A 59,571-nucleotide genomic window follows, 5' to 3' on the forward strand; every position below is an offset into this window, starting at 1 on the left:
GCCAGATCACTAGCTGTTGTGTTACGTTCTGAATTCTGCGTCTGAAGAAATTCCGCGTCTGCATCTGAAGAACTTCTGCGTCTGCGTCTGAAGAATTTCTGCGTCTGATTAATTTCTTCGTCTGCATCTGCAGCTGAATAACTTCTGCTTCTGCATTTGCATCTGAATAACTTCTGCGTCTGAATCTCAGAACCTAGATTATGTGGGTCTTCAAAAACATACTTGACAGTTTGTAAAGTCTGAATAACTTTCTTCTGAGCTTCCAGAATATACAGACCTGGAATAAATTTGTTCAGAATAAGTATCAGATTTACAATAACATAGAAGGTTTTGTCAACTTTAAAATCAATAGGAGTTTTCCTCAACAACTAAAACCTCTACATATGCAAGGTTCAGTAGCTTTGAAACTCATACATTTTAATCAAGTCTCAAAAGGAAGGGTTTCAAAACTTCCCCTTCAAGAAAATGTGGGGATTAATAGCAAGTGTAATCGGGTTGATTTTGCATAATAACCTGGACAAATATGTTGTGAAGAAAATCGAGGAGCAACAGAACAAACAAGCTCCGAAGAATGACGATAAAAGAGACTCTCCAGCTGGGAATGGGTGAGGACATGCTGGAGCAGCTTGCCTTGGGGGCAATGAGTTCGATACATCTATGTGCATATTGGAATAAGATCGTGCATCAAACGCCTATGGTCCAAATTATAAGGGGATATTTGTCGTGTAAGCTCATTTTCTATTGTAATATACTCTCATGCTCCCATTAATAAATGTTCTCAAACCGGGTTAATTTGAGTTCTGCTCATTAATTGTGATACTTCATCATAAACCCATTGCCCCGTACAAATTATTAGAGATGTGGCCGATGACGAATAAGGTAAAACGACCAAATATAGCTGAAGAAGGTATCACAGAATAGTAGAACATCAAATAATTCAATCATTTTTTAAGGTATATTATAATAATTCAATGCAGAATAATATAGTTTTATTTTATTTTTTTATTTTTGCCATAAGCTTAGCTCCGTAAAAATATTTGGCCCAATTGGTGAACTCAAATATAAGCAAAGCCATAGTAAAAATTCTCAGATGATGTTAGTTTGTTCACAAGTAATGCGCATTAGTCCCGGGTGTACATGACAAACCCAATAGTTTCAAGCTTATTGAGAAGGAGATTGTAGTCTTCTCACCCTTTACCAACATAATTATCTCGAGAGTCTACTAAATTGCCTTTTTTTCAATAATGAAAGTATTCTCTATTATTTCGACATGAGAAAGGATTACTTATCGTAATCCAAATCTAGCTGCTCCCCCTTTTGACCAAGTAAAGTCAACGAAAGATGAAGCCACAATGGCAATTATGGGCTTCCACGTCGAGTTCATTTATTAGAATTGGCGACAATGGCACAAGATTTCTACAAGTTTAAAAGTCTGGATTGTAAAACAAATTACAAATTTGAAGATCGCCGCTAAATGTTAGTCATTGACTAGGATCACTTAAAATATTATCTCTCTCTATATATATACACCCTCAATTACAGAGATAGTGCTTAGAAAATTACACAATATAATAAGTCCATGCAGAGTAACCCAATGGCTTGTGAAAAGCAAACAATATTATTATTATGGAGAGATAACGCCATAATATAGACATTATAAATAGCGCTTGCCAGTTTCAACTTTCGCAATGTCCCTTCCAATTTCCTGAAATCCGTTTGCCATCTCACCTATAAGCTCCAACTACCGGCAAAACTTTAGACATAATTCCGGCAAAGTGTTTGTCACATGACTAATTTGCTCCTTATTTGAAGGGCAGATCTATCTAAATATTGAACGAAAAATATATTAGTTACATAATCAAAGAGATTGTTTTAGAAAAACAGAAAACTTGTATCAATGTTAGAGAGAGAGAGAGAGAGAGAGAGAGAGAGAGAGAGAGAGAGAGAGAGAGAGAGAAGGGCAAAGAGGGAATTGGATGTCGAGTAAAGGCAATTGTGCACTTCAGTCATAGATATCTTAGAGGACTGCAATCATTGTCCGGCCACGATAAAATGCCCGTTTTGATCATGATGACTTTAGAAGAGAAGCAAATGCATTATTACTGACATTAAGTTTTTCGCCAGATTTCCCATTGATACCGCGTTTGCAACATTTGTGTCCGAAAATGAGAGTTTTGAACCCAACCAAACATGCCTAGAACCAATTCAAGACTGAAAACTGCAAAGTGCAAACTTCAAGGCTTCCGTGGATGTAAGAAACGATTAGATTAGACATTTGACGAAACAAGATATGGGTGGTCAAAGTGGCGGAAAGTCGGCCCAAGGCAATAAACTTTGACCCGCTCATTTGCTCTCAATGAAGTACATTTAGAAGCAAGGGTAGGACATAGCTGGATGTATTTCGCAAAGAGCTTTCCACCGATATTAATTTTGCCTCTATCATATTTTCAGATATCTCAATTCTTCTTCGGAGTGCTCTCGAAGACTTGTTGTGGGATCACAAGTAGCCCCATTACAGAAGCTAATCTAATCTTGAAGGTACCCATAAAAAGTTTTCCGTCAAAATCCCCTCTATTCATTGCTCTTTTGAGGAAAAGTTTCAAGAAAGACCAGAAGAGAGAATTTAGGAGGAAATCATTTTTCAATGTGAATATTCAATCATGTAACGAAATTAAATAGGAAAAACTATAAAGCTAGCATTTATGGCGCCATCGACAACTACATCATCATCCTAGAAGATACTAGTTCCTGAATAAAATCAGAAATTACAAAATTCACGCCCTACAATCATCCCTTCTTTTTCTTTTTTAATGAAAACCATTGAACTCTAGCTAGTGAATCACTAGCTAGAGTTCAACCTCGCGCCCCACACCCCCCCCCCACCCAAAAAAAAAGGCATCTTGAATTATTGATGAAAACGCGCATGGCGTACGATGCTTAGGGTTATGCTAATTAAGCAACTTTAATGACCTTAATGTTCAATCAAGTTAGGAACATTCTTACACGGATTAGATGAGATTCGATTCCTATTTGAGGTTCGATGCCGAGTTGGTTCCCATAAGAAGCTGCATCAATTGGAAATACCAGATAAAAGATAAAAGATGTTCACACCATGAGTCATAAGGAAGATGCCTGTGGAGAACCCACTAATTATTATCTCTATATATACACCTTAAAAATGAAAATTTCTTCAAGTTACATAAAAAGCTCCTAATGGACGACTAATGAATTAAAACATTTCTTTCGTCAATTGACTAAGATCACTTCATTATCTCTATATATACACCCTCAATGACGGCAAAAGTGCTTAGTGAACTCACAAAATTTCACAGCATTCTACGTCCAATCATAGTATTCCAGTGGCTTGTGAAAGCGAACAATACTATTCTTATGAAGAAAATAGCGCCGTTAAATTAAGCACCTAGCTAAATTAGTCCTGCTGCCAACATTACAAACAAACAGATTGTAGAAGAAAAGTGTGTGAAGTAATTAAATCACTTTCAATATGAGGAAGACCATGTGGTAGTACGCATTCTCTTCATTTCCGAACACGCCTAGGCTATAGTCTTGTGAGGCCGAGAAGGCCAATCTAAAGAATAGAAGATAGATCGGTGATTTGCCTCGCCTTCGCACTACTTCATTTAGGCTATATACTAAAAGTGCTCTAAAAACCACTCATTAACATGAACTATTACATAACCACCGGGGGTTGCCCCAGTAGCCATCTTTCTACTTGGGATGGGAGAGGTAGGGAGTTCGATTCCCTACCTTCTCGAGAGGCCTGGAGTGGGGACGCATGAGTGAGGGAGCAGGGTTTCGCAACTTGTGTACAGTACATAGCACACACAATGACTTTTAACATAGTTATAGGATAGGATAGGATCAAACAAAAAAAAAAAACGTGAACCATGACATGGGAGAAATTGATCGTGTTCACACGTCAAACTTCTTGCCTTAAGTTGAGCCTTTGGCTAGTAGATTCTACCTTCAATATTTTAACAATATCAATTAGTTTTTTGTTTATTAAATGTGATTTGGTTGAAAAAATTGATGAGTGTGTTACTTGTTTTAAATTGAATCTGTTTATCAAATATAATGAGACTCATGTGTGCCCCATATGAGACCCACCAACTATCTAAATTCAATTTAGTATGTATACTACGCTCACTGAATACCTACTGGACTGGCTTCTTAGCCTTCATCACCAAATAAGGCAATATTTAGCTAAACATCCTAATTCTTCTTACATTGAATATGTTCCTTCTAGTACAAAAAGAGAACCTGATTACCACGCGAATGCGAATCAAATTAAAGATTGAATTGGCCTCCATACAACATGTTAGTGTAATTAAAACCTATATATATATTTATAAATAAATATATGTATGTATGCAAGGTTCCGTAGCTTTGAAACTCGTACGTTTTAATCAAGTCTCAAAAGGAAGGGTTTCACAACTTCTCCTTAAAATATCATCTCTCTATATATACACTCTCAATTACGGAGATAGTGCTTACAAAATTACACAATATAATATGTCCATTCAGAGTAACTCAATGGCTTGTAAAAAGCAAAGGGATAATGACACAAACGATTCCTGAACTTTGACTCAATGTGCAATTTAGTCCATAAACTTTTAATTTGTTAAATGTAGTCTTGAACATTAGGCTAATGTTTAATGTGGACCTTGAATTTTTATTTTGTTCAATGTCATCCATGAATTTTTGGTACATATTCAATTTAGTCTCTAAAATATATGAAAATCTTCAATGTAGTCCCTGAACTTGAATTAATAGAAAGGACTGCATTGAACATTTTCATATAGTTCAGGAACTAAATTGAACATGTACCAAAGGTGAAAGGATGATATTGAACAAATGAAAAGTTTAAGGACCACATTGCATATTGGGTTAAAGTTCGTGGATCAAATTGTACATTGGGCCAAAGTTCAGTGACTGTTTGTGTCATTTTGCCAAAAGCAAACAATATTATGCTTATGGAGTGAATAGCAACATTAGACAGACATTATAAACAGCGCTTGCTAGTTTCAACTTTCGCAATGTCCCTTCCAATTTCTTGAAATACGTTCGCCATCTCACCTGTAGCACCAACAACCGGCAAAAATTTAGCCATAATTCCGACCAAGTGTTTGTCACATGGCTAATTTGCTCCTTATTTGAAGGGCAAATCTGTCTAATGGTTAAATGAAAAATATATTAGTTACATAATCAAAGAGATTATTTTAGAAAAACGAAAAATTTGAATCAATGTTAGAGAGAGAGAGAGAGAGAGAGAGAGAGAGAGAGAGAGAGAGAGAGAGAGAGAGAGAGGCCGGGGAAGAGGGAATTGGATGTCGAGTAAAGGCAATAGTACATTTCAGTCTTAGATATCCCTTAGATGACTGCAATCATTGTCCTGCCACGATAAAATGCTCGTTTTGATCAAAGATAATTCTTGAAGAAAAGAAAATGCATTATTAATGACATTAAGTTTTTCGCCGTATTTCCCATTGATACCACGTTTGCAACATTTGTGTCCGAAAATGAGAATTTTGAACCCAACCAAACATGCCTAGAACCAATTCAAGACTGAAAACTGCAAAGTGCAAACTTCAAGGCTTTATTGATAAGGCATTTGAAGTATGTATATCTAAGCAAACTATACAGATTGGATTCTACGTACTATTAAGTTCAAAATTTCCTTTCCTTTGTCATGTTAAATAGTCATTAAACGGAGTACAATTAATTGAGTTATGCCACAAATGTCTTTATGGGACTAACTAAATTAATGAAAAGTAAAAATTACACTTTTTGAATATATTGGAGTACACATGATAAGAAAGTCAATAAATTGCCTTTGGAACATCCTTAAGAATTTGTTTTAATTATATGAAGATTTATTAATGACTGAACCATGGACACTTGTTAAATAACTAAAAGAAGGTATATTTTCCATGTATTGGCTATTCTCATGTTATGTGTAATTAATTCTTTGAAAATTGATCAACTCGATTTTTACTGTTAGGGTCTTGTAAGTATTTAAAATATTAAGACACCGATTACACACGATACGAGATAAGTTGTGCATTGAAAATCGTAGATTTTATATATTTAGTTGCTTAACAAAAGCCTAGGCGATGCTTTTTTAATAAAAATCCTTTTTTTTTATACTACAAGTGCTTTAAAACCCACTCGTCAACGCGAACCGCTGCATGGAAGAAATTTGTCGTGTTCACACGCCGTACTTCTTGCCTTAAGTTGAGCCTTTTGGGCAGTAGATTCTACCCTCATTCTTTTGACAATATCAATTAGTTTTTTGTTCATCCAACGTGATTTGGTGGAAAAAAAATCGATGAGTGTTATATGTATTAAATTGAATCAAGTCATCAAATATAATGAGACTCGCGTGGGCTCCACATGAGACCCACCAACTATCTAAATTCAATTTAGTATGTACACCACACTCGAATAGTTACTGGACTGGCTTCTTAGACTTCATCACTAAATAAGGTAATATTTAGCTAAACATCCTAATTCTATGGTATGAACATGGAAAAGGTACTTACTCTTTTCCATGGTGAAAGAGAAGATGAAGGAATTTGCATTGATGTTATTGATAAGGCATTTGAATATGTTCCTTCCAGTACAAAAAGAGAACCTCGTTATCACACGAATGTGAATCAAATCAAAGATTGAACTGGCCTCCATATAACATGTTAGTGTAATATATATATACGCGCAAGGTTCTCATACAATTTAATCAAGTCTCAAAAGGAAGGGTTTCACAACTTCTCCTTCAAGAAAAATGTGGCAGCGAATTATATTATTTGTAGTCGGTCAGGTTGTGCAAGCAATCGTGCGCGGTCTTATTGAAAAGAAAAGGCAAAAACAAGGTGAAGATAAACCAGATTCGCAACCTGGGAATGGGTGAGGACATGCTGGAGCAGCTTGCCATGGGGGCCATGAGTTCGATACATCTTTATGCATGATGGAATAAGATCTTGCATCAAAAGCCTCATCAAGTCCGATGGTCCAAATTATAAGGGCATATTATGCTCAGTTTCTATTGTAATATACTCTCATGCTCCCATTAAATAAATGTTCTCAAATCGGGTTAATTTGAGTTATACTCGATGATGGTGATACTTCATGGCCCATGACTTCATCAAAAACTCATTACCTTGTACAAATGATGAGAGGTGTGGCCCTTGACAGATAAGGTAAAACGACCAAATATAACTGAAGAGTAGGGGTGAGCAAGACAGACCAACGGAACCGGAAATCACCTGGACTGAACCAAACCGGCCTGTTCTGGGCGGTTCCCGAGGACGCCGGTCAGGTTTCTGGTTTCATAAAATTGGAACCGGTGATTTTCGGTCCGGTTTCCGATTCTGGGGGAACGGGACCGCCCAGACCAGAAAGGACAGAGAGAGGGTCTTCTTCCTCGTGTTCCAGATCCAACAACCAGGCTCTCTTGCCATCGTTGCCTGCTCGGCGTGATCCTTGCTCCCGTAGTTCCGCCAGTCAAGCTCTCCCAGCTGAGTCTCCTCGCTGGTCACTCTGCTGAGGCGTGCTGGTCACTCCGCTGGGATTGCTCAAATTGCTGCTATGATGAAAGGCAGCAGCAAAGGTGAGTCACGGCCATCGATGGTAGCTCGGAAGCAGGAGGTTCCGGCCCGGGGCGTTGCTGATGCGGGCGTTGCTGATGCAGGCGGAGCATCGAAGCGAGAAGGAGTGCGTGTAGTGTCTAGATGAATCGAGGAAGAAGACGAAGGGGAGACTCACAACTTTTCCTCTTTTTATGATTTCTTTCTCTCAGCCTTTCATTTTGTATTTTGGCTGTGTCCTCTCTCTGCTTTACTCTATTTTGTGGTGAAAAGCCTGTAATCTCTTGTGAAGGCACTGGTGATTTTAGTCAAAGGTTTCAGCCCTATTTCTTTTGAGATCATTCTTACCATGTCTCATGGTAAAGCATTTGTAAAGGGATCATATGGATTCTTGCTTGATCTCACGTAAATAATTGATATGGTATAATCTTAAATCAATTGTCTTACGTACTCATATATTAGGCTGATATGTATAGTCTTACCATTATAAGTGCTACAATAAGCTTGTGCCAAAGTAGCCTACCTATCACAATAGATAGAAATAGGAGACACGAGACTAGGCCATAATTTAATGTCCAACATCAAATTTTTAATCCACTTAGCCTCTTTCCCAATTGCAGCTGAATCAATAAATTCATATTCCATCGTTGAGTGTGATGTAATGCATGTTTCTTGCTCGCCCAAGATATAGCACATCCACCTAATGTGAAAATCCATCTAGAAGTGGAATGTTTATCACTCACAGTTGTTATTCAACTAGCATCGGTGTATCCTTCTAATACGGCCAGATAATTATTATAGAACAATCTCAAATTTTTTTTTTTTGATAACCCAGGGAACCCCCGCACGGTCGATAGCCGGGGAGTAAACCCTGGGGGCGACACGTGCTAGCCACCACACACGTGCCACCGGTTAAGTCACCCTGCGGGGCCCGGGATTTGAACACTCAACTTTTTGCGAGAGGAAGAGTGCGCGCTCCAGCAGCGCCACCCAGGCGGGTGGTACAATCTCAAATTTTTAGTTCTCTTAAGATAACCAAAAATTTTGGTAATAGCTTTCAAATGTTCTATACTTGGTTTAGTGGTATATTTACTCAACTTACACACGAAAAAGGCAATATCAGGTCTAGTACAATGCATTGCATACATTAAAGACCCTATAACATTTGCATATTCAAGTTGTGCTACTGCTCTACTAGTATTATAATTTAATTTAATACTAATGGAGTACTCATATCTTTAAAACCAAAATGTTTAAATTTATTCAACATTTTTTTCAATGTAATCAATTTGGCTCAAAGAATAACCCCCACTATGTTTTTTAACTTTAATACCCAAGATAGTCTCCACTTCACCTAAATCTTTCATTTTAAAAATGGAAGTTCGATACTTCTTAGTCTCAATGACTCCAATCATATTGGTTCCAAAAATAAGCATATCATCAACATATAAGCATAGTAAAATACCATGAAAAGAAGAAAAGCAACTTGCACATCCATTCCTGCTGTTCCAAGGCCTTAGTGTCCTTGAATCAATTGTGCAAAAAAGACATTTTGAAAATGGTTAACATAATAGAATCAGATGTCCTATTGATGAAAGTCAGGCATACATGTCTTGGAAGCTCAGCACAGCTATAGTTTGCTGCACCAGGAGACATCCAGATATAGTAAGCCACCATAAGTACCTGCAATCATCGTCATCATCTTCCACTCTGCTCATCCCAAGTAATTGTTCGAATTTCTCATTCAAAACTTCCCAGTTTAAATCATAAAACACAACCTATCTATTACAGAATGAAGAGTCTCATATGAGTAAGGCTAACATCAAATATAGCCATATGACCACCTGCTGCATAAGCTGGGCAGTCTTAGGCACAAGATCAGCCAGACATCATCACCATGGCCCTCCATATGACCAAACGGCTGATATGAATAAATAAGCCAAATGGATTTTCTATCTAATCATGAATAATAGTGAAACGAATTTGTGGCTCACCTCATTTCCTCGTGATATTAAATTTCTGAAAGCTCTCATATCATCCTTCTCAGGACCCCACTGTCTGTACCATTTGTTACACATGCAACAGGAACAACTGAGTTGAGCACCTTTAAGTGGCTACCTTTGGCTGACACCCCTGGGATTGACTGATAACCAGAACACCTCATGATTAATATTTTGCAATTTGCTGAATGTAAAACCAGCATGTGGCATGAAAAAACTGCCACTTGTACTATAGCTCTCAAGTGCAGTCAGGAGTGCACCATCCCTCAACAGCATTTTCATTGACATAATTTCCATCACATTGAATTAGCAAATGCACCTCTCAAGTGCAATCATCTGCATAACATTACAAAGTATTTCTCAAAGAGAACTGAGGATCAACAGATTAATAGTGATCACCATGCCACTTGGAAGCAACTGCTTCCAGGCTGCCTACGAGGATTAACTTCTTTCAGTCGTCCCCTAAATTCTGCAACATCCTCCCACGGTGTGATGCATAGATGTTAGACTGTTGGGAAAAATGTGTTTGTAGGAAAATGGAATCGGAATGTAGTCGGACTTTGAGGAATGTAATTACTCTCTTTTAGGATCAATTTGCCACACGAAGTTGCTATAGGTTACTAGCAAATGCCCTTCAGGATACAACAAAGTCACGATGAGAATACTGGATAACAATTCCAATAAATCTCCTAAAAATCTCTGTGAAACAATTGAAAAAATGGCCGTCTCGTTTTTCTCAAGGCAGACGAAAATGAAGGGAGTTCTATTCTTCTATCAATTGAACAGAATTGTCCAATATATATAAGCAAATAGAACACATCTCTTAGTGTCTAACTGTCAATACGGACACACCCATTCATGTCCAAAAAGTTGCAACTCGGACATAACCCTCCGTGTCTGAAAACCGCCATTCGAATACAACCGTTCATGTCCGAAAAGTTGCAATCGGACACAACTATTCGAGCATAAAAACTATCAATTTTGGAACATACCTTTTCGTGTCCTAACATAGACAGTTTTGTCTTAACAGTCATTAGAAAAGAAAATAAATAAATAAAATAAAAATGTATTGCTGATTAAGGCTTATTTTGGTTCGCGGTGCGCGTTAAAATTGCGCACTTGCACGCGAGTATTGTGAGATCTAGCACATTCACCCATTTTTTTCCATTTACAATAAAGGATAATACATTTACTTATAAATAAACCAAAACTTTCCTTTCTTTCCTATGTGGGACACGGAAATAGACTTTTTTGTTTGTTTTACAGACAAACACCAACATAGACAACGGGAAATAGTTTAAAGGTTTGTTAGGCTCTAACTTGCTTAGCCTCAGGGCAATTTTATTTGCTGTTTCAACATTCCCATGTTTACTGCAGGTGTTCAAATGTCTTCCACAGAAGAGATCTCAAATTTGATGGAACTTCATTTATGAGATTCTCTACCTCATCCGAAAGTTCAGATCGACCCAGGAGATCAATCATGCAGGCATAGTGACTTACTGTTTTCTCTTAATTATATTCATTTCTGAGAGACTAAAAACAAGCCAACCTTCTTTCACAATCCAAGCATGACTACATGCATTCAAGACTCCAACAAAGGTGATCACATCTGGTTGCAACCCTGCTTCCTTCATCTTATTAAATAGCACAAAGGCCTCTCTTCCCTGGCCATGTCACGCATAGCCAGACACCATAGAGAGAGTAAAACCTTATCATATTGTTATGTACGAACACTTCCCGATCCAACCCAGCTTTTATGATGACTGAGTGAAGTGACCTGCCGTGGTTCAACGCTCTGATGTCGCCAAGATGTTGCAAGAGGGAGACACATAAATGAACGTTGAGCTTCACACTTTCTTTTACTTTTTCGCTTAGTACTATGAAATAATCTAAAGAAAGTCTCAATATTTGCTACTGAAGCAACTTGGAAATGGAGAGATGAATCCATCACTTTGAAACTGTTCTCAGTGATGATCACATTGAACAAACCATCCATGATGGGAGTGAAGACAATCCTACAGTTGCTGGGATCAACCCCAAAGTCCGAAACTATCAAGACGTAGGAACAATTACTTGTCTTGCCATTCACGGTGAGACTGGGCCTGAAACCGCTTGCTTCAAGAGTGGTGGTGTTGTCTCTGTTCGCAACGTTGTCCATAACTTCAATGTTGATGATCGCTACATCACCGGCTCGGAACGTGTTGTTGTCGCTCAACCAACTAAATGCAAAAGCAGGCAGTCCTCTTTTCTGGGGTTGACACAAGAGGGATCATCTTGTCTTGATTCATGACTTTGTTTGACTCTGACTTCACTGTTGCGCACATAATTCCTTAAAATTGTTGGGAAAAATCAAGCAATCAGGAGTAACAATGAAGTCAGACTTTAAGGCGTGATAACAATCTCCCTAAGAAATTATTTGCCCCACAATGTTGCTAATGTTTGCCGGCAAAATTCTCCATGGGTACAACAAAGTCTTGAATGAGAATACCAGATAGCAATTCCGGTATTTCTCTAGGATCTCTCAAAGGAAACAATTGGAAACTATGGCAGTATATCTTTAGAAAGAAAATGAAATTGGAAGGAGAAGATTATTATTGACTAGACAAGTTCAGTGAACAATAGTTAAAAACAAAAAATTATATTCGAACAGACATAACCTTTCAAATATTAAAAAATTATGTTTGAACAAATACGAACACTGAGATAACTGCTAGCCGAAGTAATAAAATTCGGAATTAAAAAATTAAAAAACTACTGTTGCTCCTTTGTGAACAGTTGCACTGTTTCAATAGGACACTATAGTTAATTTTTCATAATTATAAATCTGAATTTTAGTAAATAAAAAATAATGATTGTTGGTTAGTGCCAAATCTTGTCCACGTGCGCACTCACATCACAAGGCAGCTCTTAGTTTGTTTTTTACAAACGAACTAACCAACATGTTGTGGATCCCAAGTAGCCTCATTACAGAAGCTAATCTAATCTTGAAGGTATCCATAAAAAGGTTCCCGTCAAAACCCCGTCCTCTATTCATTTCTCTTTTGAGGAAAAGTTTGAAGAAAGATTGGAAGAGATAATTTAGGAGGAAATAATTTTCAATGTGAATATTCAATCATGCAACGAAATTAAATAGGAAAAGATATAAAGCCAGCATTTTATGGCATTACCCACAACTACATCATAATCCTAGCAAAATTCTCGCCCTATGGTCATCACTTTTTTTTCTTTTATAATGGCAACCATCGAACTCTAGCTAGTGAACCGCCCCCAAAAAAAAGAAGCAAAAACAGCATCTTGAATTATTGATGAAAACGCGCATGGGGTAAGATGCTTCCTAAGGTTATGCTAATTAAGCAACTTTAATGACCTTAATGTTCGATCAAGTTAGAAACTTTCTTACACGGATTAGATGAGAATCGATTCCTATTTGTGGTTCAATTTGCCAAGTTGGTTCCCATAAAGAAGCTGCATCAATTGGAAATGCCGGATAAAGATGAAAGATCTTCACACCATGGTCATAAGGAAGATCCGCGCGGATAACCCACTAATTAGTGTGTTGTATCTATTAAATTGAATCTAGTTATCAATATAATGAGACGCACATAGGCTCCACATGAGACCCACCAACTATCTTCAATTTAGTATGTACCCTCCACTCACTGAATACTTACTGGACTAGCTTCTTTGCCTTCATCACAAAATAAGGCAATATTTAGCTAAACATCCTAAGTCTTCTTGGTATGAATCTAGAATAAATACCAACTCTTTTTGTCACACCCCCAACTCTAAAGTATAGGGGCAATAACACAGCCGTCCTTCTTCCAAAGGATGCAGCCTCAAACATGATTATAACTCGACATGTTATCAAAATATATACATCTATGAATATTTGATAAAAGAGTCATCCGGTTACAATATCAAAGTTTCTATATTCCATAAATAAATAAATAAAAATCATCTTCAACTAACCACCAAACTCATAAGTTTATTTCAGCCATAAATAACTCATACCCAAAAATCCCACTATCCAAAATGTCCTCCTAATAACAATAACACTCTCATCTCACTTGCAGCTTGTTGTAGAACTTGAAAAGCAAGTAAGATGAATGGAAAAAGCAACCACGGCCTAGTGAGCAATATATCTCTTCTAAAAAGGTCGAACATTCACTATGTATCTTCATAAACCGATATCATAACTCACTAATTCCAAATCCAGCATATAATATACGTAAAATATCATAAGCAAATTATATCTTTCCAACAAAATCTTTTATGTATAAGATCAATCAATAATATCAACCAACCATGGTTTATTCTATTGATTACTCTCAATCAAATCAACATAAATGGTCCATTTCATTGACTGATCTATTACTCAATATCTAACTATGGTCACGCTTAACGCCCGAGACAGAGGCGACCAAGTTTTTCCCCCTGGCTAAGTCTCCACTTATATCAGCCGGTGGTTTAGGCCAGAAGAACGTTTGATAAGAGTATGCATACTTACCCACTCAATAGGTTCTAATCATAGCAACATGAGCATAATCCACCGATATCATTCTCCAATAATCCACAAAACAAATCCATAATTCACCTTATAAATTGATTTCACTAGTCGAATCATATAACCTTTCACAATTTCATTTATCAAATAGAATGTGTTTCATAAAACATTTCACAAATCAATACATATAGCTTTTGACAATTCCCTTCCCAAAGCATTTAATCAAAACATTCACAAATGAACATTTCAAACCATTTTGAATAAGGCTTTCCAATGCCTTTTCAACCAACTAAAAAGGTTGTAAAAGTTCGATCCGATTTATGCAAGAAATATGCTATTTTCATAACTCGTTCTATATTAAATCTCTAAAACTTTCAAGATATGAGTTTTTAAATTCATAAAAGAGATGATTACTCAAGCCGACGCACTCGTATTCCTATCAATTAAACAAAAAACTATTTCAAAAATCGAGTAATACACTACTCTAATGAATGACTCGACTAAACTATGTACGCTTAATCGTCGATAATACGACTTGTATACGCTAACGAAGAAACTCGTTTATAGTGCTAATGAAGAAACTCATTTATTGTAAATATTCATCTATGTCCGTTACACATTATCCGTTACGCGTAACTCGTATGTGAAACTTTAGAAATTCATTCCGATCAAACTGTACTTCAGAATCGATTTTCGTCAAACCCTACACTCAATAACTCCTTAATCGTACCTCGTAGTTCAAAATTGACATAACTTTGGATTATGACCTAACTTCAAAAATTACTCCGATAAGACGAAAAATAGGCTTGAATACTTACCAGGCATTGCAATTCAAAGTTAATTCGGCTTGTCGGGTTGTCTGAATCATGTACGCGCGAAAATTTTCTCTCTTTACCCTTTTCCTCTTTTCTCTTCGTCATGGACGAGCTCCCTTCCTTGTTCCTTGTTTTGTCCGCCTCTGGTCTTGCTTCTTCGACGCTTGCGTGGAAGCTGTTGAAGGAAACTGGCGCGTGTATTAATGGGCTGAGGCCAATTTGCTGGGCTTGAGCTTTTTATTACACTTTTCCTTGCTGAAAGAGAAAATGAAGGAATTTCCATAGTTCACGTTCAGGCACTTGAATATGTTCCTCTTAGTACAAAAAGAGAACCTCGTTATCACGCGAATGTGAATCAAATTACAGATTGAACTGACCTCCATAAATATGTTGGTGTAATTAAAACCTGTATATATGCAAGGTTCGGTAGCTTTTAAACTCATTCATTTTAATCAATTCTCAAGAAGGAAGGGTTTCACAACTTCTCCTTCAAGAAAAATGTGGCAAATTGTAGTAGCAGTAATTTTTGGAGAAGTCTTGCGCATAATTAGAAAAAAGGAAGAGGAAGAAGAACAGCTCCGAAGATAAAGGGAAAACCAGCTTCGCCAGCTGGGAATAGGTGAGGACATGCCGGAGCAGCTTGCCATGGGGGCCATGAGTTCGATACATCTAGAGACAATGCGTAATGGAATCAGATCTTGCATCAAACGCCCGAGCAAGTCCGATGGTCCATATTATAAAGGCGTATTTGTCACGTATGCTCATTTTCTATTGTAATATACTCTCCTGCCCTTAAATAAAGGTTCTTAAACTGGGCTAATTTGAGTTCTGCTCATTGATTGTGATACTTCATCACAAACTCATTACCTCGTACAAATGATAGAGAGACGTGGTCCTTGATGAATAAGGTAGAACGACCAAATATAGCTGAAGAGCGTATCACAAAATAATAGAACATCAAATAATTTAATCATTTTTTAAGCTATATTATAATAATTTTAATGCAGAATAATATAGTTTTTTTTTTCCATAATCTTAGCTCCATCAAAATATTTGGCACAATCGGTGAACTAAAATATAGAGAAAATTCTCGGATAATGTTAGTTTGTTCACAAATAATGCGCATTGGTCTTTGGTGTACATGACGAACCCAATAGTTTCAAGCTTATTGAGAATGAAATTGCAGTTTTCCCACCCTTTACCAACATAATTATCTCGACAGTCTACTGAAGTACCTTTTACTTATCTTAATCCAAGTCTAGTAGCTTCCCAGTTTGACTAAGTAAAGTCGGGCTTCCACGTTGAGTTCATTTGATAAGATCGGCGGCAATGGCACCCGATTTCTACAACTTTAAAAGTTGGGATTGTACAAATTACAAATTTGAAGATCCCCATTAAAAAGTTATGAGCTCAAAACTATTAGAATCTGTCTAATCGTGTTTTTTCTTTTGTATTAAAAAGTAAGTCTAAGTACATATCAATGTCGAATATCTATTATCCCTATTTTGTCACCTAATATAACATGAAACAACTGTCGAGGAGGCTATAGATAAAACTGAATATCCAATTGCTTAATAATTCCATGATTAGTGGGGCGATCAGCAAGATGATTTCCATCCCAAAAGTTATATTGCGGTTTAAACTCAAAGTGAGAACTCAACGGTCTTTTGATACCTTTGAGTGATGCAAGGCCAGCAGAATCCAGCAAAAGCTCATGACTAATGAGTTCGGTGATGGCTTTAGCGTCCATTTCAATAATCTTTGCGGTAACCAAGTTGTTTTGCATAATGGAGTCTTAACCCACAGTCTTAACCCAAGATCCAGATCCCCTCCAACTTTCATTTTCCCCTACAGTCGCTTTCGCTCTGCGAGCCAAGGTCTCGACTTTCGTCCAAAAGATCTCGCTTTTTCTCTTCAATTTTCTTTGGGATTTTCTCATTTTTGCTTTTTGGATGAAATAATGGGTTCGCCTATAGCCGGATTCTCCATATTCACCATCATTCAATGTTCTCTCTCTCTGTCTCTCTCTCTGTCTCTCTCTCTGAACACAATTAGAAGGCCCAAGATCCAGATCGCCTTCCGCCTTCGCGTCCCCTCTGCTACTGCTGTCGCTTTCGCTCTGCGAGAGCCAAAGGTCGCGACTTTCGTCCGAAAGATCTCGCCTTTCCTCTTCATTTTCTTGTGGGTTCTTTTCTTTTTCGGCTTTGGATGAAACGATGGGTGCCCCTGTAGCTGGATTCTCCATCATCCCCATCATCAGAGTGATCGGAGTCACCGTCACGGCTCTGGTGCTCATCTGGGCGGTGCGCTACCGGGGTGGCCTGGCGCTCGTCTCCGACAGGAAGGATCTTATCTTCAATGTAATTTCTCCCTCTCTCTCTCTCTGGTCGTGTGATGATTGTTTGAGGCATTTCGTTGGTTTAGCGAATGTGGGTTGCGTTGGTTGTTTTGTTTCGAGTGAGAATGGATTTTTGTCTGAAGCAGTGGTGGCTTTTGTTGGGGGTGGTACATTCCGTGTCGTGATTTGACTCGGCTTCGAGGGTCGTGTGGTTAATCTGATCAATATCTCGTGACTTGCCCTGAAAAGGAACAGAATTGTTAATGTTTAGTGTGGCTTCACATTTATTCTCTTTTAGATTCTTAGTATTGGTGATAATGCGCCTCATGCAGCTTTGGTGTTTGTTGTTTTGCGCCTTCTGATTCGTGCTGCTGCTTTTACATAGGTCCACCCTGTTCTAATGGTGTTCGGACTCATACTTCTCAATGGTGAAGGTGGGTGCACTTCCTTTCTCTGTGAACTAGCATTACACGTAGGTTTAGTTGTGGCAATTTTCTGGCATCATGACAAAAATTTCCATTTTCTCCAAGTTATTTGATAATATAAGCGTCATATTCGCGGGTTTTTTAATTTTATCACCGTTTGTTTTTTACTCCATTGGGGGAAAATGATCTTTTTGGATGAATAATCTCTCCGAAGATATCTGATCAATTGATCATTAGAAGTAATCTCTCCGGCTCTGTTATAGGAGCTTGTCCTTGGTGGTTCATGGATTTATCTTATTCGAAGAAAGTTCACTCGTAGTTGCTTCAACATACCGCGATAAATTTTAATTGAGTATTTAAATAAACTAGACTGATGCAATAGGATTAATTTTGTCTAGGCGTACCGGTTGTCTTTCACTGCATTACTTGGTAAATAATTTTAAGTGTAGTTGTTTTCTATCATTGATTGGGCAAGTGAAGATTTTCTTTGATGGGGGAAAAGAAGACTATCGACCGATCTTGATGCCGGTATAATTCATATCATCTCGTCAATTCGGGTGGGCTCTCGTGTCAAACGGTGCAAGCAGCTTGCAATGACTTTGGACTTTGGAGTCCATTGATTTTGCTTTTGTAGTTGATGAAAATGACGACGCTGATGGACCGGAGTCAATTTGCTTTGAGCTCCAATAAACCCTTTTGCCAGGGAAAGCTAATATAAATTTACTGGCGCCTGAAAGATTATCGTCTCGCCTTAGGCTCTGTTAAAGTGGACAGAATTAACGAAGTAAACCTCCCACAGCATGAGGAAGGTTTTGCGTTTCCTTGTGGCGTGCGCTCTCTTCATTTACGTCGCTCCTCTCTTTGCACCTTCCATCGCAGCTCAACTAGCAGCTCAACCAAAGGTTCAAAAAGGTGAATTCAGTCTACTTTTCCGCGGCGTCTTCCTTCTCTTATTTAGTCACTCGTAATGACCAGCACATTGGGCTTTTTCTATGTCCCTTCGCGGCACGCACCATTTTGTGTATCAATTCCGAACACAGCATTAAGAAAGATGAATCAACAGGTGTTGTAGGATGCTGCTCATTGCCACTAGTCACCCACGTAACACTGGGGTGTCCCGAGGACCTGAAAGCGAGCTGTAGCGACAGGGTCTGCATAATACCCACGCGTCAGTGCGACCGTGCATGGCCATGAGATTGAGAAGGCGATTTAGATAAAAGATGTACTCGGTGATATCTTACATGCATTTATCGAGACAATCCGATCTATATATGCACGTGCTATAAGCCTTGATCAATTTGATATATTTGGTGTATGGTTACCAGTTAGATCACAACATGATATGTGTTCACCACATGTTTCTTATTTGTATTTATAAATGAAAATTGACGATCTAGCACGACAGCATATATTCAATCTCTTCAAAGTGCTGGCAAGAGGATATTTAGACCTCTGCTCATATATATATGGATTGTGGCCACTGGCCAAGTATATATGTTATGATATGGTAAATGAGAACAACATATAAGACGACATATTATTAAGCAAGAAAAGTTTCTTTCCTTTGTTGCATTAGTTACATTGACGTAGTATAATTAATCGAGTCTCGCTAACAAGTGTCTCCAAGGGACTAACTAAATGAATTTAAACCGAAAATAACACTTTTCTTAAGATGTTGAAATTTGAAGTGCACACCATAAGAAAGTCACTAAAACTAAGTGAAAAAGTTTTACATTTTCAAAGAAAATTTAGTAATACTTAATAAGTGTCTTTGGAGCACTCTTAAAAATGCTTTCAATTGCGTTTAGATCCTATTAACGACTTGACCACGGCCACCTGTTAACTACCAATATAAAAGAAGCTCTACATTTTTCAGTGCATTGGCTACTTGTCCTATTTATAATCGATATTTTGAAAAATTAATCAATTCTATTTTTTAGTATGATCTCATATGTATTCCGACTTTCAAAACACCGATTCGCACAGAATACAAGAAAAGGCATTGCATTGAAAATCGTAAATTGTACTTATTTAGTTGCTTAACAGAAAACTGGAGGCACTTTTTAATAAAAATCCTTTTTGTAATATACTACAAGTGCTCTAAATCCACTTGTTAACGGGAAGCATTATACAAAAGAAATTTATAGGGTTCACCAATACTTCACGCCAGACTTTCTTGCCTTAAGTCGACCCTCTTGAGTAGAAAAATCCTACCTTCATTCTTTCAACAATATCAATTAGAATTTTGTTCATTGAATGAGATTTTGTAGAAAATTATTTGATGTGTGTAATATGTACTGGACTGAATCTAGATCATCACATCTAACGAGACTCACGTTGGTCGCACATGAGACCCATCGACGATCTAAATTTAAATTAGTACGTATACTACGCTCATTGATGTATTACTTCTTGGCCTTTCATCACTATATCAGGCAATATGTAACTAAACATCCTAATTCTTCTTGGTATGAACATGAAGTGGGTACTACTTCTTTTCCTTGGTGAAAGAGAACGTTAGGGAATTTCCGTTGATGCTATTGGACCGGCATTTGAATATGTCCTCTAGTACAAAAACTCATTACACGCCCTCATAGTTATCGATTGGGAATACTCCGTCCATAAACTCGTTACCTCGCACAAATGATGAGAGACACGGCCCGTGGCGAATAAAGTTAAAGGACCAAATATAGTTGAATCGGGGTGTCACCAAATAATTCAATCGCTCTTTCAACATGGACGATAACTCAATGCAGAATTATCATGAATTTCTTACCATAAACTTATCTCCGTCGAAACATCCGGCACCATCAATGGCCTCTAATGTAAGCAAAACCGGGAGGAAATTCTTGGATCGCCGTCGGTTTTGTTCACGAGCAATTTGCGTTGATCAATGTAATCATCTCAAGAGCCTACTTGACTTGCCAACCTAGAAAGTTCCCTCGAAGTGGCTTCACGGCATGCCGCGGTTAATTTCAATCGAGTGTTCAGATAAACTAAACGGATGCAATAGGATTAATTTTGTCTAAGCATGTTCCGGTTGTCTTTCACTAAATTACTTGGTAAATAATTTTTAAGTACGGTTGTGTTGTATCATTGATTGGGCGAGTGAAGATTTTCTTTCATGGGGGGGGAAAAAGAAGACTATCGACCGATCTTCATGCCGGTCTTATTCATATCATCTCGTGTCAATTCCGGTGGACTCTCGTGTCAAACGGTGCAAGCGGCTTGCCATGACTTTGGACTTTGGAGTCAATTGATTTTGCTGTAATAGTTGATGATGATGATGATGATGGTGATGATGATGGACTAGAGTCAATTTGCTTTGAGCTCCGATAAACCCTTTGCCATGGAAAGCTAATATAAATTATATCGTTTCGCTCTAGGCTATGTTAAAGTGGTCAGAATTAATGAAGTAAACCTTCCACAACATGAGGAACGATTTGCGTTTCCTCGTGGCGTGCGCTCTCTTCCTTTCCGTCGCTCCTCTCTTTTCACCGTCCACCGAGGCTCGACGAGCGGCTCAACCAACGGTTCAAAAAGGTGAATTCACTCTATTTTTCTGGCGTCTTTGCTTCTCTTCTTTCGTCGCTCGTAATGGCGCGCACATTGGGCTTTTTCTATGCCCCTTCGAGGCACGCACCACTTACTTTGTGTATCAATTCCGAACACAACATTAAGAAAGGCGAATCAACAGGTAACGTGAAATGCTGTTCGATGCCACCGGTGCAGCCATTCCTCTTTATTGCATCATTGGGGTGTCCCGAGAACCTGAAACCGAGCTGTAGCGGAGGAGTTTGCATTGAAACTACGCCTAAGTGTGACCATGTAGGGCCATGAGATTAACAAGGCCATTTAAATAAAAGATGTACTCGGTGACATCTTACATGCATTTATCTATACACTCCGATCTATATAAGACGTGCTATGGGCCTTGATCAATTTGATATATTTGGTGTATGGTTATCAATTAGATCACACAACATGATATGTGTATGCCACATGTTTCTTATTTGTACCTATGTATGAAAATTGACAATCATCCTGATAAGTGTTATTGAACCGGGTTAATTTGAGTTTGGCTTATCGATTGGGAACACTTGGTCCATAAACTCATTACCTCGTACAAATGATGACAGACATGGCCCATGGCAAATAAGGTAAAACGACTGAATATAATTGAACCGAGACATCACCAAATAAAAGAGCACCAAATAATTCGATCACTCTTTCAACATGGACGATAACTCAATGCAGAATAATCATGAATTTCTTGCCATAAACTTAGCTCCGTCGTGGCGTGATCAATGGACTTTAATGTGAGCAAAACCGGCAGGAAATTCTTGGACCGCCGTCGGTTTTGTTCACGAGCAATTTGCGTTGATCAAATGTAATTATCTCGAGAGTCTACTTGACTTGCCAACCTAAAGATGGATTTGACTTTTTCTATTGGCCTAGAAGATGGTTTGACTAATTACTCCACAAAAACAAAAAAAGGAAAAAAAAATTCATCCACTTCTCATCTGAAGTGAAAGGAAGCCCAAAGATCCAGATCGCCTTCCGCCTTCGCTTCCCCTCTGCCACTGCCGTCGCTTTCGCTCGGCGAGAGCCGAAGGTCGCGACTTTCGTCCGAAAGATCTCGCCTTTCCTCTTCATTTTCTTGTGGGTTCTTTTCTTTTTCGGCTTTGGATGAAACGATGGGTGCCCCTGTAGCTGGATTCTCCATCATCCCCATCATCAGAGTGATCGGAGTCACCGTCACGGCTCTGGTGCTCATCTGGGCGGTGCGCTACCGGGGTGGCCTGGCGCTCGTCTCCGACAGGAAGGATCTTATCTTCAATGTAATTTCTCCCTCTCTCTCTCTGGTCGTGTGATGATTGTTTGAGGCATTTCGTTGGTTTAGCGAATGTGGGTTGCGTTGGTAGTTTTGTTTCGAGTGAGAATGGATTTTTGTCTGAAGCAGTGGTGGCTTTTGTTGGGGGTGGTACATTCCGTGTCGTGATTTGACTCGGCTTCGAGGGTCGTGTGGTTAATCTGATCAATATCTCGTGACTTGCCCTGAAAAGGAAGAGACTTGTTAATGTTTAGTGTGGCTTCACATTTATTCTCTTTTAGATTCTTAGTATTGGTGATAATGCGCCTCATGCAGCTTTGGTGTTTGTTGTTTTGCGCCTTCTGATTCGTGCTGCTGCTTTTACATAGGTCCACCCTGTTCTAATGGTGTTCGGACTCATACTTCTCAATGGTGAAGGTGGGTGCACTTCCTTTCTCTGTGAACTAGCATTACACGTAGGTTTAGTTGTGGCAATTTTCTGGCATCATGACAAAAATTTCCATTTTCTCCAAGTTATTTGATAATATAAGCATCATATTCGCGGGCTTTTTAATTTTATCACCGTTTGTTTTTTACTCCATTGGGGGAAAATGATCTTTTTGGATGAATAATGGCTAGTGCATTGGATGTTTCTTCCTGCAGCCATCCTAGCATACAAGACATTTCCAGGGACGAAGAGCTTCAGAAAACTAGTTCATCTTACTCTCCAATTTTTGGCCTTGTGTCTAAGCATTGTCGGACTCTGGGCTGCGTGGAAATTCCATATCGACAAGGGTGTTGACAATTTCTACAGCCTGCATTCTTGGTTGGGTCTGGCTTGCCTTTTCCTCTTTAGCATTCAGGTCCTCCGCTTACCTCCGTTTTCTCTTTTGTTGCTTTAAACCCACAATTTAGAGCTTAGCTTATTTGCTAATGAACCTTTTGACGTTTTACTTACTTTGTTTAGTGGGCTACCGGTTTTGCGACCTTCTGGAACCCAGGAGGCTCAAGGAATAGCAGAACTACGTTACTTCCATGGCACCTCTTCTTCGGGCTTTATATTTATGCCCTCGCTGTTGCTACTTGTGCCACCGGTTTTCTGGAGAAAGCCACATTCCTCCAAACGAATCACATCATATCACGTTATTCATCGGAGGCCTTGCTAGTTAACTCATTGGGCATATTGGTGGTTGTATTGGGTGGTTTAGTGATCCTCGCTGTCGTTACCCCCACCAATTCCAAGGGTGATTCTGCCGAGGTTCAGTTGAGTATGCACAATCTTTAGAAGTTCTGTTTTGCCGTCGTCTATTAATCTTAGGCTGTACCGTTGAATCTACACAGGATATTGGTGAAATATTACAGCATCCAAGAAATTTTTCTCAACATTTTGTTTTATTATGCAGATCTAACATTGTGATAGCACTGAATGGTTGAGTTACTTGTATCACTTAAATTGTCGACAAGTTTATGTTGCCGATGCTCTAGTCCATGGATAACAACCTGGATGTTCATTCCAAGCACTGCATGATATTAGTAATGGTGAGAGTGGCAATTACAATGGAGTTGATGCCGTCTGTAATTTAGTTCTATGGTGTCGGTGTCGATGAAACCTTACTGTTTACACCCTTCTCTGACAAGACATCCATAGCTAGCATCTCCAAGCTAAAGTTTTGTGCATGCCCATGCTGTGTTTAGGCAGTTTCACAGCTTACCTACAGTGCATAACATGCTTCAGAATGCTTTGGAAATATTATCATCCCTTCGATGATTGGGTAATCCAAGAATTCCACCTCATCAGCATATTTGCTCCATCCGGTCGAATCATCACGTGGAAACTGGATGTGGGACTTATCTTTGGGAAGAGAATGAGTATGTTGAAACCGTCGTCGCGGGATGAGTGGACCTGGTGGACCACGAGGACGAGGATGGGCAAACTCTTGAGCCCTTAATTGATGTCTTTCTCTGTGGCAAAGAGCCACGGCATCTTGTTTAGGACAGCTTAACTCTCTGCTCTGCTCTCAACTGACAGCTGAACTTACCTTGGCTTTTGGAATACCTACTCTTTCACTGATCATATGTATCTTGACGAGAGAGGTGAGTATAAAGACCGTTGGACCACCGAACCAGCGGTCTGTTTTTCATTTTCATTTGGGAGGGAGGAGTGGTACTTTTGTTCTTGTCTTGAAGAGAATGAATTTGACTGGGTCTTATCAAGCCTAAGTACGGATATCTATGACAATAACAACAATTAGCCTAAGTCTGGTTCCTTCATATTTTTGCACCCTCCTTGCATTGGAAAACAAACCATCTTCGCTTTTCAGAGGACCGGGGTCGATCCTGCTTCCATGGACAGCGGCATGCCGCAAAGTTTGCATGTAAATTCCTCTTTCTTGAGCTAATTAAATGGTTCCCTCAACAGTGCATAAGACCATGTCAAAGGAACAAGGTAAAGCAGAAGGGACTGAATATTATTCTTTACCGGAAGTGCTACCATCAATGATTTAATTTCACCTAACCCCTCAGCAATTTAGGAGCAATGAAGTGAGGGTTTCTCAAAAAGAATGAGCAAGAATGAGCGCACGCGCGAGAAGGGCAAGGCCCAAAAATGGATATACAAGTTCAGTATTTGCTTCTTATTTTTCCAACAAGAGGATTCATCTCATTTGATTTTTAAACCGGCCTTGGCTTTGCCAGAGAGTATATAATCTAAGCAAATGTAACTCGTGATTTTGCTCTAGTCTATGGTGCAGAACTACGATCGTGTATTTGTTGAGCAACAATAACAGTAGCATGAACAGAAGATAGTGAATGGTTTAGCAAAGGTATGTCCAAGTGACCACTTGTGGTTGTTCTCATCCACTTCGACTGAAGAACACATTCACCTTCACCAACAGGGAAGGGAAAACGTTCAAAATCCGAACTAGCTAAACAGCATAAATGTGACGCCCAGGGGGCACGGAAACGTTACAACAAGCAAGTGTTTGCATCACTAAATCTGCCCGGAGAGGCGAAGAATCGCGCTCTTCACAGAGTCAGGTAAAACAAGAAAAGAACATCCTCTTCTCCACAGCAAAATGAGGCACAAAATCATTGGGGAACGTAAAAATGAGCACATTAATCAATAACACAAACGATTTTTATTCTTCTAACTGCATCAGCTGTGTTAAAGTCGAATGCAGTGTGGACAAAATTTTGAGTTGTCTCCAGGATCCATTCAATGGCTAGTTATATCCATAGATGCTCCCTTCGATATTCTCTGACAATGACCGGCACACTTGTTGGGGGGACCTAAACGAAGCACGAAAACACAAACCATTACGCTGCAATTTCCATATGATATCATAATAAGAAATATTCTGGCAACGCTTCTCTCCACGGTCCCATTTGGTACCTATATAGACTAACTACCATCAAGAATTGAGGCCCAAGTGTCCATAGACATTTGCACAGGCAAGTCTATTCATAGAGTAAATGACACTCAAGAGCACAAAGAGGCAGAATCATTCCACAGTTCGTAACAGCCCAAGAACAGTCTAACTTACCATGCCATAATCAGTTATTATCATAGAGACATAATCTGAAGGAGTTGCATCATATCTGACAATCAAAATCCCCAAGAATAGCATGTTAGAGAGAGGATGCGATGATTGAGGTGACTGACCAAATTAATCATATTGCCTACATCAGAAAAGGAAGCTTACATCAGATTAAGAAGCTGAAGATTGCCACTATTGGGCAAACCATCCAAACCAACGCTTTCTTCTCTACCTGGAACTTTTGAAATGACATCCGGATCACCTGCAATAAATGTTGCAGAGAGCTGAGCCAGAAAGCAAACGAGTTGCTATCTAGATATATCGAAACTTGTCTATAATCAAAGAAACTAGTAACACCCACCGAGCTCGTTACAGCATATTGAATCAAGCTGTACCCTCTCGTGAAACTTGTATGCCTCACAGCATACCAGGACTGGTACCCGGAAAGCATGTGCAACCATAGCAACACATGCGGTCCCAACGCGTGAATATACAGTTCCATTTGATAATACTGCTGATGCGCCCAAAAATACTCGAGTAACTTCATGCATGATGTAAGAAACAGCATTTATGTTTATGTATGTACAATTAATACCCTTTCCTACCAACCTACGAAGTAAAAGTTGTCCTTCCAGCTTTGGACGAGAGTCCACCACCACTACACGGAACTGTTTGCCCAGCTCGTGGGCATGTAATAGTATCATTTCAACTGCAGAGGGTGATCCATATGTAAGAAGCACATCACCATCCCGGATCTTTGTAACAGCATGGCTAACCATGACTTTGTCTGCAAGTATAATCTTCTCATTTATAAAATGATCGATATCTGAATGCAGAGTTGCTTTTGCCTCCAACTCTGACATCGTCAAAGGTAGCTTCGCAATTCGGCTTTTCAAAAACCTAATGGCATTACCCATGCTAACTGAAAGTGGCCGACATTCAGTGAAAAATGAAACATAGCTACTGATTTTCGCAGTTAAGTCTCTGCTTAAAGTCTTCTCCGGCGGGGTTGAGTATTCATTGATCACCTCTTGAAATGCTTTAAGCATGGCAATACAACGAGCATTACCCCCACATACATCTCCATATAAATAATGTAAACCAACCTGCACATAGAGAGGGCAATGATAGACAGGAGAAAAGAAAATTACTTCATCTATCACAAGAATCAAACTGTAGTGAGCATTTTTGGCCAAGCTAATTATGATTCTCAACCAAAAGGTCGCACATCCGTTTTGGTGATAAGCGTAACCAGATGACTGTCCTAACAAATTCCAAAAAGTCGTGACTGAATTCAACAAGAGAACTCCACAAATTACAAGTAAATAATGTCATCAGTCGATCAATCCACATGATACCTAGGATCCGCATTGCTGCAGGAGCTAACCCCCATACCCTTCACAACTAAAATTGAACTCTCAAAAATGCCACAGTCAGTATTCCTCCTCATCTAACCAGGTCACACAACCAACTTAAGCCAAGAAGCAAGAATAATACGAGCCATACCAGCAGAATTAACAGAATTGAGCAATTTAGTTGATCCAGTGGATTACCATCTTGACACTTGACTATTAACCCTATTACTCTAAGATATACCAAAGGAAGCATGCCCTCAAATAGTTAGGAAAAAGTCAGTAACTAAAAGTTATGTGTGAAAAAAACCCTCTTTAACATGCCTTGCTGATTACCACTCACTATATAGCAGGTCACGTACCATATAGTTTTGAAATTGGAATGCACACAGCATAACTTCCAGAATTTAGGGACAAAAGTGATGTTCGCACTGAATGCCAAACGATAATTCTTCAGGCAAGTTCGCATGTATAAAAGCGCATTTTGAAAATTAAAAACGACCACCTTGTATACAGCTGGATGCATCAGCTCAAGTTGGAAAAACTTTGACTCAAGATCAGGAAGCTGACTTCCATGTTCATATTGGGGCAAATGCCTGAACAATTCAACTCTGTTTCGAGCCTCTGTTTGTTTTACAACTGCCTTCCTTTTAGCCTTCTCCACTCGGCTTTCATCATCGTATTGCATGCGCGGATGCGGTACATCTTTCTTTCTTTCCTTTTCTGGAGGCCGTTCAGCCCCAGGACCCTTCTTCTCAGAAGGTGCAACTGAAGCACTATCACTCTTCTTTTGAGAAGGCTTTACAGCTTTATTAGGCTTTGTGATTTCGGACAATACAGCCCCAGGAGCAGCTCTAGCAGCCTTACTTCCTTCCCCTAGACAAACAGAGATCAAAATGTTCAAGACATGCGCACATGCATGCAGGTACTAATGGTTCTACTGAAGTGCAGCACATAAACATGAAACCAAACGCCTAGTTGATGATGTGACATATATCATAAATTCAAAGTAAGAAAACACCATCAACAAGTATCTGTGATTCCAAGACGAAGGCCAATATTAATGATCGGGTATACCTTTGGCAGATAAAGATTACAGCGAAGTACTAAAAAGCCAAAACCTAAAGTAGATTAAGAACCCGACGGAGGAACTGCAAAATCAAACAGCTCAAGGAGATCTTTCACCAAGTGCAGGATTTATCAGACCAAGCAACAAGAGAAAAACATGCACCTTTAGCAGCAGCTTTGGCAGCTCGCTGAGCCTCCTGTAGAGCACGCCTTTCAGCCTTCGTCATTTTCTCCTTTTGGGGCTTTGAATTAGCAGGACGCTCATTCTGCACTTCCACCGAGGCTCCCCCGACTTTCTCTGCAATCAATTTTTTCCCCTTTGATATTTGTTCAAGCGTTTTTTGGAAGTACTTTCCAGGAAGCAGCAAAAATTCATTTGAACGTAATCTCAACGTTCATGGGAAAACGATCCTTTAAATAAAAGTACCAAGAAAATGTCTGCTATGACAAAGGCTACTCAAGGATGAATACTGCAGCATGCCAATATCATTACATTCTTTAAGCCACTCTTCTTTCATATATAGAATTTGCCAAATGCACCTTAGATAAACCTTGATAAGGTCAAAATCCCCAAGACCGGTCGTCAAGAATGATTATCGCTAAATCCTCCCAAATGACCACTTAATTATTCAAATTCCTTAAAGAGGTCCACCTGGCCATCACTCCCTAAACAAGACATTCAGCAATTGCCCATCATTTCCCACTCTACAATCGAAACCAAGCAAGTAAGACCTATACTCGCTCATCCAAAACCAAGCATAATCCTAACTTTTATCCACACAGATTTCCCACCGCTCAGCAATCTTACCCAACCCCCAAAGAATTCAACCTCTTAAGCCGAAAAGAAAAAGGAAAAGCTTGCCACATTCCATCTTTTACATTCACGACCTCAATTCGAAGCGCCCAATTAAATCTACACCCAAACAGCACAAATTCACGACGAGCAACTCACATACCGGTAATCCCAGAAGGCATCGTGACGACGGACACCGTGGTCAGCCCGCTCGCCGGCACGCTGGTCGCCATCACCCTCCCCCTCCCGACCCGGCCTGGCGACATGGCCACGTCGTCGCCGAGCTCGCCGTCGGTCCCCGCCCCCGCCGCGGCGGGCTTCCCCGAGTACGAGGAGGCGGCGGCGGCGGCGGAGGAGGGTGAGAAGTCCGAGCCGGGGGTGTAGCTGGAGGGGGCGGTGGGGAAGGGGACGGGGACGGGGCGGGAGAGGAGGGCGAGGTTGTCGGAGTGGTGGCGGGGCGGGGGGATCATGACCGGGGAGAGGGAGTTGCCGGAGGGGGAGACGGCGGAGACGGAGGAGGCGGCCGCGGTGGGGGCGGGGGCGGGGGGCGGCGGCGGCGGGGAGGAAGCGGCGGAGGAGGAGATCGGGTGGTCGGGGGGTCCGGACTGGGAGCGGTCGGGGGGAGGGGCGAAGAACCCGACCTGGCGGACCTTCGGGTCGCTGACGGAGCGAGGGTTTCGTCGAGGGTCCATGAAAGTTAGAGAGAGACAGAGACAGAGATGAAGATAGCGACGGTCAGGCAAGAAGAGGAACAGGAAGAGAGAGAATAAAGCACAAAAGGAAGTGAGTGTGAACAGTGAGGAGCGAAGAGAGAGAAAGAGAGGAGCAGCCCAGGAGCAGGGAAGATGAAGCCCAAGATGCTCATAGGACGCCCCCCTCCAATTTGATGCCATGCTGTGGGAATAATCACAAAATTGATGGTTATCAACTTATCAGCCATTCCCCCTTTTTTGAGCTCCCTGCTAATCCTTTCTCGGACCCGGTAAAACTCGAGCCATCATCGATCGAGACGGTCGAACCGACCGAGCCGATCCGACTCGATCGGGCTTATCGAGAGAGCCCATGTCCATTGCGCGCTCTCCCGTCGCCCCTGTAGAGGCGATGATCGCCCGGCGGCCTCGGGGTAAAACCACCCCGGAGCCGATGAGGAGGGCGCTCGCCATACAGAACTCGAGCTCACGTGATCCGACTTAGACTAGAGATGGCTTGGGTCATGTTCATCCGATCTGGTGAGTGTCCATTCTCATGGACGCCGAAGTATTGCGCGAGAGACGTGATTGTGTGTCTAAGACATTCCGAATCTACTAAGGACGAGATTGATTAAGAGCAAAATCGACACGCATTTAGTAAAATCCAGAATACCAAAAAATTTGGGTACGCGATGATGCATTTCGAGATCTCTAGCCTCTACGAGGGCATTTTGGAGTTTTAAATTTGGGGGGGGAGGTTCGACAGTCACAAAAAAAAAAAAAAATAAACATATGCAAAGTACCACGCCAGGTGTACTTGTGTCCGAAACAAAAGCGCATCTGCTGCTGTCGGGAGGGAGCTCATCCAACGTGTGGGAGAGGCTTGATCCAATCAAATTTCCCACCACCTTCCCCCACATATAAAAACAGGGCCCTTCTTGTACCACAGGTTCCGCGTTTCACTGCAGTCATCGCATTGCCGGACGTGGTATCACGATAGATGAAGCTAAACTATCCCCGTGACGAATAACGCTCTGGCTCGCCAGCAAAAAATTATCGAAAAAGCTTTAAATTTATCGAACGGATGATAATTCGATCCCGAATCATTTCAATTTGATAAATTTAGTCCTAAGCATTTTTTACAATTTGCTATTATAGTACTTCTGGCTAATTTTTTTGCCGGAAATCGCCAAGACGATATTTTTAAGAGTTTTTGAATCTCTTATATATATTTATCTTTCCTTTTTTATTTTCTTTTTCTTTTTTTTTTCCCGTTGTGGCTGCACGAGGGTCGCCGAGGACTCGGAGATAGCTAACGAGAGTCGCCCGCCACAATGAAAAGAAAAGGAAACAAAAAAATGAGAAAAAATTGCAAAATATGGTCACGTCAACCCCGTGCATGTCAAATAGGATGGTCGGCATCCACGTTAGAGATTTCTGGCCAAATTTTGGTCGAAATGACTACATTGACAAATTGTCAAAAGGGTTTATGACTAAATTGATCAAATCAAAAGGTTTAGAACTGAATTAATATCTGTACAATAGATTTATGACTTCTTTTGGTAATTGGCACTAGCAAAAAGCACTCTTTTTATTTTTTCTTTTCATAGGAATAACCACTTTTTACGTTAGAAAATGCACTTATTCGTCGTCGAGATAAACTATTCATAAGTAGTCATTCGTCGCAATTTAATTTCATATAACTAATTGTGCTTCTCATGTAATTAATCAAATCACTAAAGTTAGACTTCACGGCTCATTTTTCATCCGGCCCCACAATCCAATCAATCCAATCTTAAAAAAAGAGAAAAGGGCTCCATATTCTTTAAAATGGAATCCAATATGATTCTCATTATTTCTTCAAGAGTAATTAATTCAGTTTATAAAATGCTTTTAGCCCTAAATTTTTTCTTCTTTCTTGAAATTGGAGATGGGTCTGCCCTTGGTTTAGAAACATTCTATTCGGCCAAGTCCAATGTACGCATCACAAGCACATAGAGACACCCCGATCAAGGTATGGTCCGCCCCAATCGATTTGCCAAACAGGAACGACGTTCTCTTCGTCTTTGTCGTCATCCCATGCATCTCCTTCTTCTTCCTGGGAGCGGAGAGATTCACAAGCGGAAACCCTCTGTATATAAGCTTGAACCTTCGATTAGCATTTTGAGCTCTTCATCAAGAGAAATTGGGTGGCTAATCAACAGTATTAAGAGTCGATCAGTGACACCATCATGGTTTCTGCTTCTCTATCAACTCCCCAGTTGCCAACTCTTCAATCTGTTCCCAGGGCAAGGGGCAGTGCTTATCAATTAGGAAGCCTGTCAGCCATTGTATGAGCCAGTTCCATTGCCGTCTTTGTTAGTTCTCTCGTTGAGTCAAAGATTGGTAATGAATTGCCATTTCATCCCCCTATGCAGAGCGGAAAGATTAGATTCGTGCCGAAGATCGCGATCGTGGAGGCAGGAAGAGGGTTCGCCCCGATTCTGAGCCGCTCCAGGAATCAAATATCGTGCTCCGTCGTAATTTCCTTCCTTCAGTTGCTCGTGTGAAGTGATTCGTTGACTTAGCGAGCAACAAATTATTTATTTCCAGTTCACTTGTTTTGACATTCTTGTGTATGTTTAGCCTGAGCCGGAGACTCTGAAAACGGTCCAAGGCATCATAGCCAAGCAGCTCTCTGTCGATGAAAGCACTGTTGCTCCAAGGACCAAGTTCGTCAATTTGGACGCCGATTCTCTCGACACGGTACGCATCGTCTTGTAATCACTTGTATGGATCATTTCTGCATAGGTTCCAACCATGCTTGGCAACGACGTTGTACATATATCAAAACTACCGATGCAATCGACTATTCCACGACTCTTTTCGTGATATTTGCAATTCAGCGGGTACATAGAAACAGGTGGAGATCATTATGGCTTTGGAAGAGACGTTCGGAGTTTCAATAGGCGGAAGAGAAAATATTAGGTGGTCCCAGACCGCCAAGTCAGCGTGGTCCCGGACCACTCATGAAGCACCACGTGGCTCCACGTGGATCTGTGGGGCCGACTCGCCGGCCCTCGATTTTCTCCACAAAAAAGTAATTTCCATCCTCTCACCTAGCCTGCACATTAGCCGATGCTCTGCTTTTTTCTCATATTCTCTCTCCTAAGTCCTATCCGTCTTTTCGCCAAGAAAATATTAGGTGGTCCCGGACCACTCATGAAGCCCCACGTGGCTCCATGTGGATCTGTGGGACCGGCTCACTAGCCCTCGATTTTCTCCACAAAAAAGTAATTTCCATCCTCTCACCTAGCCTGCACACTAGCCGATGCTATGCTTTTTTCTCATATTCTCTCTCCTAAGTCCTATTCGTCCTTTCGTTGAGAAAATATTAAATGATCCCGGACCGCCAAGTCAGCGTGATCCCAAACCACTCATGAAGCGCCACGTGGCTCCACGTGGATCTGTGGGACCAGCTCACCAGCCCTCGATTTCCTCCACAAAAAAAGTAATTTTCATCCTCTTATCTAGCGTTCACACTAGCCGATGCTCTACTTTTTTCTCATATTCTCTCTCCTATGTCTTATCCGTCCTTTTCGTTTCCTCGTCCGCTAAGGAGGAGAAGAAAAGCAAACAGGTGTCTGCTAGCCCTCGATTTTCTCCACAAAAAGAATTTCCATCCTCTCACCTAGCCTGCACACAGCCGATTTTGCTTTTTCTCATATTCTTTTCCTAAGTCCTAACTGTCCTTTCGTCGAGAAAATATTAGGTGATCCCGGACCGCCAAGTCAGCGTGGTCCCAGACCACTCATGAAGTGCCACGTGGATCTGTGGGGCCGACTCACCGGCCCTCGATTTTCTCCACAAAAAAGTAATTTCCATCCTCTCACCTAGCCTGCACATTAGCCGATGCTCTGCTTTTTTCTCATATTCTCTCCTAAGTCCTATCCGTCCTTTCATTAAGAAAATATTAGGTGGTCCTAAACCGCCAAGTCAGCATAGTCTCAAACCACTCACGAAGCACCACGTGGCTCCACATGGATATGTGGGGCCGGCTCACCGGCCCTCGATTTTCTCCACAAAAAAGTAATTTTCATCTTCTTATCTGGCCTGCACACCGGCCCATGCTCTGCTTTTTTCTCATATTCTCTCTCCTAAGTCCTATCCGTCCTTTCGTTTCCTCATCCGAAGGAGGAGAAGAAAAGCAAACAGGTGTCTCCCCCTCTCTCTGCCCTGCACACAAATTTTGAATTTATCGCGCTGAGATTTCGCTGGTCCGCCGTTTCTTGCTGCTTCGGCGTTCATCAAGCGGCCGCCCCTCGCCGACGAAGCACATTAAGGCCACCCCCTGCTCCGACGAAGCAAAGGTCTCCCTCGTCTTCGCTCTCAACTCCGGCGTTCGTCAAGCTCTCGTTCCTCCGCCCTCGCCGACGAAGCACATTAAGGCCACCCCCTGCTCCGACGAAGCAAAGGTCTCCCTCGTCTTCGCTCTCATCTCCGGCGTTCGTCAAGCGGTCGTTCCTCCGCCCTCGCCGACGATGCACATTAAGGCCACCCTTGCTCCGACGAAGCAAAGGTCTCCCTCTCTCGTGATCCGACACTCGCTCGCTGCTCCGGCGTTCGTCAAGCGGCTGTTCCCCCACCGTCGCCGACGAAGCACGTTAAGGCCACCCCTGCTCCGATGAAGCTCCAGTGTATTCAGTCTGCCCACATTACAAGGAAAATATTCAGGTTTGCCGCTTTCTACTTCTTGGCTTATACTCTTATCATTTCAAGCAGACTGTATTACCAGTTTTTCCGAATTAGATGTGCAGCTGGTAAATTTATTTTGATAGCAGTTTCCCAGAGTCGACTATATAACTCACTTTTTCATTATTGCAGTTTATTTTCTCCACTGCCATTGATGGTAAGATAAAAGCTTGGCTGTTTGATTGCCTGGGATCTAGAGTGGACTATGATCCTCCCGGTCGATGGTGCACCATGGTGGCTTATAGTGCGGATGGAACAAGGTAGCATGTTGCCTCAGAAACGCTTGTTGGCTATCTGTTTCTTCATGAAAGACAGGAACACATTTTTGGAACACTTTTGGTTCACGGGGAATTGCCATGCCAGTACATTGTTTCTCTCTGTCTCTGAAACTGGATGAAGCCCATAGAATAAGTTTTCTCAACCTAGTCCTTGGATTTCGTTTCTATGTTAATCCCTCAGCTGTTCGATGGGGGATCTTATTGCTTGCTTTTGGTCTCTTACAGCCAAGCTCGACCTAGAAGTAGCTACTGTTCAAACACTCAGTATTCTATTGTATTGGTCTTCAATTGAGGCAATACGCTGACACTAGAAGCATTGGTATATCTGACTTGCAAGCACTTGCATTCACAGTGATCATGTTGCTTTTTTCGAATAAAGTAGTAACTTTTTTTTGTTGCATGTTAGAAGTGATAGATGAACATGCATTAGTCATTGTTGTTTTTTTAAAGAACAGAAGGAGAATTGACAGCAAAATCTGTATTTTGCAGCAAGACAGAATGTATTGGAAGGGAACTTCTATATCTATTCAGAAAACTGAAATTGCTTAAATACAGACTAAAGCTTTTCCACTAACTACACGTTGCCCACTAACTACACTTTGCCCACTTACTAACAACTTGCTTGGTCCACAAAACCAGCAACAAACTAACAGAGCAGTTAAAGAAAACATGCAGCTAAACACTCCTACAAAATAGGACTGACCAAGTAAAACCACAACTAATTAACTCCTAGATAATACGACATCAGCAAACTGACTAAATAGAAAATAGATAGTGCAGCCTTGATACAACAGCACTCTCCTCCTGGATCAAGTGCTGCACACTCCTAGCTTTGCCCTGAGAAGTTCAAATCGACCAACATGAAATGACTTAGTGAATATATCCGCAATTTGGTTTTTCGAACTACGTACACCAGCCTTCACCTCTCCAGCTTTCGCACTTCTCTCAAGAAGTAATACTTGACCTTAAAATGCTTTGTTCTTCCATGAAATACTGGATTCTGTGAAATGGCCATAGTAGCTTGATTATCCACAAATACTGCTATGCCTTCTTCTTGCTCCAAATGCGATCATCCATCGCCTTCTTTATCCATAATGCTTGATTCACAATGCAGTAGAGCCGCAATGAACTCACTTCGCAGCTTGATTGAGCCACTATTTCCTCGCTTCTTTGAGCACCAGGAAAAACATGCCGACCCAAATGTAAAGCAATACCCTGAAGTACTTCTTATATCATCCACAAATCCTGCCCAGTCACTATCAGAATACCCTTGCAACTTAAACTCCTGAATTCTGCAGAACTTAATTCCATATGAAAGAGTACCTTTCAAGTACCTCAACACCCTCTTTGCAGCTACCATATGCAACTCACTTGCACAATTAAGGAATCTAGACAAGACACTTACAGTAAACATGATGTCTGGCCTAGTTGCAGTGAGATACATAAGACAGCCAATCAAACTTCTATAAACTCTTTCATCTGCAAATTCTGATCCATCCTTCTTTTGAAGCTTTTCCTTCTGACCCATTGGAGTACTTACACTCTTGCACTCCTCCATATTGAATCTCTTCAGGATCTCCTTCATGTACTTCTTCTGACAGATAAAAACTTCATTTTGAGTCTGCATAACCTCCATCCCCAGAAAATACGACATCTCACCAAGATCAGTCATTTCAAACATCTTCATCATCTCTTGCTTAAATGCAGTAATCTGAGCACTATTACTCCCTGTCACCAGCATATCATCCACATAAAGAGACACCACCACTAAGTCAGATACTAACTTCTTGACATATAGAGTGGATTCACTGAGGCTTTTCTTGAAACCCAGGCCTAGTAAGTGCTCATCCATTTTATCGTACCATGCTCTGGGAGCTTGCCTCAAGCCATAGAGAGCCTTTCTTAGCAAATAAACTTTCTCCTCCCCGGCCTGGTGTGACAAAGCCTTCGTCGCTCAACATAAATCTCCTCCTGCAACACTCCATTCAAAAATGCAGATTTCACATCTAACTGATACACCTTCCATCCTTGTTGAGCTGCCAAAGCAAGAGTCATTCTAATTGTATCCAGTCTTGCCACAGGAGCAAAGGTTTCTGAGAAATCAACTCCCCAAACCTGTGCATATCCCTTCACCACCAACCTGGCCTTATGCTTATTCACTGAGCCATTAGGATTGAGTTTGGTCATGAAAACCCATTTTACTCCAATTACCTTTCTGTCTTCAGGCCTCTCCACTAGCTCCCATGTCTGGTTCTTTTCTATCATAGCCAACTCTTCCTTCATTGCATTCATCCACCTCTGATCACTTTTAGCTTCCTTATAACCTGCAGGTTCCAAAACAGCCACACTACACCTCTGATATATATCAGTCAGAGATTTGGTACCTCTAACTGGAACATCATCCACCAGCTCGTCAGGTTCCAGTGAGACCTCCTTGTGCTTGCCTTGTGGCTCATCTGTCCAATCCCATTGCTCATCTTCTAGGAACCGAACATCCCCGCTAGTGATCACCTTCCCCGTTCCGTGGTTGATAGATCCTATAGGCTTTTGACACTAAACCGTAGCCAACAAAGATCTCGTGTTCACTTTCTCTCCCAACTTGTCTCTCTTGACCTGCGGAATATGAGAAAAACATAGACAGCCAAACACCTTCAAATTTCTTAGAATTGGCTTAACACCAAACCAAGCTTCAAAGGGTGTCTTCTTCTCCAATACCCTTGTAGGCAGTCTATTCAGCAGAAAAACTGCTGTGTTTGCTGCTTCTGCCCAAAATTCTTTTGGTAGATTCCTGTCATGTAGCAGACACCTAGTCATCTCCATAATGGTTCTATTCTTCTTCTCACTAACTCCATTTTGCTGTGGAGAGCAAGGAGCAGTAAGCTGATGCTCAATTCCAGCCTCTTCACAGAAAGAGTTGAACGTCTGTGAAGTGTATTCTGTTCCATTATCAGATCTGATGACCTGAATCTTGCAGCCACTTTGATTCTCAACCCATCTCTTAAACTTCAAAAATACCTCAAAGCAACTCCTCGACTTTTGCTTCATGAAGTAAATCCAAGCACATTCTAGTATAATCATCAATGAAAATAATGAAATACCTGCTTGCCATTTAGTGAAGGAGTCACTTGTGGACCACAGAGATCTCGTATGAATCATTGCAGCCTTTCTCGTAGCTCTCCAAGTGGATTCCTTGAAGGGAAGTCTTGTCTGCTTGCCCAGCAAACAAGCCTTGCACCTTGTGATTTGCTCCTCCAGGCTTGGTAACCCAGTTGCCATTTCATTCCTCTGCATGAACAGCAAGCCTTTGTGATGAAAGTGGCCCAACCTCTTGTGCCATATCTCTGAATCACTGGCCTGACACTTGAATGCCACCTGCTCCTTCTCGAGAGGATTCAGAGAAAAACTCTTCTGTCGCATCTTTATCTTGAATAACTCCTGACCACTGGAGTCAAAGATCAAACACTTCCCCTCTTCAAATATCACCTTAAATCCCTTTTCTACCAACTGCCCCACACTCAGCAAATTCTGATCAATTTCAGGCACATACATCACATCAGAAACCAGCTTAGTTCCAGCACAACTCTCTATTGCTATAGTCCCTTTACCTTTCACTTTTAAGTACTCCCCATTCCCAATCCTCACTCTTGACTTCAATGACTTGTCAAGGTCTATAAATAGCTTTTCATCACTTGTCATGTGGTTTGTGCAACCACTATCAACAAGCCAACTGTCACATGGAATACTAGAGGAGAAACAAGAGGCAACAAACAGTTGATCTACCTCTTGCTGGACTGCAGCATGTGCCTCACCTTGTTGTTGATCTCCCTTCTCTTTGCAGAACTTCTCAATGTGTCCAAGCTTATGACATTTTCTGCACCTTACATCTGGCCTCTTCCAACACCTAAAGTGTGGATGATTCTGTTTTCCACAGTGCTGACATGAGGAATACCTTCTCCAATTGTTCTTGGAGTTGCCCGCACTATTCTCTCCTGTAGCAGCTTCTGAACCATTACTGCCATTCACTTTCTTCCCTTTCCACTTCTTGCCTTTTCCTCCTACATTTTGCTGTTCTTTGGCCTGCAAAGCTCCTTCTGTACTTCCTTCCAGCCTCATTAACCTCCTCTGCTCTTGTGCTTGCAGAGCACTTAGCAATTCTGCCAACTTGATCTGAGACAAATCCTTGGTATTCTCCAAAGAGGCAATGGTTGCCTCAAACCTTTCAGGCAAGGAGACAAGAATCTTCTGCACTAGCCTATTATCAGAGAGGTCAGTGCCTAGAACTCTTGCCTGATTTGCAATGCTTATCAACTTATCAGAATACTCCTTAATTGTCTCAGACTCCTTCATCTGTAGTCTCTCGAATTCTGTGATCAGATTTAAGCCCTTCATGCTTCTGATCCTCTCATCTCCTTGATACTCAGCTTTGAGGAAGTCCCAGATAGCTTTGGCTGATTCACAAGCCATAATTCTGCTGAAAATGGCAGGTGAGACAGCAGCATATAAACAAGACTTTGCCTTGCTTTCCTTGTTGTCCTCTCCTTGTGATACTTGATTTGATTAATGGTTGGATTGTCAGGAAGGGGAACAACTTCATAATCTTGTTCCACAGCTTCCCAAAAATCACAACCCTCTAGATAGGCTCGCATTCTCACTGCCCAGGCTTGATAATTTTCTCCATCAAACACTGGTGGAGCCATTGCTGAAAAACCACTCGATCCTGCCTCCATCTTGCCTTCGGCTTCTATGGATGCAGACACACCTCTCAATCAATCTCACAAGTCACTCACAGCCCCTTAAGATCAAGAAGGCTCTGATACCAATGTTGTTTTTTTAAAGAACAGAAGGAGAATTGACAGCAAAATCTGTATTTTGCGGCAAGAAGATTAATGTATTGGAAGGGAACTTCTATATCTATTCGTAAAACTGAAATTGCTTAAATACGTACTAAAGCTTTTCCACTAACTACACGTTGCCCACTAACTACACTTTGCCCACTAACTAACAACTTGCTTGGTCCACAAAACCAGCAACAAACTAACAGAGCAATTAAAGAAAACATGCAGCTAAACACTCCTATAAAATAGGACTGACCAAGTAAAACCACAACTAATTAACTCCTAGATAATAGGACATCAGCAAACTTACTAAATAGAAAATAGATAGTGCAGCCTTGATACAACAACAGTCATAATCTTAGTTCTCTCTTAATGCTTACTGCTTTAGTTGATCATACAAGGTATGGAAGTTGGATGTCCATCTTGCAGGCTGTTTTCATGTGGAACCAGTAAAGAGGGTGATTCCCATTTAGTTGAGTGGAATGAGATCGAGGGTGCTATCAAGAGGGCACAACAAGGAATCGTTTCCAAGCTGCTGGAGATGAATTTCAAATTAAATTCTGGGATATGGAGAATGCCAGCATGTTGACGGGCTGCTGATGCAGATGGCGGGTTTCCTGTTAGCTTTTTTCTCCTTTTATATAGATGTGCAAATTGGTACTATAGCTAGAATTGGGATTTTAGTTCCTTTTTTCATTGCAGGCTAGCCCAAGACTTAGGTTTAATAAGGAGGGTTCTTTGTTAGCTGTCACAACAAGTGATAATGGCATCAAAGTTTTGACTAATACAGATGGTATGTGCTTGGTAAGGATGCTCGAGAGCAGGGCTTTTGAGAAAAATCGAGCCCCTCCTGATAATTCTAAGGTAGCTTTAATGGTTATGTGCTAATCTATAAAATCATTTAGCCAATCTATTTTTTGCATGTGTTTCAATTAATTCTGGTTTAATGGTTATGTGCTATCATAAAATTGTTTCTTTGGATAACTTTTTATGTGCCTTTTCTCAATAAATTATTTATTCCTTTGTACAGGGGCCATCAAATTCTTTTCAACATTCCAGGATGAAAGAATCGAACGATTTTGAAGGCATAGACAATGCACGGTCACACCATAATTCGTCGGGAGGCAGAAGATAGCAGCATGGTGGTTGTTTTTAATGCTTGTTAGAACTCTTTTGTCTTCTGTTCTGTTTGGGAAGCTTGATTGTGGAATGGTAATGAAGAAGGTGTATATATTTCTGTCGAGCAGTTCGTTGCGTATATAGGATGATGTGTTAAGAAGTCCTAATTTGACGAAAATAGGTGGTTTTGGTGTGTAAGCGTGTACTTCTAGTCTACTGTTTCAGAGGGGGCTTCTCTGTCAGACATAAGACAGTGAAAATTGAATGTTTGCTTCTCTGTGCTGTTTGGGAAGCTTAATTGTTGAGCAAGTGTACTCTTTTTTTGCATTAATACACAACAGATTGTTTGGGGTGTTCGTCCGCAAGTTTGGAAGTTGAAATGACAGTTGGTATAGGAGTTGCTGATTGGCTGTTAATTTTTATCTGAAGTAGTTTGGCGGCTGGATTTGGAGATATAGTGACAGGAGGAGGTAAAGAGAGATTCATGTTGAGCAATTTTTAAGCTTTCATACGATGAAGAGAGAGAGAGAGAGTGAGAGGTCTGAAGGTGCAAAGTCACTAATTGAGAAGAGGGAAGGTGTTGAAATTTTTTTCCTCAAAAGATTAGTTTGAAAGCCGCGGCAGTGTGTACCAGATTCTCCTCTGCCTGGCGTGCATTCACAGGATTGGTAGGTCGAGATCGGTCGCTTTTACTTGTAAGTTGTAACTAAATATACAAACAGGGCAAACCATTGACTAAATTAAAGAAAAACAGGATTAGAAAAACTGAGGGAGCACTCTTTTAGTCAATTCGTAAACTACACGGAAATGGGAACAAAGATGAAAAGGGATTAAGGCCACAAAAGTACCAGGACAAACCATTCATCACTCTTTTCGATACGCCGCTTCATTGACGACAATTTCATGGAAATGAATGTTAAAAGCATTTAACGAGAGAGAGAAAGAGAGGGGGGAATAGCTGAGCCTTTGATTTAAGCTATCAAAATTACAAGTTCCAACCATCTATTCTTTCTTGACAAGTAGTCCTAATAAAAGATCAAATAATACAGAAACAAGTAAGACATCTGACTGCTGCACATTATGCCTCAATCCCTGTATCCTCTCATCAGTGTTCTTCAGTTCATCTTGCTTGGCCTTCACGAGCACGAAGGTCACGATGGCGGGGCTCCTGGAGGAAAAGATGCCAATGGGGCTCTCCGGAGGCCGAGGCTAGCGCCTTCTGCAAATCAAGACATCTTCGATAAAAAAGGAAAATAAAAGTAAAATTAGTACGTGTAAGTGAAAAAACAACGTGCTGACCTCGCAAGTACAAAACGGTATACTCAGACCAGTGAATTAAAACCTAGGATGGCATTAAGAACCCATCTCAAATAACAATGGCTTTAGAAAGAATGAGTAGTTCATGTTCAGCCTATTCTAGCATATCATAAGAGTATAATGGGATCTGCTGAAACCGTGATTTCGCATTTGTTGTTACAAACTGTGGTTGGGACAAAGCATACTAACTGTGAAACTTATGCAAGGGAGAAACCTTTGCAGCACTCATGACAGGCTGTGCATCAATGCCTGAGCTCTGCATTGCTTCTTGGGCTTTCTTTGAAGCCTCGAAAAGAGCTGGGGAGTTCTCCAGCTTTCTGCAACAACGAAGCCGCAACATCTACACCCGGTTTCAGAGCATCTGCAACAATTTGGAAAATACTCTGTGCAGTGTTTAAAAATCCCGAGCTCACTTCCTGAACGTGGTCAATCGTCTTCTCAACCTGCCAATTAAAATTTCAGAAGCAACTTCAAGATACCAATAACATGGCTTTCACCATTGAAATAATCTTTGCGACTCTTTACTAAAAAAAAAAAATGCAGGAACTTTTACCTCCGTGATAGAAGAGAAAATCTGGTCTTTGGGGAGGCTGACAGCTCCAGCTTCATAAGGAGGCGAGAAGAGAGCAACGGAGCAGAGAGCGGCGAGCGCCGGATTTTTTCGAACAAGCGCCGGAGCAAGGACGGAGTGAGCGTCGAAGCAGGGGCGACCTTAACGTGCTTCATCCTGTGGTTCAGAACCAATAACAGTTGGGTGTAACAATATTTCTGCCCCTTGCAAAACCGGGAGGATCATAGTCCACTCTAGATCCCAGGCAATCATACAGCCAAGCTTTTATCTTACCATCAATGGCAGTGGAGAAAATAAACTGCAATAATGAAAAAGTGAGTTATATAGTCGACTCTGGGAAACTGCTATCAAAATAAATTTACCAGCTGCACATCTAATTCGGAAAAACTGGTAATATAGTCTGCTTGAAATGATAAGAGTATAAGCCAAGAAAGTAGAAAGCGGCAAACTGCTCTCAAAGCAGATGAACCTGAATATTTTCCTTGTAATGTGGGCAGACTGAATACACTGGAGCTTCATCGGAGCAGCGGCGGCCTTAACGTGCTTCGTCGGCGATGGTGGGGGAACAGCCGCTTGACAAACGCTGGAGCAGCGAGCGAGCGAGCGAGCGTCGGATCGCGAGAAAGGGAGACCTTTGCTTCGTCGGAGCAGGGGTGGCCTTAATGTGCATCGTCGGCGAGGGCGGAGGAACGACCGCTTGACGAACGCCGGAGCTGAGAGCGAAGACGAGGAAGACCTTTGCTTCGTCGGAGCAGGGTTGGCTTTAATGTGCTTCGTCGGCGAGGGCGGAGGAACGAGAGCTTGACGAACGCCGGAGCTGAGAGCGAAGACGAGGAAGACCTTTGCTTCGTCGGAGCAGGGTTGGCTTTAATGTGCTTCGTCGGCGAGGGCGGAGGAACGAGAGCTTGACGAACGCCGGAGCTGAGAGCGAAGACAAGGGAGACCTTTGCTTCGTTGGAGCAGGGGTGGCCTTAATGTGTTTCGTCGGCGACGGCTGGGGACGGCCGCTTGACGAACGCCGGAGCAGCAAGAAACGGCGGACCAGCGAAATCTCAGCGCGAAAAATTCAAAATTTGTGTGCAGGGCAGAGAGAGGGGGAGACACCTGTTTGCTTTTCTTCTCCTCCTTCGGATGAGGAAACGAAAGGACGGATAGGACTTAGGAGAGAGAATATGAGAAAAAAGCAGAGCATCGGCTAATGTGCAGGCTAGATAAGAGGATGAAAATTACTTTTTTGTGATGGAAATAGAGAGCTGGAGAGCCGGTCCCACAGATCCACGTGGAGCCACGTGAAGCTTCATGAGTGATTCGAGACCACGCTGACTTGGCAGTCCGGATCACCTAATATTTTCTCAACGAAAGGACGGAGAGGACATAAGAGAGAGAATATGAGAAAAAAGCAAAGCATTGGCTAGTGTGCAGGCTAGGTGAGAGGATGGAAATTACTTTTTTGTGGAGAAAATCGAGGGCTGGCGAGTCGGCCCCACAGATCCACATGGAGCCACGTGGCGCTTCATGAGTGGTCCGGGACCACGCTGACTTGGCGGTCCGGGACCACCTAATATTTTCTCGACGAAAGGACGGATAGGACTTAGGAGAGAGAATATGAGAAAAAAGCAGAGCATCGGCTAGTGTGCAGGCTCGGTGAGAGGATAGAAATTACTTTTTTGTGGAGAAAATCAAGGGCTGGCGAGTCAGCCCCACAGATCCACATGGAGCCACGTAGCGCTTCATGAGTGGTCCGGGACCACGCTGACTTGGCGGTCCGAGACCACCTAATATTTTCTCCGATAGGCGAAGGGGGAGCAGAGAACATCGCTACTGTCCAGGATGCAGCTGATTTGATAGAGAAAGTGAAGGCAGGCTCAGCTTAAGCCAATAATGCGTCAATTTCCGTCAACAAGGTCTCTTTGTGATTGATTTATCTCTTGTTTCCCCAATTAATTAAATTCATTCTTTAGAATTTACTCATCGAAAATTAATGTTAAGCGTTAAAATTCAAAAAAATAATAATAATCTTGTGCACGTGCCAATACCGTGCTTTCCACGTTAACATATCGTATCGTGCAATGGTTTACTGAACTTTAAGGGAGGAAATAGTTATTAGTAGAGAGAAAAATAAAAATATTTCGCTCCACTAATAACTATTCCCACCATTAATAACTATTCACTATTATTTTAAAAAAAATAATGTCCATAAATCCACACTCGAGATAAAGAAAAAAAAATTCACTTGTATCTACCTTTTGTCAAAACAATTAAAGGCAGTTTGTATTTCCAAGAAGTAATGTATAAAATCCCGTTTCTTCCACATTTATGGACATATGTTGTTCATAAGTCCGGTTTGTGTAGTATTGTTCATATGTTTTTCTTTTTATAGGTCAAAAAGGTGTGTTGATATTTGATGATGTAAATGTTTACCTACGAATTAAGCTTAAGTGGGTTTGAAGGGGAGATTTTTTTGTTTAATTGAGGTTGAAAAAGTGTTGGGTGGGGGTTGAGCTGGACATGCAAAGCGTAGGAGACTCTGCTTAGATGTTTTTCATGAGAGAAAGAAGAGGACGGTGGCTGGGGCGGCGGTGATGGTGGTGGTGATGAACCTGGACAGCAATAAAGTTTGGAGCTTTGCAGTATTTGATTTGGATTTGGATTACGATTTACTGCTTTTGATTTCACTTACTACGTTAATTATGATCGTACTCTCTCCATTTTTATTATTTACCGTATTTTGTTGTCGTTGTTGCTTAATATACGCCATGTCTAGATGTGTTAAATAATACCTCCTCAAGGTTTGGGTTTGGGTGATGTTGTTCATATGTTTTTTTCTTTTTATGGGTCAAAATGGTGTGTTGATGGTTGATGATGTCAATATTTACCTACGAATTAAGCGTAAGTGGGTTTGAATGGGGGATTTTTTTTGCTTAATTGGGGTTGAAAGAGTGTTGAGTGAGGGTTGAGCTGGATATAAAAAGTGTAGAAGACAAAGTCTTTCTGCTTAGAGGCTTTTTATGCGATAAAGAGGAAGGTGGTGGTGGCGCGATGGTGGTGATAGTGGTGATGATGAACCTAGACAGCCATAAGATTTGGAGCTTTGCAGTCATTGATTTGGATTTGAATTACGATTTACTGCTTTTGATTTCACTTACTATGTTAATTATGACCTTGCTCTCTCCGTCTTTATTATTTACTGTATCTTGTTGTCGTTATTGCTTGATATCCTTCATGTCTAGATGTAGTCTCTTTTGCCTTCGTCATTTGAGAGGTCTCTTCAGACATGTTCTTGTTTTTAACTCTCTGTTGGAAAAATGCACTATTGAAAATGATCTCCTGGTGTATTTCAGAAGCGTGCTTTGATTTGAGCACAAGATCACCTGTTCATGTAGTTCTACAAGGTTGGATTATGGTAACTATAGATGAGAATTTAAGAAATTTTTCGATGGAGTATATTAGTTGGATATTGGTGAAATAAATGAACCTAAAGGCAGTGGCATTGTCTTGCTTGTAATGGAGATCCATATTGAGGCATGCAAAAGCAATTCAAGCAAAAAGGATTAAGCTTTATGGGCAGCTAGCAAAACTCTTGAATGAGAAGTTGAAGAGTAGAGGCATTTCGGTGATCCCTGCTAGCAAAGTAAATTCATTTTTTAGAATTTACTCCTCGAAAGTTAATGTTAACCTTTAATATTAAAAAAAATGAAAAATCTTATGCACGTGTCAGCACCGCGCTTCCCACGTGCACGTATCGTACCATGCAATGGTTTACGGAACTTTAAGGGAGGAAATAGTTATTAGTAGAGGGAAAAAGAAAACTACTAATAACTATTCCCTCCACTAATAACTATTCAATGTTATTCATTGTTATTCACGAAAAAAATAATAATGTCCATAAATTCACACTCGAGACAAAGAAAAAAATTCACTTGTCTTTACCCTTTTGTCAAAAGAATTAAAGGCAGTTTGTATTTTCAAGAAGTAATGCACAAAATCTCGTTTCTTCCACATTTGTCGAAAAGCTTGCTATTAAAATGTGCATTATTATTGTTATTTAACATTATTCCCTTCCCCATTCTCTTCCCACTACTCTCCCTCCCTCTAACTCCTTGTCCTCCTCCATTCTCTCAATTACTCAACTCTCTCTAAAACACTCCCAAAATGAAAAAAAAGGATTTAATGCGAGAGAATAAGTTCTACAAATGATATTAATTTGGGTCGTCGGTTGCTGTATGTTCCATAAACATCAAAGAAGGAAGCAACGTGAGTCTCCCCTCTTTTCCCTTTTTTGCTAATGCTTGATCATTTAAATCAATTTCATCAAACAAATTTAAAAGATCTATCTAGATTCTAATATAAAAAATCACCCACCACATGTATCTAAAGAGCTAAGAAAAAATTAAGAAATTTTTCAGTGGAGTAGACCAGTTGATTGGTGAAATAAATGAAGTTAAAAGGCAGTGGTGCTGTCCTACTTGTGCTGGAGGTCATATCACATGCAAAAACAATTCAAGCGAAAAGGATTAAACTTTTCGTTTTGAGCTAGTATTACGCAAATTGATTCCTCAATGTCACCAAGTCAGATGAAGAAGCCACGAGATGAATGGAAAGAAAAGGAGGTAAGAGAAGAGATACTTGATGCTTGGAAGCATGGGAGGAAACGGAAGGTCTCATTTGGTGTCCAGTTAGTTCCCTAGCCGATAAACCCAGGGGCTTTTTTTTTATTTTTTATCTGGTATCTTATTACTTCTCTAGCCCTTGTTCGGAGCGTCAACTTAGGGTCTCGGATTAGGGTAATTAACTGCGGATTGTTTACCCGCAACACTCAAATTAGTTACCATGGTAACATATGGTCGGTTTGTGCATATTCCTAGTAGTAGTAACGGAGCAGGAAATTCGAATGTGGTGAGACGACATCAAAATTGTACCAAACTTTTGAAAAGTTGATTGATCAAGTTAGGGCATTATATTAGTTGTCCCTGCTTAAGAAAGTGGGAGCAAAGAGGAAATTAATAATAGCTTGCAATCACCATCATGCCTTGGCAAACATCGAAGTACATTATTATTATTATTATTATTATTATTATTATCATTAACGTTAATAAAGCATCTCCGGGGCAATGTTTTCTTAGCTGTCTCTTTTTTGTCCATAGAAAAAAGCAAGAAAAGTCTCTGTGGGGACACGATAATCCTCCCACAACCATGGATCAATGGTATAACTTTCTTATGGTAAAAGTACACTACAAGTGCCATAACTTGTGTACGGCGTTCACTTTAGTGCCATAACTTTTTTTGGATCACTTTAGTGCTAAAATTTTTGAAAAACGATCACTTAAGTGCTAAAATTTTTGAAAAACGATCACTTAAGTGCCAACTCCGTGCCGTACACAATTTTTCGCCGGAAATCGACGTGGCATTTTTTTATTAATTTCTGAAGCCGACGTGGCTCGCCGGAGTCTCGCCGGAGATTGGCACTTAAGTGATCGTTTTTCAAAAATTTTAACACTTAAATGATCGTTTTTCAAAAATTTTAGCACTTAAGTGATCTTTTTCAAAAAATTTTAGCACTGAAGTGATCCAAAAAAAAGTTATGACACTTAAGTGATCGTTTTTCCTCCGACTTGGCACCAAAGTGATCCGAAAAAAAGTTATGGCACCAAAGTAAGCGCCGTACACAAGTTATGGCACTTATAGTGTCCTTTTGCCACTTTCTTATGGTATTTTGTCAAAACTTTTCGTCACATCGCTTCGGTTCTACTTTTGCTAAAAAAACATCACTTAACCAGTGCTGAAGGAAGGCATTGCTATCCAAGCTATTGGTCACGTCTAAATACGCCTCTGTTTTGCGTGCTCTTTCCGACTTTTTTTTATGGACGGATCATTGTTGGAAGTCATTTGCAAAGAGACTCGCAATTTTAAAATATTCTTGTTCCTCCATTCTTTTGGTTGTGGGGCTGATTTTGAGACAAGACAATCCCTAAATTGTTCGCAGCCCGTCTCATTAATTCGCTTATCGAGTGATCTGGTAATAATGAGATTGCATTATCTTTCACAAGATCACAAATTCAAGCCTTGCCGAATTGAATCCCTGATTGGCTTGTGCCTCGAGCATCTTTTTACCTCTTATGAAGAGACTTCCTGACTTTTGGCAAGTCGACGAGACCCCGGTGAAGAGCTTACTTTTACGGATGAATTGAATAATTATGATTTAAACCAAGCGTTTCGTGATAGATATAATAGGTAATTATGCTAGTGGCACCTTTCCACTATTCAAACCAACGAAAATAGTTTCTCTAAATATTTTTCTATTCGGGTGGGTCCGAGTATACGTACAATTTCACTCCAAGACACCGGAAGATTTCCAGGCTTTTTCTAACCGGTCTCGATCTAGTTGGCCAACTAGTCGCATCAAAGCTTGCAAAAAGCACTACAAATAATGTCGATGGACCAACCTATCCTTGACTTTCTCAACTTAGACAATGAAGACTTCCTTCCTCTGGAAATTTAATCAAAGCAATCATCAATTCTTACAATGAAGTAGGGTCACCGATAAATAAAAATTAAACAAGAATCGGATAAGTTAATTATTAAATCTTAGTCTCGTCAAGAATCTCATTCCCAATAATGTGGGGGGTTTTATCCTCTTCGTGCTCGAGTCGGGAGTATCTTGATTTTATCTTCCGGATCAAATGAGGGGCCAGGTAAATTGAGTTGGAGAACTACGTGAGATCATCGCGACATTTATAAGCCTGTCGACGTCCTAGAATACTTTCGATCGGATCCCTTTTACTTCTTTTCTACTCGAGGATTGCCACACGATTCAAGACGGTTCCTGCTAGTAAGATCGAGAGCCCCCGAAACAGAAATCACGGAATCCCGTTCGAATCGGACGGCTCGACGGCATGGATCAATTCACATGTTACGCGCATGGAACTTTTTCACATCAGATCCTTTGTGTTTCCCATTGAGTTATGAACAATTACGCAATGAAACGCTTTTGATTTACTCTCTCCTCCCTCCGAGGTGGGTGTGGGTCCGAGTCAGCTCGTATATCTCCTCCGGGGTGAGGTGACGTGGACATCCAGATCAATCAATCTTATCTTATCGACTGGCTGACGTGTGACTGGCCATTCAAAGTGACGGTGGTGGGGCCCCCCATCACGAGTTCTACGTTTGGCCCCCCGTTGACCAGGTCAAGCGCAGGGCTTGTTTACCCGGCTCGGCTTCGTCATCTTCGCCCCCTCTCGGCTTCACTGAATGGGACTTTATAAATTAATGGAGGTTAGATAGTGGAAAAGATCCTTTCCAAATTTTATATACATGCTATTTCAGTACCATCCATATTATATTTACCACACCAATATAAATTCGGAATTTTTCACGAAACAAAAAAGAAGTTTTGGGATATTGGTGTCGCAATGGGTAAGTTTAGGGTTTTTAGCGACGAAAAAAAAGTTCAGAGTATTTATGTCACGGTAGATATAATTTGGAGTTTTTTTGTGTGTTGTTTAACCCTAAAATTAAATCCGACGAATATAGATAATGGATAGATTTTGTTCTGACATCACTGAATTTTCTCCATTTTTGGCTATATTCTATATACATGCACTCCCCCAAAAAAATTGGATGGCTCATGAACGAGCCATGTTAGCCGGAGCCGTCAACCCACGCCGAGCCATCAACGTTAATCTCTCGCTCTCTCTCTCTCTCTCTCTCTCTTCCTCTCCATGGCTGGGTGGTCGTGTCTATAAGAACCCTACACCACCATTTCAGCAAAAAGATTTCTCTCTTCTCATCGACACACAAAGATCTTCCTTTATCTTCGCTTTTGTTTCTTTTAAAGTTTCTTCGCCCCTTTATCTCTTCGTAACAGTCGCATCAGGTCTAAGAAGGCAAAGGAAACATCCATAACACATCCAGGGCCTCCTTCGGTTGTTACGCGTAGAGATCACTTGCATATAAAACATTAGGGTCGATCCGAGACTATCACCACGTCGGACCAAGAACGGAAAGATGGGTTTCCTTCACAAGCTCTGGGACGAAACGCTGGCCGGACCCGCCCCCGAGTCGGGCCTCGGGCAGCTCCGCAAGTACCACTCGTTCTCGGCCGCGCGGTCCTCTGCTGCTCGCGCCTCTCCTCCTCCCGACTTGCCGGCGGTCACCCGCAGCATCACCATCGTCAGGACCGCCCCGGCTCTCCGGTCCATCCCCGGGGATCCGGGGTCGGGCCCGAGCACCCCCGGCACTCCTTCGACGCGTACGTCCACCGAACCTAGTACATGTCTGTACGTATATCACGTGTTCATTGTTTTAGCAGTTGTTGAGTCCGTATTGGTTTGCATGCAGCTGGGACACCGGATGGGAAGCTGAAGAGATTCACGAAGAGAAAACCACCAACCGATGGATCGGACGGCGCTCAACCTAGAGGTCCGACTGATTATGATTGGTAAAAGATAAATCTCTCTCTGTGTTTTTTTTTTTTGGTAATGTGTTATTTCACTTTGGTGCGACATCATTTTTATGTGAACATCACACGACATTCAACCCTGTTAGAGTTGGTGATAGATCAAACCACCTACCTTTCTCTCGCCATCTGCAAAGATCTTTCATCAAGTTCTGTCTTTAGGTCAGGACAGAGAAACTGATGATATATTTTGCTCACCTCAGAACAAGGAAATCTGTTCCGACAATCAATCAACTTTTGAATCACTGTCTGAGAGTATATTTGACTGATCTTCGTGGGGTTTATGTTTTGCAGGGTTGTGATTAGTGCTTTGGATCGCTAGACGGAGAAACTGATGATATATTTTGATCGATCGGCGATTTTACCTCTCCCCATACGTAGAGGAATCAGTCTTTTTCTCTATAAGATATCGGTAAACGTATGTGTATATATATGTATATATAACTATCGTAATAATAAGATTGTTCATATAAAGAATGGTCAGGACACAGAGAAGGGTCCAAGTCCTTCTTGGAGTTTCCACAAGAGAGAGAGAAGAAGAACTAGGAGGCCTTAAACCCTATAAAACTCGGCCTCTGCATAATAACCTTCAAGAGTTTTGGGAACTTTGGGCATTTTTCTCCAGTTGGTTTTTCTTCCCCTGGTGTTCATGTACATAATGATATTTGTTGTGCTTTTTATATTTGGTTTTTTTTTTTTATCTTTTTTGTAAATATGTAATTATTTATATAATATGGGAAGCTCCTCTTTCATTGAAACTAGATCATATCCACCCAAACGTACTTGAAGCTGCATCGTCTTACGATATCGTGTATTCGATTCGATCAATGGAGATCTATTTGGGGAAGAAAATGACGACATTTTGATAATGACTCGAACCGCATAAAAAACATCTCCGCGGAAACTGGGGAAACAAGAGATAAATCAATCACAAAGAGACCTTGTTGACGGAAATCGACGCATTATTGGCTTAAGCTGAGCCTGCCTTCACTTTCTCTATCAAATCAGCTTGCATCCTGGACAGTAGCGATGTTCTCTGCTCCCCCTTCGCCTATCGGAGAAAATATTAGGTGGTCCTGGGCTGCCAAGTCAGCGTGGTCCCAGACCACTCATGAAGTGCCATGTGGCTCCACATGGATATGTGGGGTCGGCTCGCCAGTCCTCGATTTTCTTCATAAAAAAGTAGTTTCCATCCTCTCACCTAGCCCGCACACTAGCCAATGCTCTGCTTTTTTCTCGTATTCTCTCTCCTAAGTCCTATTCGTCCTTTCGTCGAGAAAATATTCAGGTTCATCTGCTTTGAGAGCAGTTTGCCGCTTTCTATATGAGAGTATGAGAAAAAAGCAGAGCATCGACTAGTGTGCAGGCTAGGTGAGAGGATGGGAATTACTTTTTTGTGGAGAAAATCGAGGGCTGGCGAGCCGGCCCCACAGATCCACATGGAGCCACGTGGTGCTTCATGAGTGGTCCGGGACCACGCTGACTTGGCGGTTTGGGACCACCTAATATTTTCTCATCTGCCTATTGAAACTCCGAACGTCTCTTCCAAAGCCATAATGATCTCCACCTGTTTCTATGTACCCGCTGAATTGCAAATATCACGAAAAGAGTCGTGGAATAGTCGATTGCATTGATAGTTTTGATATATGTACAACGTCGTTGCCAAGCATGGTTGGAACCTATGCAGAAATGATCCATACAAGTGATTACAAGACGATGCGTACCGTGTCGAGAGAATCGGCGCCCAAATCGATGAACTTGGTCCCTGGAGCGACAGTGCTTTCATCGACAGAGAGCTGCTTGGCTATGATGCCTTGGACTGTTTTCAGAGTCTCCGGCTCAGCCTAAACATAAACGAGAATGTTAAAACAAGTGAACTGGAAATAAATATTCTGTTGCTCGCTAAGTCAACGAATCACTTCACACGAGCTACTGGAAAAAGGAAATTACGACGGAGCACGATATTTGATTCCCGGAGCGACTCAGAATCGGGCCGAACCCTCTTCCTGCCTCCACGATCGCGATCTTCGGCACGAATCTAATCTTTCCGCTCTGCATAGGGGGATGAAATGGCAATTCATTACCAATCTTTGACTCAACGAGAGAACTAACAAAGACGGCAATGGAACTGGCTCATACAATGGCTGACAGGCTTCCTAATTTCTGAGCACTGCCCCTTGCCCTGGGAACAGATTGAAGAGTTGGCAACTGGGGAGTTGATAGAGAAGCAGAAGCCATGATGGTGTCACTGATCGACTCTTAATACTGTTGATTAGCCACCCAATTTCTCTTGATGAAGAGCTCAAAATGTTAATCGAAGGTTCAAGCTTATATACAGAGGGTTTCTGCTTGTGAATCTCTCCGCTCCCAGGAAGAAGAAGGAGATGCATGGGATGACGACAAAGACGAAGAGAACGTCGTTCCTGTTTGGCAAATCGATTGGGGCGGACCATACCTTGATCGGGGTGTCTCTATGTGCTTGTGATGCGTACATTGGACTTGGCCGAATAGAATGTTTCTATACCACCAAGGGCAGACCCATCTCCAATTTCAAGAAAGAAGAAAAAATTTAGGGCTAAAAGCATTTTATAAACTGAATTAATTACTCTTGAAGAAATAATGAGAATCATATTGGATTCCATTTTAAAGAATATGGAGCCCTTTTCTCTTTTTTTAAAGAATGGATTGATTGGATTGTGGGGCCGGATGAAAAATGAGCCGTGAACGGCGTGAAGTCTAACTTTAGTGATTTGATTAATTACATGAGAAGCACAATTAGTTATATGAAATTAAATTGCGACGAATGACTACGTATGAATAGTTTATCTCGATGACGAATAAGTGTATTTTCTAACGTAAAAAGTGGTTATTCCTATGAAAAGAAAAAATAAAAAGAGTGTTTTTTGCTAAGGCAAATTACCAAAAGAAGTCATAAACTTATTGTACAGATATCAATTCAGTTCTAAACCTTTTGATTTAATCAATTTAGTCATAAACCCTTTTGACAATTTGTCAATGTAGTCATTTTGACCAAATTTTGGCCAATACCATAAAAGTAAGCTCTTCACCAGGGTCTCGTCGACTTGCCAAAAGTCATGAAGTCTCTTCATAAAAGGTAAAAAGATGCTCGAGGCACAAGCCAACTAAAGATTCGATTCGGCAAGGCTTGAATTCGTGATCTTGTGAAAGATAATGCAATCTCATTGTTACCAGATCGCTCGATAAGCGAATTAATGAGACGGGCTTGCGAACAATTTAGGGATTGTCTTGTCTCAAAATCAGCCCCACAACCAAAAGAATGGAGGAACAAGAATATTTTAAAATTGCGAGTCTCTTTGCAAATGACTTCCAACAATGATCCGTCCATAAAAAAAAGTCGGAAAGAGCACGCAAAACAGAGGCGTATTTAGACGTGACCAATAGCTTGGATAGCAATGCCTTCCTTCAGCACTGGTTAAGTGATGTTTTTTTAGCAAAAGTAGAACCGAAGCGATGTGACGAAAAGTTTTGATAAAATACCATACGAAAGTTATACCATTGATCCATGGTTGTGGGACGATTATCGTGTCCCCACAGAGACTTTTCTTGCTTTTTTCTATGGACAAAAAAGACTCAGCTAAGAAAACATTGCCCCGGAGATGCTTTATTAACGTTAATAATAATAATAATAATAATGTACTTCAATGTTTGCCAAGGCATGATGGTGATTGCAAGCTATTATTAATTTCCTCTTTGCTCCCACTTTCTTAAGCAGGGACAACTAATATAATGCCCTAACTTGATCAACCAACTTTTCAAAAGTTTGGTACAATTTTGATGTCGTCTCACCACATTCGAATTTCCTGCTCCGTTACTACTACTAGGAATATGCACAAACCGACCATATGTTACCATGGTAACTAATTTGAGTGTTGCGGGTAAACAATCCGCAGTTAATTACCCTAATCCGAGACCCTAAGTTGACGCTCCGAACAAGGGCTAGAGAAGTAATAAGATACCAGATAAAAAATAAAAAAAAAGCCCCTGGGTTTATTGGCTAGGGAACTAATTGGACACCAAATGAGACCTTCCGTTTCCTCCCATGCTTCCAAGCATCAAGTATCTCTTCTCTTACCTCCTTTTCTTTCCATTCATCTCGTGGCTTCTTCATCTGACTTGGTGACATTGAGGAATCAATTTGTGTAATACGAGCTCAAAACGAAAAGTTTAATCCTTTTCGCTTGAATTGTTTTTGCATGTGTTATCAAAGGCTGCAAACCTTGATATGACCTCCAGCACAAGTAGGACAGCACCATTGCCTTTTAACTTCATTTATTTCACCAATCAACTGGTCTACTCCACTGAAAAATTTCTTAATTTTTTCTTAGCTCTTTAGATACATGTGGTGGGTGATTTTTTATATTAGAATCTAGATAGATCTTTTAAATTTGTTTGATGAAATTGATTTAAATGATCAAGCATTAGCAAAAAAGGGAAAAGAGGGGAGACTCACGTTGCTTCCTTCTTTGATGTTTATGGAACATACAGCAACCGACGACCCAAATTAATATCATTTGTAGAACTTATTCTCTCGCATTAAATACTTTTTTTCATTTTGGGAGTGTTTTAGAGAGAGTTGAGTAATTGAGAGAATGGAGGAGGACAAGGAGTTAGAGGGAGGGAGAGTAGTGGGAAGAGAATGGGGAAGGGAATAATGTTAAATAACAATAATAATGCACATTTTAATAGCAAGCTTTTCGATAAATGTGGAAGAAACGAGATTTTGTGCATTACTTCTTGAAAATACAAACTGCCTTTAATTCTTTTAACAAAAGGGTAAAGACAAGTGAATTTTTTTCTGTCTCGAGTGTGAATTTATGGACATTATTATTTTTTTCGTCAATAACAATGAATAACATTGAATAGTTATTAGTGGAGGGAATAGTTATTAGTAGTTTTCTTTTTCCCTCTACTAATAACTATTTCCTCCCTTAAAGTTCCGTAAACCATTGCATGGTACGATATGTGCACGTGGGAAGCGCGGTGCTGACACGTGCATAAGATTTTTCATATTTTTTTTAATTTTAAAGGTTAACATTAACTTTCGAGGAGTAAATTCTAAAAAATGAATTTACTTTGCTAGCAGGGATCACCGAAATGCCTCTACTCTTCAACTTCTCATTCAAGAGTTTTGCTAGCTGCCTATAAAGCTTAATCCTTTTTGCTTGAATTGCTTTTGCATGCCTCAATATGGATCTCCATTACAAGCAGGACAGTGCCACTGCCTTTTAGGTTCATTTATTTCACCAACATCCAACTAATATACTCTATCGAAAAATTTCTTAAATTCTCATTTATAGTTACCATAATCCAACCTTGTAGAACTACATGAACAGGTGATCTTGTGTTCAAATCAAAGCACGCTTCTGAAATACACCAGGAGATCATTTTCAATAGTGCATTTTTCCAACAGAGAGTTAAAAGCAAGAATATGTCTGAAGAGACCTCTCAAATGACGAGGGCAAAAGAGACTACATCTAGACATGAAGGATATCAAGCAATAACGACAACAAGATAGAGTAAATAATAAAGACGGAGAGAGCACGGTCATAATTAACATAGTAAGTGAAATCAAAAGCAGTAAATCGTAATTCAAATCCAAATCAATGACTGTAAAGGTCCAAACCTTATGGCTGTCTAGGTTCATCACCACCACTATCACCACCACCGCGTCACCACCACCTTCTTCTTTATCGCATAAAAAGCCTCTAAACAGAAAGACTTTGTCTTCTACACTTTCCATATCCAGCTCAACCCTCACTCAACACTCTTTCAACCCCAATTAAGCAAAAAAAATCCCCCATTCAAACCCACTTACGCTTAATTCGTAGGTAAATATTGACATCATCAACCATCAACACACCATTTTGACCCATAAAAAGAAAAAAAACATATGAACAACATCACCCAAACTCAAACCTTGAGGAGGTATTATTTAACACATCTAGACATGGCATATATTAAGCAACAACGACAACAAGATACGGTAAATAATAAAAATGGAGAGAGTACGATCATAATTAACGTAGTAAGTGAAATCAAAAGCAGTAAATCGTAATCCAAATCCAAATCAAAGACTGCAAAGCTCCAAACTTTATCGCTGTCCAGGTTCATCACCACCACCATCACCGCCGCCCCCGCCACCGTCCTCTTCTTTCTCTCATGAAAAACATCTAAACAGAGTCTCCTACGCTTTTCATGTCCAGCTCAACCCCCACCCAACACTTTTTCAACCTCAATTAAACAAAAAATCTCCATTTCAAACCCACTTAAGCTTAATTCGTAGGTAAACATTTACATCATCAAATATCAACACACCATTTTGACCTATAAAAAGAAAAACAATTGAACAATACTACACAAACCGGACTTATGAACAACATATGTCCATAAATGTGGAAGAAACGGGATTTTATACATTACTTCTTGGAAATACAAACTGCCTTTAATTGTTTTGACAAAAGGTAGATACAAGTGAATTTTTTTTTCTTTATCTTGAGTGTGGATTTATGGACATTATTTTTTTATTTGTAAATAACAGTGAATAGTTATTAATGGTGGGAATAGTTTTTAGTGGAGCGAAATGTTTTTCTTTTTCCCTCTACTAATAACTATTTCCTACCTTAAAGTTCAGTGAACCATTGCACGATACATACACGTGGGAAGCACGGTATTGGCACGTGCACGAGATTATTATTATTTTTTTGAATTTTAATTTTTAACATTAACTTTCAAGGAGTAAATTCTAAAGAATGAATTTACTTTGCTAGCAGGGATCACCGAAATGCCTCTCGTCTTCAACTTCTCATTCAAGAGTTTTGCCAGCTACCCATAAAGCTTAATCTTTTTTTCTTGGATTGCTTTTGCATGCCTCGATATGGATCTCCATCACAAGCAGGATAGTGGCACTGCCTTTCAGGTTCATTTATTTCACCAACAGTCAACAAATATACTCCATTGAAAAATTTCTTAAATTCTCATCTATAGTTATCATAATCCATTCTTGTAGAACTATATGAAAAGGACATCCCGTGCTCAAATCAAAGCGCTCTTCTGAAATACACAAGGAGGTCATTTTCAATAGTTCACTTTTGCAACAGAGAGTTAAAAGCAAGAAAATGTCTGAAGGAACCTCCCAAATGACGAGGGCAAAAGAGATTACATCTAGACATGGAGGATATCAATCAATAACGACAGCCAGATACAATAAATAATAAAGACGGAGAGAGCACAATAATAATTAACGTAGTAAGTAAAATCAAAAGCAATAAATCGTAATCCAAATCCAAATAAAACACTGCAAAGCTCCAAACCTTATGGTTGTCTAGATTTATCACCGCCATCATCACCACCACCGCGCCACCATCATCTTCTGCTTTCTCTCATAAAAAGCCTCTAAGCAGAGAAACTTTGTCTTCTACACTTTCCATATCCAGCTCAACCCCTACTCAACACTCTTTCAACCCCAGTTAAACAAAAAAAAATCCCCCGTTCAAACCCACTTACGCTTAATTCGTAGGTAAATATTTACATCATCAAACATCAACACACCATTTTGACCCATCAAAAGAAAAACGTATGAACAACATCACCCAAACCCAAACCTTGAGGAGGTATTATTTAACTACATCTAGACATGACGTATATCAAGCAATAATGACAATAAGATACGGTAAATAATAAAGATGGAGAGTGCATGGTCATAATTAACGTAATAAGTGAAATCAAAAGCAGTAAATCATAATTCAAATCCAAATCAATGACTACAAAGCTCCAAACTTTGTCGCTGTCCAGGTTCATCACCACCACCATCGCCGCTGCCGCCGCCGCCATCCTCTTCTTTCTCTCATGAAAAACCTCTAAGCAAAGTCTCCTACGCTTTTCATGTCCAACTCAACCCCCACCAACACTTTTTCAACCCCAATTAAACAAAAAAATCTCCCCTTCAAACTCACTTACGCTTAATTCGTAAGTAAAAATTTACATCATCAAACATCAACACACCATTTTGACCAATAAAAAGAAAAACATATGAACAACATCACACAAACCGGATTTATGAACAACATATGTCCATAAATGTGGAAGAAACGGGATTTTATGCATTACTTCTTGGAAATACAATCTGCCTTTAATTGTTTTGACAAAAGGTAGATATAAGTGAATTTTTTCTTTATCTCGAGTGTGGATTTATGGACATTATATTTTTTTTTGTGAATAACAGTGAATAGTTATTAATTGTGGGAATAGTTATTAGTGGAGCGAAATATTTTTCTTTTTCCCTCTACT

The 59,571-nt window shown here is 40.6% G+C and overlaps 6 protein-coding genes, 1 long non-coding RNA gene and 1 pseudogene across 10 annotated transcripts; 5 read left to right on the forward strand and 3 right to left on the reverse strand.

Moving 5' to 3' along the window:
• Positions 1-16,990: 16,990 nt before the first annotated feature.
• LOC130138854 (transmembrane ascorbate ferrireductase 2-like) lies at positions 16,991-17,815 on the forward strand. The gene is made up of 2 exons (XM_056314185.1): positions 16,991-17,283; positions 17,647-17,815. Exons 1-2 carry the CDS (start codon positions 17,140-17,142, stop codon positions 17,797-17,799), a joined length of 297 nt encoding a protein of 98 aa, XP_056170160.1. The 5' UTR covers positions 16,991-17,139; the 3' UTR covers positions 17,800-17,815.
• A 4,378-nt stretch (positions 17,816-22,193) lies between these two features.
• LOC115686211 (transmembrane ascorbate ferrireductase 2-like) lies at positions 22,194-24,016 on the forward strand. The gene is made up of 4 exons (XM_056314181.1): positions 22,194-22,527; positions 22,889-22,937; positions 23,163-23,362; positions 23,467-24,016. Exons 1-4 carry the CDS (start codon positions 22,384-22,386, stop codon positions 23,782-23,784), a joined length of 711 nt encoding a protein of 236 aa, XP_056170156.1. The 5' UTR covers positions 22,194-22,383; the 3' UTR covers positions 23,785-24,016.
• Positions 24,017-25,405: 1,389 nt separating this feature from the next.
• LOC115686189 (uncharacterized) lies at positions 25,406-30,038 on the reverse strand. 2 transcript variants are annotated; one of them, XM_030611410.2, is made up of 7 exons: positions 29,412-30,037; positions 28,619-28,753; positions 27,893-28,263; positions 26,397-27,141; positions 26,201-26,297; positions 26,042-26,096; positions 25,406-25,787 (listed from the first exon to the last, which is right to left on the reverse strand). In XM_030611410.2, the coding sequence occupies exons 1-7, from the start codon at positions 29,938-29,940 to the stop codon at positions 25,725-25,727; spliced, it is 1,995 nt and encodes a 664-aa protein (XP_030467270.2). In that variant the 5' UTR covers positions 29,941-30,037; the 3' UTR covers positions 25,406-25,724. The 2 variants fall into 2 exon arrangements, with proteins under 2 accessions (XP_030467270.2, XP_030467279.2); XM_030611419.2 differs by lacking the exon at positions 26,042-26,096 and having other exon boundaries at positions 29,412-30,038.
• A 2,130-nt stretch (positions 30,039-32,168) lies between these two features.
• LOC130138852 (uncharacterized) lies at positions 32,169-44,662 on the forward strand. Its single transcript, XM_056314182.1, has 5 exons — positions 32,169-32,267; positions 32,355-32,456; positions 32,563-32,682; positions 32,840-32,885; positions 44,583-44,662. The coding sequence occupies exons 1-5, from the start codon at positions 32,169-32,171 to the stop codon at positions 44,660-44,662; spliced, it is 447 nt and encodes a 148-aa protein (XP_056170157.1).
• Positions 34,141-41,265, forward strand: LOC115692441 (protein TOPLESS-RELATED PROTEIN 2-like; annotated as a pseudogene).
• Positions 41,846-43,575, reverse strand: LOC130138856 (uncharacterized). 2 transcript variants are annotated; one of them, XR_008817130.1, is made up of 4 exons: positions 43,258-43,575; positions 42,771-43,086; positions 42,432-42,660; positions 41,846-42,135 (listed from the first exon to the last, which is right to left on the reverse strand). It is a non-coding gene; the product is annotated as an uncharacterized LOC130138856 (long non-coding RNA). The 2 variants fall into 2 exon arrangements; XR_008817129.1 differs by lacking the exon at positions 43,258-43,575 and having other exon boundaries at positions 42,771-43,229.
• A 5,887-nt stretch (positions 44,663-50,549) lies between the features above and the next one.
• LOC115667654 (dormancy-associated protein homolog 4) lies at positions 50,550-52,004 on the forward strand. 2 transcript variants are annotated; one of them, XM_056313638.1, is made up of 3 exons: positions 50,550-51,036; positions 51,126-51,206; positions 51,538-52,004. In XM_056313638.1, the coding sequence occupies exons 1-3, from the start codon at positions 50,793-50,795 to the stop codon at positions 51,543-51,545; spliced, it is 333 nt and encodes a 110-aa protein (XP_056169613.1). In that variant the 5' UTR covers positions 50,550-50,792; the 3' UTR covers positions 51,546-52,004. The 2 variants fall into 2 exon arrangements, with proteins under 2 accessions (XP_056169613.1, XP_030445070.1); XM_030589210.2 differs by having other exon boundaries at positions 50,551-51,036; positions 51,126-51,225.
• Positions 52,005-52,053: 49 nt separating this feature from the next.
• LOC115669526 (uncharacterized) lies at positions 52,054-53,481 on the reverse strand. The gene is made up of 5 exons (XM_056313640.1): positions 53,383-53,481; positions 53,194-53,295; positions 52,968-53,087; positions 52,765-52,810; positions 52,054-52,294 (listed from the first exon to the last, which is right to left on the reverse strand). Exons 1-5 carry the CDS (start codon positions 53,479-53,481, stop codon positions 52,248-52,250), a joined length of 414 nt encoding a protein of 137 aa, XP_056169615.1. The 3' UTR covers positions 52,054-52,247.
• Positions 53,482-59,571: the final 6,090 nt, after the last annotated feature.

Source organism: Syzygium oleosum, unplaced genomic scaffold (genome assembly GCF_021117445.2).
Source record: "Syzygium oleosum isolate NSW1041296 unplaced genomic scaffold, Sole_v2.1 Sole_v2.08, whole genome shotgun sequence".
Lineage (NCBI taxonomy): Eukaryota > Viridiplantae > Streptophyta > Magnoliopsida > Myrtales > Myrtaceae > Syzygium > Syzygium oleosum.

What these genes read in the sequence shown, in the direction of transcription:
- LOC115667654 (XM_030589210.2), top strand. Translation starts at nt 50,793, where the DNA reads ATGGGTTTCCTTCACAAGCTCTGGGACGAAACGCTGGCCGGACCCGCC. An exon ending in CCCCGGCACTCCTTCGACGC is followed by an intron (nt 51,037 to 51,125) that starts GTACGTCCACCG and finishes GTTTGCATGCAG; the next exon opens with CTGGGACACCGGATGGGAAG. An exon ending in GGTCCGACTGATTATGATTG is followed by an intron (nt 51,226 to 51,537) that starts GTAAAAGATAAA and finishes TATGTTTTGCAG; the next exon opens with GGTTGTGATTAGTGCTTTGG.
- LOC130138854 (XM_056314185.1), top strand. Translation starts at nt 17,140, where the DNA reads ATGGGTGCCCCTGTAGCTGGATTCTCCATCATCCCCATCATCAGAGTG. An exon ending in GGAAGGATCTTATCTTCAAT is followed by an intron (nt 17,284 to 17,646) that starts GTAATTTCTCCC and finishes GCTTTTACATAG; the next exon opens with GTCCACCCTGTTCTAATGGT.
- LOC130138852 (XM_056314182.1), top strand. Translation starts at nt 32,169, where the DNA reads ATGGTTTCTGCTTCTCTATCAACTCCCCAGTTGCCAACTCTTCAATCT. An exon ending in ACGCCGATTCTCTCGACACG is followed by an intron (nt 32,683 to 32,839) that starts GTACGCATCGTC and finishes ACATAGAAACAG; the next exon opens with GTGGAGATCATTATGGCTTT. An exon ending in GACGTTCGGAGTTTCAATAG is followed by an intron (nt 32,886 to 44,582) that starts GCGGAAGAGAAA and finishes TTTCTCCGATAG; the next exon opens with GCGAAGGGGGAGCAGAGAAC.
- LOC115686211 (XM_056314181.1), top strand. Translation starts at nt 22,384, where the DNA reads ATGGGTGCCCCTGTAGCTGGATTCTCCATCATCCCCATCATCAGAGTG. An exon ending in GGAAGGATCTTATCTTCAAT is followed by an intron (nt 22,528 to 22,888) that starts GTAATTTCTCCC and finishes GCTTTTACATAG; the next exon opens with GTCCACCCTGTTCTAATGGT. An exon ending in TTTTCCTCTTTAGCATTCAG is followed by an intron (nt 23,363 to 23,466) that starts GTCCTCCGCTTA and finishes TACTTTGTTTAG; the next exon opens with TGGGCTACCGGTTTTGCGAC.
- LOC115669526 (XM_056313640.1), bottom strand. Translation starts at nt 53,481, where the DNA reads ATGGCTTCTGCTTCTCTATCAACTCCCCAGTTGCCAACTCTTCAATCT. An exon ending in TAGGAAGCCTGTCAGCCATT is followed by an intron (nt 53,296 to 53,382) that starts GTATGAGCCAGT and finishes CCCCCTATGCAG; the next exon opens with AGCGGAAAGATTAGATTCGT. An exon ending in ATCAAATATCGTGCTCCGTC is followed by an intron (nt 53,088 to 53,193) that starts GTAATTTCCTTT and finishes GTTTATGTTTAG; the next exon opens with GCTGAGCCGGAGACTCTGAA.
- LOC115686189 (XM_030611410.2), bottom strand. Translation starts at nt 29,940, where the DNA reads ATGGACCCTCGACGAAACCCTCGCTCCGTCAGCGACCCGAAGGTCCGC. An exon ending in TGCATCCAGCTGTATACAAG is followed by an intron (nt 27,142 to 27,892) that starts GTGGTCGTTTTT and finishes CTCTATGTGCAG; the next exon opens with GTTGGTTTACATTATTTATA. An exon ending in CTTCAGCTTCTTAATCTGAT is followed by an intron (nt 26,097 to 26,200) that starts GTAAGCTTCCTT and finishes TTTGATTGTCAG; the next exon opens with ATATGATGCAACTCCTTCAG.